Raw genomic sequence first — 72089 nt, forward strand, 5'->3', positions numbered from 1 at the left:
ACCGTAAGTATATTTACTTGGTCATGGTCGATGACCTCGGCATCCTGCAATATGCATTTATGGTGCACCCAATCACGGTCAACATAATCTGCACATACCCACATGAAATATGTATGGATTCGACTTACAAGACCAACCGATATGGGATACCATTCTTTGAGATAGTAGGTGTAACACTGACAAACCAGAATTTCCTAGTTGGTTATGTGTTCTTGCGCAATGAGTGCACGAAAAGCTAACGGTGGGTGTTGCAGAGATTAAGGGAGTTGATTGGGTTTGATAAAGAGCCACCAATATTTTTGTCGGACTGTGAACTTGGCCTCTGTGCGGCTTTGAGAGAAGTGTTTCCAGGGACGTTGCATTTACTTTGTTGATGGCACATTAACAAAGATGTGGAGGGTAGGGTGATTGATATGTTCAAAAACAAGAAGATTGGCGCGAGTTTAAAAAATGGCAAATGGAAACATATCATGGATGCTACAACCGAGGCCGAGTATGATCATGCTCTAGCTATAATGAAAGCTAGGTGGGCAAGTTTTTCGGCAGTGATTCTTTATGTTGAGATAACATGGCTTTGTCATAAAAACCAAATTTGTGACATATTGGACGAACCAAGTTCTTCACTTTGGTAACACGAGAAACTATAGAGTTGAGAGGCAACATTCAGTAGTGAGTACATGGTTTGAATCATCGACATGTTCGTTTTTTTACTATATTAGTTGTTGTCTTTACTTCGTTATTGTAGTTTTAATAAAAAAAATTATAATGTTTTTAATAATCTGAATCAATGGTAGGTTATTTGGATACCGTATGGGCCCGAGTCCATTATCATATTGGTAATCAAATCCTTGCAATTCGTAATGGTTTGGAGGCATCAAGATCTAAATTGGTCAGATGTACTGTAACACCCCAATAATTCTCTCTTTAAACCTGAGAGGACCCTGAACAATATTCAAGAGAATTATCGACGTGCTACCCCCACGTATTCAAATGTTAAGGCTATATCAATAATTATCAGCGGAAAAACTAAATCATTTATAAATAAGTTTCAAAACCAACAAACAAAACCAAATTAATGCTATGTTTGGATAACAAATTAGAAGGGAAATGGAAGGGAGGAAAATAGGAGGAAGGGGAAGGAAGGGAAAGTGGAGGAAATGATAAGCTCCATTTTCCCTCTAAATCTCTCCAATTTTGAAGGGAGGGTCTTTATTAAATGAGGAGGGAATATGGATCCCTCCCTCCCCCTCCCTTTCCCTCCCCTAACATATTATCCAAACAAGGAAGTTTGTCTCCCTCCCTTTCCCTTCCCTTCCTTTCCTTCCATTTTTTGTTATCCAAACATAGCCTAAGTCTTACAACTTGGAACCATTAAGGCCCTTAATCAAAACTCAAACCAATAGAAGTGGTATAAAAGTGAAATTGAGTTTAAATAACTTCAAAAGTAAATAACAATAAAAATGAGAAAAACAACCAACACTCCACTCAAGATCCCACCACCTAGATACGAATGTTGCATGTGTAAGAACCTGTGGTTAATCTGCTCCCTAATATTACAAGTGTAAAAATTGGATCGTCACAGGATCATTGAAAGACGAAGGCCATGACCAAAGAAAGACACATAAAAGCACGTAATCAGCAAATCTGAGTACATACAAGCTGCGAAACATAATAAGAAATTCCTAGCATGCTACTAATAACCAATCATCACACATTATTAAATTGTAGACTCAACACACGACTCAACTTTCAATTTACTAAGACTTCACTATTTCAAAGTAGTTAGCTCATCATTTTTATTCATTGGATTAAGCAATAGACAAGGTTGTCCAACCCATGTCTCCTTTCGGAAACATCAATAAAACATCCAACGACCACAGGCGCGACTCCGTGACCGTAGCTAGTATGAGATCTCATCTAACTCCTAGTTTTGAAAAGTATTTGAAATAAGAGACTCGTAGATGAGACGACCTCGAGAAAAGTGCACGGCTAATACCTTGTGTACCCCAACCCCTGATTGTCATTACTCCATATGTGCACAAATCTAGAGTTTTATTGCTCATCTATCTTGAACTTTACTTGATTTACAAGTTTAGACTTGGTGATGACTCATATGCAAACAATACATCCAAATCCAATATCAAGCAAAGCAAGTTTCCAATTTCAATTCTTAATTTATTAGTGACAAGCAATATTAATTATTGATTCCTTTAACTTCCTCGGTGTATAAACTACCTTTAATGCATAAGGCACCCCAAAACCTTAACCTTGTCATATAAGGCTTAGATTCTTCCTTTACTCATTCTATTTTCCATAATCATGAATGAGTATTAAATGAATCATTTCACCAATCACATACCTTTGCCTCTAAGTGCACCTTGCATAATTAGAGCATAAACAATACTTGCAATATAGAATAGTGCACATCATACGGAAATCACAATGTATAACCAAACAATTTAACCCAGTCATTCCTATACATGATACTAAGTTCTCGATCCGTCCTTAAACATGCACCTAAAAGCAAGGTTTCGTAAATCGTACGTACCTTGAGTAAAAGAATTGATATGCCACTTTACATACTAGAAATCACCTTCTAGAAACTCCTCTCCTAAATCAAACAATAAAACTTCAATCAATACCCAAACAATCAAATTTACAGCAATATTAACTTACTTTAAGACCTTTAAAATCCAATTAATAAACAACATTAAACCTTCCCTTTAATTAAAATCAAAAGTTTATATATAGTTCTTTAAATTTCCTTCATGAAAACCTTAAAATACACTTTTTCTCATGGAATTACAGCAAGTTTAAAACTTTATAAAAATCTGAAAAATTATTTTAAAACCCTTAATTAATCTCTCTTTTAATGGGTAATCAAACCCCTTTTCATTAAAATTACAACACTACTTCTTTAAATTAAATTCTAGCAGTATAAATTTGATTAAAACTCCTTAAACTTCCTTTAAAACATGTTTTTATGCTTAATTAATCAATAGAAATTGAATAGGAACAAAAGCTCCAAATTAATTGATCATAAAAACCCTAAAATCCCAAATTAAATAAATTAAAACCCTAGGTTTATATTTATAAAATCTGAAAAATTAACAACAATTATAAATCTGAAATTATTATATTTATACTATCAAAATATAAATTTTCATACTAATTTAATAAATTTCAAACAATTAAAACCAAAACCCAAAACAATTAGATTAAATATTAAGCAAAATAAAAGAAAACAAAGGAGGAGGAAGAAGAGGGGGCAACCACGGTAGGCCACGGCTGGGCCTGGTGGGCCGGCAGTCTGGAGGCGGCGGCGGTAAGTGGTGCACCGAAGGTGGCTGGGCGGCAGCAATGGGTGGCAATGAGTTTAACTCACGTAAGAAAGGAAAAAGAAAGGAAGAAAAAGAAAAGAAAAAAAAAAGCAAAAAAAAAAAGAAAAGAAAAATAAAGGAAAAAGAAAAATAGAGGAAAAATAAAGAAATAAAATAAAGAGAAGAGAATTTACTAACCTTTTTGTGTGGGAAACATTTTTGAGATTAATGGGGTATTTATAGGAGAGAATGTTGTAGGGTAAGTAAGAAGATTGAACCTCATAAAATTAATGGGTCGATTAGGTAAATGAAATGGTAGGCTTTATTTGTATGATCATGAATTGTAGAATATAGGTTCACAAAATAGTTTGTTCTAAAATAATTTTCGACCTATATTTTGAAAATTTTGAAATTAAATTCCGGAAAAGTACAATTAAATATTATAAATAAAATAAATTTTCATTTATAAAATATTTAAAAATACGAGGGATTACTTATCTAAAATTGGTCAAAAGCTCGGAAGTACTCGTGAATCTACGCTTGCAAAAGCGTAAGACAACCAGCGATCGAATTAGCATCTCTTCGTGATGCTGTAGCCAATTGGCGATACAAGTAAGCACCCCACTACCCTGCCAAATAGTATTAGTATCTCACTAACCACATTAACAGGATTTCCTTCAACAACAAGCTTGTGGAGGAAGGAAGGATGAGTCCGGTTACCACTCTTGTCTAAAAACAGTGATCCTCCAAGCACTAACCACATGTATGCAGTGTAATGGACACTAAAGGGCCTCTGAGCCTCCAACATCGTACCATAAATCTTCTTAGTGAGCACCCCACTACCCTGCCAAATAGTATTAATATTGCACTACTGATTCAACTCATCTGCAGCCATATCCATAGTAACCGAGCACGCCACCCATAGGGTGTCCGTGCTAGGGGTAGTGATAACCATGGAACCATCGACACGAAGCCCAAGAATATAGTACACATCATGCATCATGATCGCGTCGTGATCTCTCCAAATGGCATAATAATAATAATAATAATAATAATAATAATAATAATAATAATAATAATAATAATAATAATAATAATAATAATAATAATAATAATAATAATAATAAGAATAATAATAATAACAATAACAATAAACATAATAATAATAAAAATAATAACAACAACAACAACAACAACAACAATAACAACAACAATAATAATAATAATTACAATAATCATACTAACAATAACAAAACTAATAATTATTAATCGTGTGTTTTAACAATAATCATAATAATAATAAACAGTTTTTTAAACAAAATTACTTACGAAAAAAATCGAAAGTAGGGACTTCCGCCTGGTTTTTCAGGAAACTTAAGGCAGATCTAAACTTCCGCCTAAAATTTCTAGAAAAACCAAGGAGGATCCGTAAATTTCAGGCAGATCCTCCACGGGTTTTCCGGAAAATCTCGGCGGAAGTCATGAATTTTCGATTTATTTATTTTTATTTTTTTTACGTTACCTGATCGCCGCCACCGACGCTGCTGTCGCCCAAGCCCCGACGGCCATAGGTCACCTTGATGCCCCGCGGATTAGCCACTGCCTTTGTCACCTCCTTCAATTGGTGGTTGTTGGTGGTGGTGGGTTGTGTTTTATTTATTTAATTTTTTTTTTCTAGATTTTAATTAATTTGATTTTTTTAATTTGTAGAGAGATAAAATGAGAGTGAATGAGAGTATGATAGTGAAGTTTGAGAGTTGTGAGTGTCGTGGAATGAATTAGAAAGACTTGCATGGACCTGATCCACAATAATATTATTGTGGATTCGAGATTTATACACACGCAACGGACATTGTATTGAACATAGTGACCCTTAGTTATAACATAGTAACCTAATTTTTAAAATGTTAGCCTTTATTAAAACTTGTATAACGTTTAATATTAGGAAAAATACACTTTAATAATCCCAACTATTGCCGATTCACCTACAACAGTCCCAACTAGGGTTTATTTTTTTAACAATCCTAACTATGCACCCAGTTTTCCTAGAGTAGACCCAACCGGTCATCAACCTAATATAACAGGTTGCTTTGACACGTGGCATCACATGAGTGGTTAAAAAAATTAAAATTAAAAAATAATAATGAAAAAAAACAACTCCTCCCTAATAGCCACCCCCATCCCCCATAGCCTAGCCGGATTCCGTCATCAACTCGTCGGCCATCCACGAAACCATCCTAAACCCCCAACCATCAACTTGCCGACCATCCACGAAACCACCCTAAACCCCCATCCATCTGCGAAACCACCACCCTTTCCACCTGTTTGATCGATCGCGAAACCACCCCAACCTCCCCACTTGTTTACCCAATCGCGAAACCACCCCAACCTCCCCCCCTTTTTCGCCTAGCTATGCTCGTGAAACCACCTAAACTTCCCTCCTTATCTCCTTCTCCGTCTAAATCCGCGTGCTAGCGAAACTTCCCAACCTCCCCTGCGCCGATTATTGGAGGCTGCTTATGTGTTGACGACGTCGATGGCTAGCTGTGTTGGTTTTGTAGTTATTATTGTTGTTGCGGCGACCAGGCCACGATAAAGGGTAGGAGTAGGTTGGATCGTGGCTGGTGGTTTTAAGGGTTAGGAGGGTCATTGTTGGCGATCTAGAGGAGTAATTGTTGTGTCGTGGCCAGTGGTTTTTGGGGTTGGGAGGTTTTTGCGTGGCCGATGGTTTTGGGGGTTGGGAGGGCTCATTGACTGGTGGTTTTGGGGTGGCTGGTGGTTGGCTTAAGGTTTCATGGTGCGTGAAGGGAGGAGGAGGGTGGCTGAGATGGTTTTTGGTAATTTGTTTTTTTTTTTATATAATATTAAGTAGCCAATCATGTGCTGATATGTGGCGATTAAAAGTTTTTTAAAAAAAGGTTTATCCTTTCAATAGGTAACCGGTTTTTGGGTCTGTTGGAGGGAAACTAGGTGCATAGTTAGGATTGTTAAAAAATAAACCTTAGTTGGGATTGTTGTAGGTAAATCGGCAATAGTTGGGATTATTAAAGTGTAATTTTCCTTTAATATTATTGTGAACTTAATACGACGTTATGACCCTAAATTTGACACAACCTTTATTATTCATATCGACCTGTATATAAAATGTTTCATTAAAAAAATTAACCTTTTATGGCCTATATGTTTCCAAAATGACTTTTATTTTAACATAGTGACCTATTTTTATTATAGTGACTTTTTTTTTTATCATAAAACAACCATAGTTTTCTCTAATATTAGTGGTCCACAATAAATTAGTGTGAACAAGATTCATTTTAGAATTTATGGTATTTATATGCTAGTGAAGTTAGAGAATGAAGTATGAGAGTTGTGAGTGTTGTGGAGTGAATCATGAGTATTTATATGCTAGGCGTAAAAATGAAAAGGAAAATTTGCAAATTACCACCCAAAAATAGGTTCATTTTCTAAATAACCACCCATTAAAAATTTTATTTTAAATTACCACCCACTAAAATATTTAATTATGCAGATTACCACCTTTTTCAATTTTCCGTTTGATTTCAGGTGTGTGTGGCCCATATAACGGCTATAAACGGCTAGTTGATGCTTCCAAAATGAATTCTCCCCCGATTTTTTCTTTTAAAACATATCTCCCACCCCTTTTTGGGATTTATACTCCAAATTCTCCCCAATTTACACGAATTTCACCCCCTGGTAATTGCAGAAGCTTCGCAAGAAATTCAAAGGCTAATTCGCATAAGGTAAAGTATTTCAATCTTTAAATTTAGGGTTCTTATTGTGCTTAAATTGGGAAGACTGATTGAATAATTGATTAGGGTTTATATTTTCGCAAATTAGGATTCTTATTGTATTTGAATTGGGGGAAATTGGGTGTTTAGTTAATTAGGGTTCATGTTCTTTGCCCAATTGTGTTTTTCTCTTTGAATTGGGGGTTCTTATTGTGGCATAATTGGGGGTTATTTGTTATTGACATTTTGTCATTGAATTGCTGCTAATATTCGGGAAACATATCTCCCCCAAACCAGAAGAAATGCAAGTGTGGCTTTCCTTTTGCAAAGTTGACATCTTAGACTACTTCTAACCCAGGCAGGAAATTCAAGGCTTGCAAGTTCTATGACCCTAACACTGAAACTAGGGGCTGTAAGTGTTTTGAATGGGTTGACAGTGAAGGGACTGAGTGGCAGAAAGATGTGATTAACCAACTGTTGCTTGACAAAAAATTGATGAAGGGTGAAGTGAACACACTCAAAGTTCAGGTTGATGTATTAACTGCCCAAAGAAGATGCTTGCTGAATGAGGTTGATACTTTGAGATTGAACTGCAAGGCTCTGAATGGTGACAGGAAGAAGATGATCAACAGCAATGGTGGTTTTGACAGCAGGCTTTTGGTTGTTGTAGTTGTTATGTGTTTAGTCTTTTTAGTTCTAGGTTGTGTTGTAATTAATAAGCTGGTTTAAGTGGGAGGTGTAGTGAATGCCTAGATGATTTGTACTTTGATTATTGTATATAGTAATGAATGAAACAAGCCTATTTTGGTATGCAACTTATTTTGGTTTCAATTTTATAATTGGCATGAGTTGTGCTTGGATCTTGGATAAAACAAGTGTTATTGACTTAAAGGATATAAACAACAAAAAGTGAGACAGAAAATTTACATAAATCATTATCTTGCCAATACATTCAACAAGTAGTCATTCAGTTATGCAAAACATTGACACAAAGGCATTCATCATTGTTGGAGTTCAAAAAAAAGTACTTAACATTGTTCAACTACCTAAAACAAGACTTGACATTGTTCAACTAAGATTGTGTTCAAAGTAATCTAATTTGTAGTCATCCTAATAACATGCAACTTGATTCTTGGTGCCTCAAATTCCCTTGCATAGGTTGTGGCAGCTGTTATAGTTGAAGCCTGGGTCTGCTGAGTTTCCTGTTGAGGTTGTTGCTGACTGTGCTGCTGACTCTGCTGTTGACTGTACTGCTGACTCTCCTGCTGACTGTGCTAACTCTGCTGACTGTGCTGCAGACTCTGGTGACTCTGCTGCTGCTTCTTCCTTTGCTCTTCCTGGGGAAACTTCTTGCTGCCTATACTATGTGGTCTAGGTGTACCACCAAGAGTAGTATGCAGGACAAGATCAAATAAATTTAGGGATTGGGTAAAACACTTTGAACTTCACCAAAACTTACATAAATCAGTCTTATTTACCTTTCTTGAGGCCCTTTTTGCTTTCTTCATTCTTTGGTCATTCACCCACTCAGTGTTCAAATGTGGTCTGCCACCTTCTTTCTTAGGGGATGATACCACTGGTGTCACATATGGATTTTTGCAAGTCTTAGCATAGTGTCCTAGCTGGCCACAGTTCTTACATGTTGCCCTTCTCTTCAATGGTTTTTCTTCTTGCTGGCTTTGCCCCACCACTTCTCCCTGTTCCAACTTCCTTTTCTTACTCTCAGGCCTCCCAGGTTGTACTTTGATGGCTGGTGGTAATGGTTCCCTTAGCTTCACTTTCTCCCAGTGCTTTGGACCAGGCATAGGTGCCACCTCATACTTATATGCTAACATGTATGTGGACACAAAGTAAGCACTGTCCACATACTCTTCAGGGTCTGCCCTTTTGTCCATGATGCATGCATATGCATGGACACAAGGGATGCCAGTTAGCTCCCAATGGTAGCAAGTGCATGTTCCTTTGCTTAGGTCCACTTTGACTATGTCAGAATTCAACTCAACTTCATAGGTGTCACCTCTAGAAACTTGCACAATGCAATGCCTAGCTGCTGGTTTTATCCTTTTGAATGCCTTTTTCACATATGGAACTACTTTTCCCTCCATTTTTTGATAACTTTCCCATTTATCATTGTTTCTTTTCATCATATACCTCCTAAGCCATTCCATCTGAGTAAAAATGGGCTTATCCCTAGCTTTTTTTATCACAGCATTAAAAGTCTCACAAACATTGTTTAGCAACATGTTTGACTTTGGAAATGAACTAAAAGCATGTCTAGACCAATGCTCAACAAGGATATTAGCTAGGTATTCAAATGCATCCTCAGATAAGAACCTTATTGACTCCATTGCCACTTCAAAATCAAACTACATAAATGGACAGGAACACATAAAAAGACAGATTCATTATCTTATTTCCAACCTTACCCACACACACACGCACTCAATTGACAAATTGATTACAAATACACCAAATTTGACAGATTCAGCAGCACAGAACAGTCACACACATTGTAACACACTTACTCACACACAGTCACACACATTATAACACACTCACACACAGTCAAAGAGATTCACATACAGTCACATCCAGTTAATCAAATTCAGATTTAGGCACTGTCAGTTTTTTTTTTTTTTTTTTTTTTTTTTTTTTTAATAGAGGCACTGTCAGTTAAGTATGCATATCATACCTGTGTTGTAGCTCTTGCTGCTGCCCAGAACATCTCTTTGAATGTTGCTCCACTGAATTGCAACTTGAAGTTGGCCCAAATGTGTCTGACACAGTATCTTGTGTCAACATTTGGGACAACCTGCTTGAAAGCTTCTAACAACCCCTGTTACCAAATCAAAAGTAATGCATTAGAGAAAAAATAAAAAAAATAAAAAAAAAAAAACAAAATTGTCAAGGAAGAAACAAATGAAAATAAATAATGCATCACCTTTTGCCTGTCTGACATAAAGGTAAATCCAAGCCCTTCATTTTCATCTTTCAATGACTTCATCAAGCTCTCTAGGAACCACACCCATGTCTCTGTGTTCTCTACTTCACAGATAGCCCATGCAATGGGAAAAATGTTGTTGTTTCCATCTTTCCCTACTGCAACAAGTATCTGCCCTGGGTATGGACCCTTAAGATGACAACCATCAACCCCTATTAATGGTCTACAGCCAGACAGGAACCCCTTTGCCATAGGTGATAGGCAAACAAACATCCTAAGGAACAATGGGGGCTCAGGTTGCTCAATCCCATCAATTATAACATTGCATTGTGTCCCAGGGTTATACTTCATGAGAGCCTTGCCATAGTCCCAAACTCTGGCATATTGTTGTGCTGCTGAGCCATAAATATGTAGCTTAGCTCTTGCCCTTGCCATCCAAGCTTTGCTATAAGTGATTTCTATGCCAAGATCAACTAACACCCTCCTAATGAAACCCTTTAGCTTCCAACCTGGGTCAGTTCTCCAATCCTCAAGGTACTTGTCTGCTAGAAACTCAGCAGTTAGGTTCAGATTGCTTCTTACCCTCACACACCTATGCTTCAGATTCACACTCTTAATTTGCCAAAAATCTTGGTTGACAGATCTCCTTGCAACCACCTTAAAATGGCATCTCCTCCCACCTACACAAGTACAATGTGTCAGCCTACACTTTTTTGCATTCCATTTGCACTGACATCTCCTCCTACACTGGATGGTTATCTTGTTGCTGTCATTGTGCAAATACCAATAATCATATCTATTCTCCATTGCATGAATCCTCAATGCTCTCCTAAGCAGTTTACAGTTGATAAACTTCTGTCCTTTCAGCAAGTCAATAGGTTTCTTGAAGTCTGTTGAGGCATGAAACCATGGATACTTGTCTTCTTCATCATCAGAACACTTAGGGCTATCCAACTCCTCAGAATCAGAACTAAACTCTCTCTGCAGAATTACTTCTTTGGTCAACAATTCACTTTCAATGAATTAATCATTGTTCTGCACCTCATCCTCTCTCTTATCTTGTACACACTCCAAATCAGCATTGACTTCATTAATTATGTTCTGAACAGTGTTGTCCAGATCTTCTTCAAGTTCAGCATCCTCATCTAACCCCTTCTCTTCCCCTATATCCCAATCAGGGTCAGTGTCATAGCTGTCAGGGCTGGAGGAGCTAGATCCAGCTTCTGGTTCCAACTCAACCTCCCTCCCTGTCTTCTTCTTTCTCCTACCCTTTGCTGCACACTTTCCCTTTCCCTTGAATGTATCTATCCCAGAACTACCTTCCTGTTCCCCTTGCTTCTTCTTCCCTTTGACACTCTGAGAGAACAATCTCTTCCTTGTTGATTTCTTCCCTTTCACACTCTCAGATGCACCTCCCTCTTCAGTCTGCCCTCCAACCTTATCTGTATTTTCCACATTGACCTTAAACCTAGGGCTTCTCCTGAGTTCAGTGGGCTTATCAGCTTTGGTTTTTCTGTTTTGGGTGGGTTGAAAAGTGATGGGTTCTTGGGTAGTACAGTAAAGTACAACAAACCCATTCCTTGTTTTTGTCTCCAAAAAGCCCTTTACATCATCTTCACTCAGTATTTCTTTTTTGCCATTTGACCAAGTCTTCCCCTTTTGTTTGTACCAAATGTTCCATGAGTTTGGCACATGCAGATCTAGCTTCACAAACCCCCAAATACAAAATTTCCTAAGCAAGTCCACTAACATGTCATTGACTTTGCACTTATACCTCCAATATTCCCAGCCACCCTCATAGCCACACAAAGTCTTCCCCCTTACTTTTTTGTTCACAAACTCTCCCCCTAACCTAACCTTAACATCAACTAAATGAGCAGCAATCTGCGCATGTAATACCAAAATTAAGACAAGTAACCAAAAATGAATTCTTTACTAAACCTAATACACATAGCAACAATAAACAAATTCCCTAATTCACATCTATACTTAAACAATTAACCAACATTTAAACAATAATTGACCTCCATTAAATAATTCAACAAAAAGTACAAAACAAATGAACCTTAAATTTCAACAAAATTGCAATTCTACCATCACCAACCAACAACTTACAAAATTAAAGGAAGGGAACTAAATTGCTTACCTCTGATGTCGTCATTGACAGCAAGCAATGTCAGGTGATGAACTCAGCACGTGGTCCCCAGTAAAACGCCCTAAAGATGGCGACTTTCGCAAAGAACCTTCACGCAAAACCCCAATTACAAAGTGCAAGTTTTATATGAACTAAAACTAATTTAGGGTTTAATCTCCAATTTTGGATCCTAATCTGAAGAGTGGGTGATAATTTATGGAGATGGGCGAATTTGCAGAGAGAATGGAATGAGAGAATTGACAGAGGAGAAGTCTTCAGTAGCATGAAATAGTGAAGTTGACAAAAAAGAAAAAAATAAGGAGGGAAGTAAGGACTGTGGGCCCCACACACTTGAATATCAAACGGAAAATTGAAAAAGGTGGTAATCTACGTAATTAAATATTTTAGTGGGTGGTAATTTAAAATAAAATTTTTAATGGGTGGTTATTTAGAAAATGAACCTATTTTTGGGTGATAATTTGCAAATTTTCCTTAAAATTCCAAAACAATTTACGAATGTGCCCTTATACAATGGGAGCGTTGTTTCACAACCCTTTAAAAAACGAAGAGAGATTGTCACCTCCAAAAGTGAACTGTTAAACATCGCCCGCAAATTCCTACATAAAGCCCACAAAATAAGAGTGAAATGACACTTGTGCCCTCAAACTAAAAAACACAATTTCTCTCTCTACTCTCTACTTCCACTTTCTCTCTCTAAATTATTTCCAGAGCTATGTCGAGGCGGCCCGGCAAGGAAGTGGCGGCACCGGCGGTGGGCGGAAGGCGGTTTGCCGGCCAGAAGGTAATTTTTTAAATTTTTGTAATTTTTTTTTAAAAAAAAAAACCTCCGGCGACGGTGGGGCGGCAAGGCGAGACGCCACCACCACGGAGGAAGCGCCTAGGCAAGACGCCCATACGGTGGTGGCGGCGCCTAGCCCAGACGCCACTACCACGGCGGCGGCGCATAGGCTAGGCGCCTCGGCCGTGGTAGTGGCGTCTGGGCTAGGCGCCGCCACCACCGTACGGGCGTCTTGCCTAGGCGCCTCCTTCTCTTTTTTTTTTAAAATTTTTTTTTTGTTTTTTTTTAATTTTAAATTTTATTTTCGAATTTTTTTTTTTTTTAAAAAATTTGTTTTTCTTTTTTTTTTAAATTGTATGTTCCCTTTTCTTTTTTTTTTATCTTTTTTTTTTAAATTTTGTTTTTTTATTCGTTTTAATTTTATGTTCTATTTTTTTTAAAAAAAAAAAAATTGTATCTGGTTTTAATTTTTAATTTTATGTTCCTATGTATTTTTTTTTTTTTGAATTATATTTTTGTATGTAAAAAAATTATAAGTTCCCTTTTTTTTTTTATAAATTTTCTTTAAAATTTTGATGTTCTTCTTTTTTTAAGTTTTTGCAATTTTAAATTTTTTAAGTTTTGTTAGTTTTTTGTTTTTGGTTTTTTCTTTGCATTTTTGATTTTTTGTTTTTGTTTATGTTTTTCATTTTTTAGTTTGTTGTTTATATTTTTTGTTTTTGGTTATATATTTTGTTTTTGGTATATTGTTTTGTTCATATTTATATTTTTTTATGTTTATATTTATATTTTTTATGTTTTTATTTATATTGTGTTGTTTATATTTTTATTTTTTATGTTTATAATTTTATTTCCGTTACTTGTTTATTTGCTTTTGTGTTTATTTTCGTCCTTTTTTGTATTTATATTTTTTGTTTTTGGTAATATTTTTTGTTTTTGTTTTTGTTTATGTTTGTTTTTTTTTGTTTGTAGTTTATATTTTTTGTTTTTGGTATATGTTTATGTTTATATTTCTTATGTTTATATGTATATTGTCTTGTATATATTTATATTTTTTATGTTTATAATTTTATTTCCGTGACTTGTTTATTTGCTTTTGTGTTTATTTTCGACTTTTTTTAATTTGTTTTCGTTATTATGTTTCGTTATTTACTTGGAGTTAGGCATCACAATTTAGACCTGGTGCGGGGAAGAGTATTGACGTCGTGAGGAGTACGATCTACTCAATGGAGAGCTCGGGGCCCAGACACGTTAGACCAGGAGAGGGCTTTGGATACAGGCATTTTGAAATGCCAAACCCGGGAAAAGACTTGTAGGTTTTTGTGTAGCTGGGCTGATGCTTGGCCGGAGGAGAGCGAGATGGTCGGGCGATTGAGGGGCACTAGAGTGAGTCACCTTCCTGCCACCATGCACGACAGGATTGACTGGACGCTGATCACGGCTTTCGTTGAGCGATGGCAGCCGGATACGAACTCGTTCCACCTTCCGTTCGGTGAGATGACGATCATGTTGCATGACGTCGAGGCCATCCTTGGGATTCCCGTGGAGGGAAACCGAGCATCTGTCGTCACTGATGCGGATCAGGCAGATTTACTAGCGGAGCTGTTGGCGGTGGATAGGGCTGCGCTGTACACATCGGCACTTGGTGTGTGGGATCACGGCGGCGTTAAGATCGCAGCCGTCTTGCAGCGATGTTTGCACCCTACGGCACGTAGGACGCAGGACACACAGCTGGCTGCATATGTTTTTCTTCTTCTCGGGTGTACCTTGTTTCCGGATAAGAGCGGGAACAAGCTCAGGCCACGCGACATAGTTGACGCGTGTGAGCCCGACAGAGTAGGCCAGTTTTCTTGGGGGTCGGCTACGCTGGCGTATCTGTATCGCCAGTTAGGATTCTCGAGCCGGGCTGATGCAGCAGGTATCACTGGATGTCTGACGTTGTTACAGACCTGGATATACGAGTATTTTCCTGCGTTTCGACCACACCGCGACCCGGTTCCCATTGGTGATGGCCAGCCACGTGCCTGTGCGTGGAGTCCGCGTGTCGAGAAGAAGTCCGTTGACCGCCTGCGCTCCATACGGTTATCGCTTGACAGGATGTCCCCCTTAGAGGTACAGTGATTAAATTATTTCTACTTTTACAATCTGATGCTTTATTTTATGACTGTTACTGATTTTAAATAATGTGCAGGTGAACTGGATGCCTTTCGGCCAGAACCCTAGTAATAGGGTACCCAGGACCCTCTACACCGGACTGATTCAGTATCGCGAGATCGTAGAGGCGTACATGCCGCAGCGCTGTCTTCGCCAGCTTGGATTTGTCCAAGTTGTCCCACCTCCACCGGCATGGCCCAGTAAGGCGGTACGATCTGCGTCGTCGAAGGAGTACGTCGTCCAATGGCCGGCAAACATGATATCCATGTGGGAGCAGTTTCCGATGGTTGCCCGCCTATGGACGGCGGAGCTGCAGCGGCCGCCAAGTGGGGTGACTGCCATGTGTGACCAGCACTACATGGAATGGTACATCCGGCACTCGCACCCGAGGTTGATCAAAGACATCGACGACGCAGATGATGACGATGTGCCACCTGCCACTGCCTCTTATGCGGTACGTCTCATCTTTTATTTGTTGTTCTCTTATTTTAATATATATATGTATAATACGTCGTTTCATGTTTTTTGTTTTGTGTAGTGGATGGGCAAGATTATGCAGTTGGGACACCGACTTTTTGAGGAAAGGGACTGCATGACGAGTGCATCAGGCAGAGCTGTTATTGACGATCTGGAACGGACCCTTGAGCAGTGGCAGTGGGCGTCACAGAGGGATTACTGATATTTGAAATTAGACATTATCTTTTTAGTTTGTAATATTTGAAATTATTGTTCTTAGTTTTTAAAATTCAATATTATCTTTTTAGTTTGTAATATTGTGAAATTATTGTTGTTAGTTTTTAAAATGAAACATTATCTTTTAAAAATGAACACATAGAAATGACATAGTATTGACAATACAAGGCCTCATAGTAAAAGGTAGGTGTACATCAACAAAAACTACATGGCAATTAAATTGTTCCACTGTTGCACGCGAGCATGGTACAAAGCATCCCAACCCTCCACGCTTGCTCTACGAATTTCATACCACTTCGGTATGATATGTGGGACCGGAAAATCGGGTGACATGTCTAATCGGATAAAATGTCTGTATGACGGCCCAAGAAATCCAATAGCAACGTCCCTTACCGGTCTGGTGACGGTCTCGCGCGAACACCAGGGCAGAACCGTTGTACATGGATAACAGGCTCGACTATGTAACAGGCTCGATCGTACTCTGCCTCTGTGGTAGCTTGCATGATCTTCCGCCACTTACCATTTACCAATGTCTCTGCTGTTACTAAATTCTTGTTGAAAAGATTGTAGGCTTTGACTTTCACGCAGTTGTTGATGTGCCATGTGCACAGTAAATGGCTCGACTCCGGAAACAGCTCCGCTATAGGGGCAAAAAGACCTCCCTCACAATCACTTACGATGGCCGATGGCTGTACATTTGGGCCGATGTAGTTTCTCAACTTTTCCAACACCCAACGGTAACTCGCAGCCGTCTCATCCTTCATGACTGCATAACCAATCAGAAAGTTCTGGTTCGTTGGAGCCATCCCAACCATCTCAACCAGTGGGAACTTGTACTTGTTTGTCTTGTACGTTGAATCGATCAAAATCACAGATGGCCAAGACGAAATCATATCAGCACAATCAGGATGGACAAGGAACAAATGAGTTACCTCCGATGTGTCTTCGTCAGATTCAAACCAGTAAAGGTAACCACGTGCTTGTGCCTGGTGCAGAAGCTGCTGTATAGGGTTCCTTCCCTCTGACCGTTCAAACCTCAATTTCTGTCTGACGTTGTAGATGTGTCTTCGGTTTGGCTGGTCTTCGGGGAATTTCTCTAACACAGACGCTAATATTTTAGCGGGCTTCACTTGAGCATCACTCATTTCTTTTACAACTAGTTTCGCAGCTGGACTTAGGCCGCTTAACTGCCGATGCCCCACTTTGTATGCTATCAGCTCATGGTTGTGATATCCCCATTTGCCGTAACCCTTCACTTCCCAACCGTCACGCCTTTGATGTTGTCGAACCTTAACTCGGAACTGACACCCACAACCTTTCCGCTTTGAGTCAAACCGAATCGCTTTACTGAAATCTCGTTCTTCTCTTTTGCGATAACGGTCGCATCTCAAAATGCGATCCATTCTACCATCCCGTTGAGATTTATGAGTTGCTACTACTAAACAAAAGCCTGATCTAATTGCAACCTGTTTTGCCCAATCAATCGCTTGTTGAGCATCTTCGAACAGGCCATCATGTACAAAAATCCCACTGTAATCATTTCCGTCTCCACCATAATCCTGTAACAATAACATATAACGTATAAATATAATTACATTAAGATTAAATTAATAAAAACAAAAAAAAAAAAAAAAAGGGGATTAAATTAAAAAATAAAAAAAAAAAAAAAAAAAAAATATATTCCCCTAGTGGCGCCTGGCCAGGACGCCGGAGCCACGGCCTGGGCGCCTGGTCAGGACGCCGGAGCCACGGCCGGGGCGCCTGGTCAGGCCGCCGCCGCCATGGTGGCGGCGTCCTGGCCAGGCGCCCTGGCCGTGGCTCCGGCGTCCTGGCCACGCGCCACTACTATGGTCGAGGCTTCTCCACCAGGCGCCGTTACCACGGTGGCGGCGTCCTGGCTAGGCGCCACAACCACGGCATGGCCTTTTGGCTAGGCGCCAGCCACCATTTCGTCCTTACGATGCGTTACGAACCTCGTTTTCCGATGACGACGGCGATTCTCCGGTGATCCTCGGCAATCCGGTGCTGCTCCACATTTTTTTAGTGCGAAAAATTTATCTTCGGTTAAAATTATAAAAAGGGCAAATTTGTCAAAAAATTATAAAATGTGGGCTTTATGTAGAGATTTGCGGGCGATGAATAACAAGTCCCCTCCAAAAACCGTCGTAGGCAGAGCATGAGCACGTTGGAAAGTGTGCAAAAATACAAGCTACTGGCCAACTACTACACCTTCCAAAATCCTTTCCATTCTATTTGACTCCATTTTCCTACTATTCTTCTTCTTCTTCTTCTTCTTCTTCTTCTTCTTTCCTTTTAACTAACCACTTAACCTGAACAAACTACAAACCCCGCTCATTTTTTATATTTTCAAATTCAATTCTATTCTTATTTTTGCAATTTCAATCATAGTAATCATGCAATTACATTCTTCTACAGTTCTTCGATTTCCTCGTGATTTGACGCTTTTTCGATCTCGCAGTTATCCACGAATTACTAATTCTCTTTTGTTTTCTACGAATCATTGCCGTTGTCGTCAGGTACACTAATGTTTTGAATATTTGAATTCCATTTTATTTAATTGCATGTCAATCTGCTGTTTCAATTTCATCCGTTATAATTTTAATGCGTTGCAAATTATAATATACTGAGACATGGTTTTTTTTTTTTTCCCTTTCCATTTAGAATTTATTATATTTTAGTTTAATTTATTTGTATTACTGAGATTTATACCATGAGTTATCTGATCGATGAACGGGAAAGGCAAAAGTTTTAAAATGATGATCGCCTGATCGGTTGTTACTCCGTATGATGTTTAATTTATGTTTTGATGTCTTAATTCGTGCAATGTACCAATTATTTGATTTATGTCATGACCTTAGTGGCTCCGATGCCAAATTTTGTTATTGTATCGACTTAAGGCGAGTCAAGAAGTGTGATGAATTCGAATTGTTTGGGGTAATTAAAGTTGTAAAAGAGGTTATTTGATCAAAAGTTCAGTTGATTGTTGGAGGCTTTGATTTTAAGTTTAACTAATACTTGTATTTAACTCGTGCAATGCACATGTTAATGTATACAGCCTTCACAACTTTGGTGCTAAACTTTTGGGAATAGCATAGTGTCAGTGAAGGAGGAGAGAAATTCATAAAGGATATTGTGAGGAAAGAGAAGATGTTTAAGCTATTGTAGTCTCTGGCCTCTCCACATCATTATGAAGATTGCGTATGATGGTTCATGTTAGCCGACTCCAAATCATTTTGAGACTAAGACTTTGATGTTTCTGTAGTCTCTGGCCTCTCCATTTAGGATAATTCAAGTGTTTTGTTTTTGGAAGAATGATGAAGTTTTTGGGGAAATAAGCGATAGTGGAATGTGAATTGATTTGATAAGATTGTTTGTTGTGACCAATTGACTATTGTATAGAGACGATTTTGGTTCTTGCTTTTCTAACACCATGGAAGAGAATGAATCTATCTTCCTAGTTAAAAACTCAAACCAGGCCAATAACACCAAGTTCCCAAGTGTCAAACCAGGCCCTTTATTTGTAGTGATGTTTCTTTCAAATCTCCCATAACTCAAAACTGAGTATCTTTTATGAATATATCTCAATGTTCACCTTTCCTTTCCCTACAATTAACTTTGCACGTAGTAATAGAATTCATAATACTCCCTCCGTTTCTTATTTCTTGCAACATTTGCCATTTTGGGGTGATTCACATTGCTTGCAACAAACTCATAATTTTCCTTATTTGGAAACTTTTTGCTGTTAATATACCCTTACTAAAAAATTGTTAACACATAATGCTACACATAATTACAACCCATTATAATCCTAATCTAAATTACTTATCTATGAAATCACACCCAAATAATCAAACCCACTATCTTTCTCTCTCCTCCATCTCTCATTTCATCTTCTTCATCTCTCATCTCTCATAATCAAATCAATAGTTCGTCAGACTTTCTTCAACTCTGATTGTTAGTGGCTTTGGTGGTCATCAGTGGTGTTGGGTTTGGTGGTTCACCGTTCGTAGGGGATTTGGTGGTTTGTCGGGATTGGTGGTTTTTTGCTTTTTTGTGGGTCGTTGGTGGTTTGTGCTGGGTGGGTTTGGTGGTTTCGTTGGTGGGTTTGGTGGTTTCGTTGGGGGGGGGGTTTGGTGGTTTTGGTGGTGTCGGTGGTTTCGTTAGGTGGATTTGTTGGTCGTGGTGTCGGTGGTATTGGTGGTTTCGTAGGGATAGATGAGGGGTTTTGGTGGTTTCTTAGGTTTGGGAGCGTGATCTGGGTGGTTATGGTGGTGGTTTAGTTGGTGTTGGTGGTGTCGGTGGGTCTAGATCTGGCGGTGTCGTTGGTTTCGCAGGGGTGGTTTTGATGGTTTCCTGGGTTTGGTGGCACGGGTCTGGGTGGTAGACCGGTGGTTTGGGTGATGGTTGTGGGTGGCGTGCATTCATTAGTGGTGGTGCTTGACTTTGGTTGCTTAATTGCTATTTTAGTTGGATAAATTATTCACCCTCTCTCCTCCTTAATTACATCATTTACATGCCCTTATTTTTTATTAAGTATGCTTAAAAAGTTTTGACTTGGGAACCGTGCTACCCCCTTTGTTGCAAGATATAAGAAACGGAGGGAGTATATATTTTCCCGGATTTCCTTTATACAACCTATGCATGCCAAAAGGCTAATGTAATTAAAAGTGTAACCTTATGGTTGAAGGTTTAGTTTATGGTTTTTACCTCTTATGCTTTGATTTTAACTTTGGATTCAAAATGAGCCTGCTACTTGACTAATCACTGATAGACTGACACAACAGTAATCACTAATCCGCATAATTCTTTACCTCTCTCAACCTCTCATCATTGCTTTGAGAAGCTGCCCCAAAAACCCCATCATGACATCAACTTCAGAGATTAACAATTAAACGACATGTAGCAATCAATTCTACAATTTAATTTCTGCTCTATTTTTTTTAATCAAAATATTGTTACTTCACTAATTACTAATTTTATAATATCATAAATAGTCAACTTGTGATATTCTTCCTTTTTATTATAAGTTTAACAGTAAATTTTCCTTGACTGGAATTTCTGATAGTTATGTCATACGACATATGTATGATAAAAGATTCAAATGGGATTTTGTAGATTTTTTTATTGGTGCGTACTATCAAATTTCTTAAAAATTTAATAATTTGTAAAAATTAAGGATAAAAGAAAGTAATGGTCAAAAACATATCTTAGAAATCATGCATAAATAATTCTGTGCATGATGTGTATGCACGCCTGCACGGTACTTCTGGTAATGTATTTTATGGCCCTCAAATTAAAAATTCTTAAGATCCAAAATTATCGCCTTGTCATGTGTTTTATCCAAGTGAGGATCATGTATATTATACTAGTTTCTTTTGTTAATCAACAGTTACGGGATACTAGTATTTGGAAGCAAGGATACAATTTGAAGCATGATGTGGTTCAGCTTAGGTCCATGGATGAGGTATTTAGTGTCACTCTTTCGTTTCAAAGTCCTTCTGAATGGTGCTAGTATGGCTTGATGACTATAGGGTCAATAGCAGAGGACACCTTTGAAAGTTTGTGTTTCATTGATAAATTGCATTTATTTTTTTCTAGGATTCTGTAGGTATATCCTCATTTGATGACTGGGGAAACAATGAGGGCACTAGTGACTACATGATTTTCTCAAGTGATGGAGAAGATAGTGATGGGGAGATTCTGGTGACACCCATGAACGATGTTGATATGCCACGAGTTAAAAGGCAGTTTGTTACTGCAGAAGATGCTTTAACTGCCACAGCTTCTAGACTTGCCTTGCTTGGGAGAATGCATAAAAAAGACAGGTACAGAGCCTAGTATCATTCTATATCAATCACCAATAATATACCCTTCTATCAGGAGGAGAAGGATTGGGCCAAGTAATAACAAAACCACCACCACCACCATGTAGTGAGAGGGCCTGTTAAGGCGGGTTCAGTTTATGATTTTTGTATATAACCTAGGCTCTAGGGGGTATCTATGTCTTTTTGTTCTTGGGCTTCCTTTTCATTTAATGTTTTGGAATTTTGGATTTAAATATGTAAATTTAGCTTGTAGGAAAATAGAATTACAAATGATGAGGCCTTCAGGGCATGATAGAAATCCAAAGGCTTGGTAAGGAGGACACAGATTAATGCATTTTTTTTTGTAAGTGACTTCAAAGGAATTGAAAGGCAATTGTTGGAGCAAATAAGGAAGGGACCATTTCTATATTTTTACTCCCTTTTTTGGGTTGCCGCAGTTGGGATTGACAGTGGTTGAGTATGTGAGTGTTTGACATATTGATACTGTTGTCATGGAGTACCATGTAGGAGATCTCGTTAGCCAGAGATTAGCGATTTATAAATAGACATGGTTCACATTGAAAATCTAAATTTTCATTCATCTTAATCCCACCTTTGGATTAATTCAAAATAGATCTAACTTTTAGGGGATGTATTCCTTATTTCTTACTATAGTTTTATGTGCTATTAAAACCTGATTGTACTTCTAGTAAATGTCCAAAAAAATGCATTCCCTCCGTCCCATATTCTAGTGTCTATTTTTGCATGATCTTCTAGATGCACCTTTGGCAATTAATATGTTTAATTACATATTAGCAAAAGTTATAAAAAGTTGATATTTTTACACTACAAAATGAGACGAATCTAACGATGTCTCATAGGAATGTAGGATTATGTATTGTATATATATAATGATAATCTTTAGTCAATTTTCTAAAACATTAACCAATGGGACAGAGCTAAGATCACTTGTAATTACTATCTGTACATGAACATTGTACTCCAAAGTTAGGATTATTCTGAGTTATTTGAAAGGTATTCAGATGTATAAATGGTGAAATTTTTTGGATTTGTTGCTATATTTGTACAATAGATGAAGCCATGAGGATTATCTTCTCTCACTGTCTGAAAAATGGCTAGTTCAGAAATTGACTACATGACGTAGGGAAAATGTAGGCCGTTTTCTACCCTTCCCTAGAATCAAACGAAATTTATAAACACTCAACAAACCTAATACGAGTATATGGTAAGTCAAGGGTCAAACCCAAAGGATTGGGTTGGTACAAGCTATAGCCTATGTCAAGCTACTTCGAAGATTGTAGAAAGATATAGTTGGTAACTAAGGTATAAAAAAGCTAGATAAATCGAGAAATTCAATATGCTAAAAACTAGGGATATAGGTTCCACATACAAGCTCAATGATTATGCTAATTGATGGATCCATCCATCAGTTCAAACATTATAAAGGACAAACAATAGTTGCAACCAATGTTATCCAAAAGCTATCTCCTATAAGCCAAGGTTCACTATGAATGGCTTACAAGGAAAATCACAATCAAATTCAATCAATTAAGCAATTCTCAAATCAAGGGTTCATGTCATTGATATTTGCAATGCAATCTAGATTAATCTTATAGGTTGATCACTCCTAGTCTAATTAATCACATGCACAACTATGTCAACCAATTTAATTGCAACAGTTCAATCTATCAAGGATCATCAACTAACAAAAATCATCAATCAAGTATGCTTCCCCTTCTCCCTAGCAACTATTCTACTCAGTAATCAGGGTTAAATTGAAAAACAAAACAAATTGAATCACAAACATATTCATTTCAAGCTTAATCAAGAAGAAATTAAATCATTCAACAATTTCTCAAACAAAGATTAAAATTCAAATCAAACATTCTAGAATTAAAGGAAATTGCAATAAAAGTAAATTCAAAGGAAAGAAATCTCACAAATGAAGAAGAAATCCAAGATCAAGTTGAAATCATAGATCAAATTGAAGTACAATCAAGTAATCCTAAGCTTCTACTTTCTCTCTCTTCTATTTCTGGAAAATAAGAGTCAAGTACAAATAAAGTCGTGTCCCTAAAAAAAGAAAAGTCAAAAGCTATAAATAGCAAATCGAGCGAAGGGAAACAGAAGCCTCTGTGCGCACGCACCCTTGCTGTGGTGCTCGTGGCTGGCCTCCTTTGCTTGCTCGAACGATCTCTGCGCTCCTGAGCATCCCTATCATCGGTGCACTCGAGACGATGCCCGCGAGAAGGGCAGCCTTTAATTCTTCAAGCACTTGTACACTCCGGATCAAAACATTGCTTCCATGGTGCTTGTGCTTGTGGAGCTAGGTTGAATTGCATGCTTGGATTCCTGAACTTAGCTCCATCAACTTCCTTGAATGCGCTCGAGCTTCCTCCTCGATAATTAAACCCCGGGAAACTCAACACACCTACAAAACAAGTCAAAGAAACGAAGAAGCGAGAAAAATAACCGAGAAATGATTAAAATAGTAAGAAAACAATCAAAAGCACGCATTTCTCTAAACTTACACACAAACACGCAAAACAAGCATTATTATGTAAAAACACGACATAAAAAACTAAAAATGAGCATAAAACTACAAAGAAAACCTAGCCTAAGAGTGCCATAAATGACACTCATCAAATTCCCCCAAAGCTGGACTTTTGCTTGCCTCGAGCAAAACAAAATCAAACTTAAAGGAAGATGATGAAATTATTTAAGCAAGCAAGAAACGAGAAAAACTAGAGAATAAGAGAATGTACACTAACTCACTTTCGTAGGAATCACGGTTAATTTTAGCAACAATTGACGAGCCATTTAAACCTCTAGATCGCTCTAGAGGACGAGTAATGCTCTTATAAGGGTTTTCTAAGAGATTAACCCATAGCTCTCAAGTAAAAGGAGGCAAAGCATAAAAAGAGAAGAGAGAAAGTTAAAACTTAAAAGGAAGAGAGGTGCTTCTACAATGGACTCTTGCAAATGGTTAAAATACGAGAGGATACCAAATTTCTAATTTGGTTCGGTTTGGATCGGTTTTCGGTTTTTGTCCAAATACTTTCACCCCTAGGTTGCATGGGTTGGGGTATGGGGGTACAAGGGGTAGAAAATTATGGCAAATGGAAATCAAAGAAGGTGATTCAGGCGCATATTCCTTTCATCAACTAGTTGATAGAGTAATTATGAATCCTTTGCAAGGGAATGGAAGGAAAGGATCATAATTGGATAGTAATAACATTTTCAGGCGCATATTCCTTTATAATTTTTACTTGTTTATAGAGCAAAATTCAGTGCATGCTTTCTCTTCAGCTAATCCTAACAAACATATTATGAGCTTCCTATAATGCATCTTCCCTTAGGCCGGGTTCATGACATTATTCTTGGCAGAAGATTATAATAATTGATTATGCTGCTAAAATTTGTCACGGCCCATCCATTAATCGGGTCAACTTATTCAATATATTTGTTGCCATCTCAATTTTTGTAAAAGATGATTCCGAATTTCATTCTTCTATTTCCTTATAAACCTCATGAACTTATCTATACATCTTAAGGAATAACTTGGTGTTGCCACACAACTGAAGAATAAAATTCAGTTTCTCTTACCACAATAGCTTTCTGTTTTTTAGGATGTTTTGTGAGTTTCCCTGCAGAGATAGGACAAGATGTCACCAAAGCATTTTTAATCCAAAGTCTCAACTGTACCCATATGAATAGAATGACAGAAATGCAATGGCCTCATTAAGTACAAGTTTTTCTTATCAAACTCTGTGAAATAGGATTGTGAAAAAATAAATAAATAAATAAATAAATAAATAGAATCAAAATGCTTTACTATGAGCTAAGTTATGTTCTGTTTGGATCTTGTAGACATACTTAGATTGGATTCCGTATCTATTTGGCTAGGGGACAGCATCATTTAAGGAGCTGTTGGCTGCTAACAAGTTGAGAGATCAAAGAAGTGACAGTTTATAATGCACTGTCAAGTGTCAATGATTGAGTGATTATCAGGGTTTTTTTATTTTAAATGCGCTTGGATGTCCCTAGGACTTAAGGAAAACAATTAAAATCATATATTTATTTTTAATGGTTGTGACCTGAAGCTTCTCATTTATGTTGATAGATCTTTCTTTTGGATGCAGGATTATATATGGCTTTGTTAGCAATTTTGGACTGATCAGCTTCTTGACAATATGCCTGGCATTTGTAGACTGGCGTGCTTGGCGCATTGTTAGACAACCCTTAAATGCCTTTTACTTTTTGTCACCTTTTTTAGCCTCTGCATCTTTAGTAGCATTTGCAGGCTATGTCTCTGTTCCAATACTTAAAATATTTAATATTCGTCAGAAATTTCGAAGAAAATGGCCTTACAAGTATAACTCTAAAAAGGGAACGCCGACCATTGGTGGAGTGTTTTTCATACCCATTGGGGTTGCCGTTGCGAAATTTATGGGTGGTTCTTCAACTGAATTTACCGGCATTTTATTAGTGACTCTGGCATATGCTGTGATTGGTCTTTTTGATGATACAGTAGGCCTTATAAAGCCTTGTAATTTTGGACTATCTAGAGGGACAAAGCTTTTATTGGAGGTGAATACTTTAGATGTTTCTTTTTTTTAAAAAAAAATAAAATTGGTTTTTCATTGGAGTATCATAAATGTCCTCTTTTTGTTTGGCTGTTCTGCATTTTGGAGTTTTCTGTTGCTCACATGATTTTCTTCCACAGGTGGCTGTTGCAGCATGGTTTTCATTTTGGCTGTACACCCAAAATATATCATCACCTTACAGCATGTATACTTTCTCATTCTAGTCTAATGAATTTTTAGCTGATGGCAATTTAAATATTTTCTGATTGTAAAAGTTTCGAGACTAAGCAGTTCTTTGGATCATTTATGGATCCGAGCAAGGTTTTTTTCGTCCCTCCGTTTGTCCACTCTACAAAAGTTTCATGGCATGATTTTTGAGGTGAATCAGTTACACAAGATACAAGCGACATAATGGTTTTTTTTAATTAAAGACATTTACAAAATTTGGATTTTGTAGGTATTCACTATTTGGTATAACTAGGATCTAGTAAGCATGAGTTATTTGGAAGATAGCACATCCTATAAGAATTGAACAATTGATAAATTTATGATTTGGAAATATTGTCAGAACTTTAAACAATGTATATGTGTATGCTATTGTTGAAGTTGCTGTTTTGATGATTATTGAGATTTTATTGAGAAAATTTGAATATCGAGTTTTGTACAACGATTAGGATCGTTCTTGCTACTGAGTCAATATTACAGTTCTCTTGCAATGGGGCGTGCTTGTGAGCATATATGACGTTTTTGTTCTCATTGGTGATTAGATGTTAGTCACAAGCCTTTTCTTGCAAATCATGCTTTTATTTTATCATATTCTACTGATTTATTTTTCTGTTTGTTGCACTGAGATGCAGGAAAATGCTGGTCCCATTACCTGCACCTGTTGGCCTTTTGAATCTGGGAGGATATTATCTCTTGCTGACTGTATTTACATTTATTTTGATGACCCGTGGTCATAAAATTATTGATGAACTAGATGGATTTGCTGGAGGTATTGCAGCATTGGCATTTGTTGCAATGTCTGTAGCAGTGCTTCCAATTTGTTCTGGTGAGTAGTCATATTTTATGTTGTAGCAGAGCCTTATTATATCAATTACGGAGTAAATAATAAGAACAGATTTATATCATGCCAACAAATATGCATTCCTCTTTTTTTTCCAATTAATAATTATTGCTCATATGTTAGCCTCTAGTCTTTTTTTTTTCTCTTTAATATTAATTTAAGTACCACAGAGAATCAGGTCAATCTTTATTAATCCTTTGCTAGATTGCGGAGACAAGTTTATTAGTCTCCCTCCCTCCCTCCCTTTTGCCAAGTTAAATAATGTTTCCTTAACTAAACCCTTCCTGTTTTTAAAATCATATTTACAAGTCTAAGAGTGTATTTGACTTGTTTAATCTCGAGATTTCCAGGGATTTTTGATGTTTTCTGCATATGCCTAGGCTTCATTTCATGGTTTGTTTAGCTGAATAGCCTCATTAGAACATCCCTACCGCGTTGGCATCCTGCCCTTGTCAGCTCATAAGTCTCGTGATGTGGATTTGAGTAGCTTTGGTCAAATCTCAAATTCATTATATGTTATTTTGGGTTGGTTATATTAGTTTTATGACTATTTTACTATAAGGGTAGTTAAATAGTATAGGAAACTTGGCATGCAAGGAAGCTAAAGCTTAATTTTAGTATATTTATGATAAGTCATATCTTTTTAATGTTTTATGAGGAGTCCTACACGGCTTTATTAGTCCCTTTATAAGGATTGGATTTTTTTGTGAGTAGAAAAAAAGATACTCCCATGCTTAATTCTAGTCCAGTTAGGTAACACGCTTTCCTTATCGGGTCATCCCTATTTACTAGATACACTTTTTTTTTCCTAAAAAGGAATATTCTCATCAATTTTATATTATCTTTCTCATGAAATGGGTCCCAATTTTTTCCAGCAATGATAATGATTAAGAAATTTAACCCCCCTTTCACCAATCGAAGTAATGGTTCCCACAAGTCCACTACCTACTAACTGCTTAAAAAAAATTATGCCGGTGAAACTGTTTCTAATGTAATGCTACTCAGAATCTTCATTTTACCTCAAGTACTATTGTTAAACTTGAACATGGGTATGCCACTTGGACATTTCATTTTACTTCAAAATCTGAGAATTTTTTCACAAAATAGCCGAGTCAGATACTTGGAAACGTACTCATATCAAACATGGGTACCCAAGTCTGAGTAACATAGATGTGTCAATTAGATCTTTGTTAAATTACTTTAAAATTTATATTGCTTGTATAAAATGCCATAGATTGTAATTATGTATTTTGAAGAGTTGAGATTATTGAGAATTTGAGTTTTCGTAAAAACTTGGGGTTATGAGATGCATTTTCATGAGAGTAGGTGTGATTCTTATTCACCCCAAATTGGTTAATTGGTTGAGTAAGCAGTTTAGTTCTGTAGTTTTAGTTGATCCTGACATAAGAGAGACTAATTCATATCACCTCATGCTTGTGTAGTGTTTATTAGATTAGTCTAAGTTTGTGTAGCAGGTAAAGCTACTATCTTAACAATGAGGCAGTGCAATTTTAAAGAAAAGGGTGTCGGGTTGTTCATCTTTTAATGCTTGGTTGCGACAACTATTTTTAATTGCATAATTTCTAGTACTTAAGCATCTTCCTCCGTTGGATCCTTAACCCCTTGGTTCAAGGAGTGATGTATATGCCTTTGGGTCTGCTTGATCCTATATATCTTTCTTTTCTTTCCATGTGGTTTTCTTAGTGTGAGGCTTTTGTACTATGTACATGTATCTTTTGGGTGTCAATAGTTGGTCCCTCCATCCTAGATCAGCTTGTACCCTTATCATCACACATTCTTTTAGCCTTCAGGTCATTAGTTTTATGATTATTTATTGTTCTTTTATTGACAACTAAAGGAGATAGTGGGATATACTTTTATTGAATACTCAGTGATGGGAGAGTGGAGTATCTTTTTGATTGGGTGTGAGAGAATGTAAGATTCTAACTTTACGTAGTGGAAAAACATATATATTAAAACAATAATAAGTCTTTCCAAAATTAGTATTATAAAAACTAATTTGAGACAAATAATAAAGGTAAGTGTAAAAACTAATATGCGAAAGATGAAATACATTAGCAGCACTTAATTCTTTTCATTGGTCATTATCTTAAGGACTCTATCAGATAATTTGGAATTTCCCTTTTTGCTTCCCTGTTCATTTCTATTAACTATCTGAAGTTTTTTTTTCACTTTAATCCAACACTTAGCCTCCTCCCGTTGAAAAAGTGCAAGGCGCATTTTGGGTCGTAGGCTAAATTAGAGCCTTATGTACATTAGGCACCCTTTGGCTCTTTTTCCTTGGATTTTTTTTAGGAAAGTTTAACGAGAATAAGTCAACCTTTGCTCCATTCTTCCAAAACAATCTCACCTTTGAATAATCCAACCTTTACTACCCATTTTCTCATAACAACCCTAGCAGGTCACCCTACCAATACAACCGGTGCCAATCCACATGTCACTTAATTATTGGCGAAATTTTTTATTTTAATCTTTTAACTCTATTAACCAAAAAAAAAAAATGCTTTCTTCTTTCTCCCTCATCTCCTTCCTACTCCCATCTCTCTCCCCTTTCATGGCCACCGTTAACTCTATCCACCACCGCCACTTCCATGGTCACCATTAACACCATCCACCACGCCCTACTTCCACCACCCACAGAGGAAAAAAAACCATCCTCACTCGGCCAACCCCCACCCCCATCCCCAACCATGACCATGACCCATCCCTACCCAACACCAAAGCAACCAGCACACACCAAATCGGCAAATCCTACATCGATCATTACCATGAGCATGGAGCATCGCCACTACTAGCATGCGCGCTTCCTTGCACCACCAACCCACAACCACTATTTCTTTGCATCACGAACCAACATCAAATCTCTAACATCAACTTCACAATTAATAGAAGCAACAATTAAACTACACCAGCAAACAATCACACACTTTGTTCAAATAAGAAAAAAATCCAATATCTTAACCCAACATTAATCATATCAATAAAAAAAAAAATCAATAAATAACTCTAAAATTAATTTAAAATCAATTGAGTAATTTTCATTTTCAATTCATATGCAGTTTTTCAAATTATAAGGGTTTGGATTTCATTATTATCATTAGTATTGCAATAAGTTAGGGTTTTGAGGTGGTTTAAGGCCAAATTGGGTGGCGATAGGGGTGGGTTGTAGTTTCTTATGGTGGTCAGAGAGGGTTGATTGTGATTATGGGGTCGAGGGAAGAAGAAGATGGGTGGTTATGTTTGAAGATGGAAGGCATTGAAAAGAGGAAGGAGAAAGAGAGAAAGGGGGAGTTAGAGTAAGGAGATAGGAGGAGGATGAGAAAGTGAAAATGGAGGAATGTTATGTATTTCTAAATACAAACATTGATTAAAATATTTTAAAAACACATGGTAGAGAGAGAAAAGAGGAGAGAGATAGGAAGAGAGAGGTCTGTAGGTAGACCCCACCTATTTTTTGGTCGGATTGTATCACGTGATGGGGGATCATATGCTGATTGTTCCACTAAAAGTTCATATAGTACCATTGAATCATCAGTGGTACTATTTATGCATAAATATAGTACAATTGAATGCATAAATAATACGATTATGTGCATATATAGTATCACTGTATGTTCAGTGGTACCATTTGATCATCCAATGATACCAAAATATGCATTCGTTTGTACATATATATAATTACATGAATAACCCTTGCTATACATTTCTACATGTCTAACATTCCTCCCTTTAAAATTCATCGGAGGAGGATAGAATAAGATAAAAAAAAAGGAAAAAAAAAAAAACTTACCTGATCTCCAAGGTAGCAAAGGTTGGATTATTTTGAGAGAATGATGGGAAGGTTGGATTATTCTTGTTAAATTTCTTTTTTTTTTTTCTTATTCATTATAATTTGTGATAAAAGATGTCAGAAGGCTCCCAATTTTTTTGTAAGATCATTATAAGTTATGGCCATTAATAAAACTATAAGATTACTAAGTTAAAGTTGTTATGTTATATTCTAAATACACAAGATAATATAATAGCCTTCATGAGTCTTGTTAATGTTTGTGCCTTATTGCATTGGATGTAAATTGGGCTGCATCCTTTTGCCACTTTCTCTGTTCTTGGGTTATTTTTTTTCATTAGATGAAAAACCAATATTAACTCAAGTTTGCCTATTTTCTACAATTTAGCCAAAGTTGCTTAACCTAGGTCAATTTTGAAGGTTAATCTGATGCTCCATATAGTCATTTTGACATTGCTAAAGTTCAATCCACTAATAAACCTAGCAATTTCCTTTGGTGATTAGGCCCATTAAAAACAATTATGTGCTTCAATTTGTTTGGTACTTGAGGATTTTGTCTACTAGAATTCAATCTATTCAAATCTTTTCAACTTAAACAACAGGGTTAATTTTTATTTTATAGTTTTTATAGGCCATAAAATTTCACTCTATATTCTCTTTTATACATGCTTTTATGACTTTCATAAACAATCATCCTATAACCTTTTGTACTCCATTACTTAATACAGACATCTACTAAGAGGAGTTAATTGTGGTTAATGCTATGGATTTGATAGAACTTAGTATATCCTTACGTTTGCCAAGTATTGAGCAAAATCGCCTTAGTGGCGAGCAAGTTATATCCTTATCGCTTTGTTTGCTGTTTACGTCAGTTCCTTTTCATGAAATTAAATGGTAATGTGTATATTGTTTGTTACTTCTGAGACAAAAAGAGTACTTGAGTTTCACTGGTTGTGACTTGGATACAAATACTACCATTTCTACACCTACTTAAGAGCCTTGTAACGGTTTTCCCAGTGCAGTATTGCTTGACGCATGTGTATATTGTATAAACTTATATGAGCTTGTCATTTATGATTAACTCATTGCTGTCAGCTTGTCCTTTGTGGAAATTAAACTTTTTGATGTACATATAATTACGTTAGAATTTAAAAATATAACCCATTCAATTCTGCTTCTCATGAACTTTTCTCTTGAAACTAGATGTTTCCGTTTTTGGAACATCAATGGCAGGTGCTTGTGTTGGTTTTCTTTTGCACAATCGCTACAGAGCATCTGTAACAATGGGTAATACTGGATCCTTGGCGATAGGTGGAGCCCTAGCTGCCATGGCTTCATGTAGTGGCATGTTCATACCCCTTTTCATTGCTTCAGGAATTTTAGTCATTGAAGTGATTGCTGTGGTAATACAGGTATATGTTGGTTAATTTACTTGGCTTTGATGTTTAGAGTTTTTACTTATAATATGCTGTTTCATAACATCCAATTTTTAAATATTATATTGTTCTTAATCTTCTTATTCTTTGGCAGACTTTTATCATTTATGTCTGTGCTTCTGACATAATAATGTAAGCTGAAAAAATATTTAAAATCTGCACCTATAATCATATCATACTGAGGCTCTTCAGGCACTTCCTTCCCCTTTCTTTTTCTTTTTCTTTGTTTTTCATTCTTCCGATTAAATGTCTGTTGGATCTGAATGTTGTACTTGATTATTCATGTGTTTATGGCCTATCATTATCACACAAACTCAGTGTACGGTGTTTATTTATGTTATCAAATGATTATAGCAAACCATGGATAGGGTAGAAAGTGGTTGTTTTCAATGGTTGGTGAGTACTAAGATTCGTTGGTCAATTGTCATTTGAACATCCTTGAGCCATTATTCTGTTGCCGGATATTGATGCTCTTAATGCATGATTTTAATGTATCTCGCCACCCTCCACACCCCCCCCCCCCCCTCTCTCTCTCTCAACAAGAGGACAAAAGTTTTGTTGCACTGTACCAGCGATGATTGAAGCAGAATTGGAAACTGATTTGGAAAAGGGTCAAAGTCACTCTCTTTCTTTATTATAGTTTATAGCCATCTGTTGGACCAAAAAAATATAGAAAATGTGTATGTAGTTGTAAGTCTTGGAACAAGAAAAAAATCTCATGGTGATTTTTCCAGGAAAGATTTGAACATAATTTTTTTCATTTGGATGGCGAATAACTAAATAACTAAATGTAGAGTGAGATTTTAAATAGGCAAAGGATTCAGATTAATATGGTGACTGAAGGCAAAAATATTCCTTAAGTCGTATGTAGGCTATGTTTCATTATTTCATTTAATGCCTCCTTTGGATGTGTTGTTTTGTTTATCTCCTTATAAGGTTATTGTGGAAAATGTAATTGCATGTCAATTTTAAATTAGCTCTCGATCAAATAGGTTTTGCTTGACTATTGATTTGAAATAGTTGGAGTGTTTCGTATAAATTTTGCGAATGGTTAAAATAATACTCATGGAAAAAAAGATAAAAAAAATTAAGTGCATCACTTCCTTGGACTCACTCCGTCCCTTAATGATAGTTTCTTTTGACCAAATTTTAGTTTTAAAATGTTCACCCCATTTGTTTTTTCCAACAACCATTAATATTATTTTTTTATTTACCAAAACTCCCTTCAATTTGCATTATATTTGTACAAATTTAGCTTCCCCATATAAACTTTGCATTTCCGTATTACTTTTATACTTTCTCTCTCTACTTTTTTGCATATCCCGTGTAAATTTAATGTACTTTTATTTCTTCATATTTAAGTTTCTTAATTCATGTTAAATTTCACCGAAAGGGACTGTCATTAAGGGACGGAGGGAGTATTAATTTTTTTTTTTTCATTTTTCTCCTATCATGGTCCTGACTTATTTCCTCACTCCTTGGAATATTATTAACCCATTGTCTTTCTTGTAATTTCTAATTCCCAACAAATTTCTGTTTATTCTATTCAACTCACCCTCCTAAAACTTTTCTACCGTGATGCACTAAAAAATAAAATAAAAATGGAGTATATAGTTATTAGGAATATGTTTTTTGTTTACATTTTTATAGATTATAAATAGGTCATTACCACCTTAACTTTTGGCAAAGCAAAGAATTTGAAAAAAGAAATTCCTTATATTATTAGAACATCTTCATGGATTACCTAAATTTGACCTCCTTTCTAGTTTGTTAAATTCTTCAAAATGATATTTACTAAAATAATAGGTTATGGGTAAGGTTCTTACAAAATTCTTATGGCTACACATTGGAGGATGAGTGATATTTCTTGTAAAATCCATCATTGCTTGGATAATTTCATATGGAAGGGATTACACTTCACAAAGCAAAATTTAAACCTTACCTTTATTTTAACAATGGTTACAATACCAAAAGTTGATATTGTGCAACTATATATGTATACGAATCTATCAAGGCTCCACATGACCATATTTTTCCTTACGCATGACTCAGGATATGTGATTAAAGAAAAGTGTGTGAATAGTTTAAAAGTGCAAACGTTGCAATCTTAGGAATGAAGTAATATCTAGGAAATTTTGTCAAAAACCTCCTTTTAAAAGCATTCTTTTGTTAAAAACCTCCTTATAATTTTTTTTATTTTGCGAAATCATACCTTAATCAATTTTTTTTTTACAAAATCATACCTTTTGACGGAAAATGGGGTTTGACCCCGTTTTCAGGCGTTAACCACCTACAAGTTCAACGGAAAACCACCCAATCCCAAAGTTTTCCCAAAATTAACCCACCACCAAAGACCAACCACCCCGCCCACCCCCACAACACCCACGCAAACAACAACAACCCCACCAATCGACACCAACAACAACAGCGGAATCGAATACCGCACGCACCACCACATCAGACCCTCGCAACTCGCCTACCCTAACCTGCCCAACCACTCCCTTTCCGGCGACAATACCCTAGGCTCTGACCGCCGGCGACGCTTCCTCGGATAACAACAAGAATATAATTTTTGGAGGAGGACAATATTTTGGGACTTAATTGAGGGGTCGAATCTCTGATTTTGGGGCTTAATTGAGGGGTCGAATTGGGGTTGCAATTGGCGTGGTGTTGCAGCGGTGGAGATGGGAGGCTACTGGGGATTGATGTTGTTGTGCTTGCGCGGAGATAGGTGGTGCGGTGGAGCAGATGGTGAGAAATAGTGAAGGCTTGATGGTGATGTGGTTGCGCGGAGATAGCCACCGGGTTAGGAGGGTTCTGGTTGCGGTGGGAAGAGGAAGGAGAGGGAGGGTTGTCGACGGGTTTTGGGGTTCTGGGTGACGGTCACTGACGGTGGGGTTGGGGCAGGGGTAGCGTCACCGGCGGGGGGAACAGGGAACCCTAGATGGTGGTGGACTCTGGTGGTGGGTCTGGGTGGTTTCCGTTGCACACGTGATATGCACGTGGGTGGTCAACGCCTGAAAACGGGATCAAACCCCGTTTTTCGTCAAAAGGTATGATTTTGTAAAAAAAAAAATTTGTTAAGGTATGATTTTACAAAAAAAAAAATTTATAAGGAGGTTTTTCACAAAAACATGCTTTTAAAAGGAGGTTTTTGACAAAATTTCCTAATATCTATTGGTAAAAAAAAAAAATTCACATATCAGATGTCATTGATTTTCTGCTTGTTTTTCATTGTCTCATGTTTGATGATGATGCATTTTGGTAACTTTCTTTCGGCTCCCTTCGTTTTCCCAAGTCTTACTACAACTGTAGCTACGTAAACCAAGAAAAAGTAGAAATGGGGGACCATGCATGTGGTTACTGTTTTTAGAGGAGAGATAAAGAATATGAGTTTTATTAAATATAATTGGACCCCACAAAGTGGGGTTTTATATGAATAAAAATAAATAAAGGTTGTCATAATGGGAATAAAGTAAAAGTGAGTAGAACTTAGAAAAACATATGAGAATGGAAAGTGAGCAACACTTAGGAAAAGGAAGGAAGTATTAGTCTAGATGAATAAAGTTTATATTTTGTGTATATGTGTTAAATATAGCAAGTCGAAAAGTCTAACATGAGATTAGGGCCAAGGAACAAGGAGGGTTGCAATTGTGTTACATGAAGTTTCGTAGACTTTATATGAGAAGTGCAACAAAGTACAAGTCATACAAAGTTATAAACCACACAGCCATGAGCCTATTTTCCATGAGCCTATTTGATATTAGATGTAGTTTTGTGAAGTCTTCTTGTATGCAACTTTTCTTTTTTTTAGGATTCCACTTCCCTTCTTAGTTTTATAAAAAACTAATAGAAAAGTAAATTAAGATAATAAAAGACTTTGAACTATTCTAAAACTAACTTTTACCACACTAATGTATATGATAAGAATATGTTATCATGCAAAATCTTGTTAGATTAGTATCAATGTTGACCATCAAAATAACAATTTTTATAAATTAGTAGTCTGTTATATTTATTATTAAAGTTGTATATTGCCAAACGTAAAAATCAAGTTTTATAATTCGTGAATATGCCTTGAATATGTTTACCCCTACGGATGATCCCCGTGGTTTTACGTTGTATTGTGATTGTGTTTTGTGTTTGGGCTTATTATGTTCTCGATTTGGGAATATTATATGACTCCTTAAGCTTTAACCTAGATATGGAAAATAAAACTTCATCTCACATACTTGTGAATGTAGCTAACAATCTAACACATTGTAAATGAATTACATAAAGCTTTGTATTTTTGTTGTTCGTTGTCAATACTACATTGTATTGTCTCTTTATTTACATACCTTGATATGTTCATATTATCTAGTTCATCGTTCTTGATTTTGTTTTCACTAATCCGAACAATTTGAATCTCTCCAAATCCATATTGGATTATTGTTGTGCATGTTCAATAGGTTTATAAACGCAAAGCTTAAGCAAGTTCTTTATACTTGAAGAAATTGCTTCAATTATTCCATCTCAATTGGCATCGTAGTCTCTCATCTTTAACTTATATGTTTAGTGCTTTGTAAATGGTGATGATTATGAAACATTTAGGTGTCAGGCATCAACTTTTAATGTGTGTGTGTATCTGTGTGTGTGTGTGTGTTGTTTATTCTATAGGAGCTTAATTGCCAGGCAATACAAGGAGCTTTGGCAAGATCTCTGACTGATATTGAGTTTCAGATATTTCCTTTCAGGACGACTGAGGGCTTACAGGGGAAAGCACGTAGTTTTTTTCAAGTTCCTCCTTTGCATCACTACCTTGAATTATGCGGAATGAAAGAACCATCGATTGTCACTGGTGCATACTTCATATCAGCCTTCTTGGCAGTTCTAGCAGGTTATGTGGGTCTTGTTTCAGCATAGCTTAAACCAGTTTCTCATTATAGCTTATTTTTTGTAAAGTTTTTCATTTACTGTTCTTATTCTTTGGTCTCTCCCCTGATTAACAATCTGGGTTACTGAAGTAGCATCATCATGAATGATGTTTATAGGCTTATAGCATATTCTATGCCCAAGATGTTGTGATGCGGTTTGCTAACATCTAGGCAGCATTTTGTAGGGTTTGTCATAGATCAGTTAGAAAGAAATTCAGAAATTTGTAAGAGATACTATGATGTGTTGGGATTTTTTGGCTGGCTACTTATTCTTTTTGGAATGTAACTTGATATCGTTGCATGATGACATAAATCCTTAAATTTCATTTTCTAGTAGTTGACGTTGTAAAGGATAGACAACATTTTCCTTTTGAAACATATAATTTTCACATTCTTTCCTGCTTCTAACTTCCCTTTCTTTTTTAAAATTTATGTTTGTAAAAATATGTGTAAGTTATATTTTGAGATTGATGGAATTTATGCATAATTTAAAGATAGCTACCATGAGAAGACATCTTTAAATTTATGTTTGTTAAAATATGTACAAAAAACAAATGATACTTGTATTATAAGATAAAGGGACTATGTGCATCGAGTATAAGAGCATCTAAAGATAGCTATGAGCCTACGATGAGAAGACATCTTTAAATTTATGTTTGTTAAAAAATGTGCGGAAAACAAATAATACTCCTATTTTGAGATGGAGGGAATTTATGCATAATTTAAGAGTCTTTTGCATATAACCATTTTTTTAGTCCTGTTTTTGTGCAAAGAACGACTTTATTAAAAAATTGATGTAAAAGACCACCATTTTCTTAATTTATGTCGCAACTTACCATCTAGTGTCGGAGAGTAGATATATGACCGGCTACTCTGGCGTTGACCCAATGGCACATGACATTAAATGAGCCCTAATCCCCCCCCCCCTTTTCATTCCTTTTCTCTTTCGATTTCCCTCTTCTCCTCCCCAATTCCTCTTTTTTTTTGTCTTCTTCTTTCTTCCTTGCATATCTGTTCCTCCTCTCTAGTGTAGATACTTTTTCTTGCTTTTCTACGTACCAAAATTTGAATTACACCTTGGTTGACTTGTTGACTCCAAACTAACATGTAGTGATAATCTGCTGTAAAGCCTATAATACATTGAAACAACTAACAAATCATCATTTGTCAGTTTGTTAACTTTCGAATATGTTGTGGTGCTTGTTGTGACTTTGGTAATGAACTAGAAATCACTAGGACATTTTATCACTTGTAAGATGCAATTGATTCTAGTTTAATCATTCTAGATTTTGATGTATTATGTCATGTATACTAGGTCTCATAAGGTGTAAGTTTTGTTCATTTTGCAGATTATAGTAACTTGGACAAGTGGCTACAATATATCTTAAAGTGTTATATCTTAAAGCTTTAATCTATGTTACTCGTATGAGTGTCTGTTATGGGTGCATATTCAACTGTAAGATAATGGAAGTGCTGCGATTTCAAACATGGGATCTTGTCTAATTAGTTTTCAGTATTGTTCTAATAAAACAGAATAGGCCCTAATATGTAATAGGAGGTAATGATATTAGTAATAGGAGGTAGGGGTGAGCAAAAATTCAGGATAACCTGACTTGGAACCGAAACCTGTAGATCAGGTTTTGATTATGGTTTTGGTTCCGGTTCCGAGTAATAAAATTGGGAACTTGTTGCAATGGTTCCAGGTAATAAAATTTTGAACCTGGAAATTGTAGGGTACCATGTTAGTACATGTTTTCTATAGGGTACACGAAACCGAAACTTATCATTTAATCCCAAATATAAAGCCTTATATCAAAATTGTATAAAAGTCGTCACATACTGTAGAGAATATTTCAAGCATCCTACATTTGAGCCACACTGTGATCATACACTTAAGCATGATGGCGTCCAAAGGGAAGAAAGCTAGAGCAAAAGAGTCGCCAACAAGTTTTAGGAACTTGTAAACCGTTCACATGGTGAAAGTTACACCCCTTCACGATCCATGAGATCGTTAACTCCATAGTGATTCGGAACCATGACTGGATATTGGGGATGAAGGTACAAATCCAACCTAAAATAGATTGAACCTGCCCTGAAAATAGGCTTCTACTTTATTCTTCTCATATTCATGTGCGTTTTCTGATTAACATACAACCATTAGGTTAATCCTAAACCTGTTTATCCATGTTGGTTGAATATTAATGCACAAATAAATCTATTATTGGCGGTCACTTGAATTATAATCATATTAAGCTAAACAAGATTATTAATTATCTTATCAAGTGTGATTACAAGTACAAATTCCCTTTAATCCTGCAAGAGAGAGTGTGATCAAGCAATAACAATAATTATATCAAGCAACAATAAATAATCATCATCTTAATAATAATATTCAATAAAGCATAACAATATTAGCAAGATCCTAGGCATGATACTAACAAGATTAATAACAAATCCTAGCATGTCACTAAACAATAAAGATCAAAGCTTTATCCTTAACATGATACTAACATGATGTTAATAATAGGAGGCATCCTAGACATAATACTAGAAAGCAATAAAAGCATCATAACATGATACTAGAAATATAAATGATATTAGAAATATTAGTTTATACCCTAAACATGATTCTAGGAATTAATATAAAATTATAAACATGATTTTTATATCAAAAGGATAGTAAATAATCGAATTACTTACTTTGATGCCTCATATCTTTTTCTAATAACAAAATACACACATTAGTAACTTCAAGGAAAATATTAAATCAAACAATTAATTTAAACAATTGAAATAGGGATTTGGGACCAAACCCTCAGAAATTATAAACATTTCACGTGTAGGGCGAAGGCAACTTCGAACTTGGCTAGGTGTGTCTAGGACTTGTGAATGTAGAATTTTGTAAAAGGGGAAAGTTTAGAAAAAGAGAAGAATAAACTATTGCTTCAGAGAGTTAAGGATGGTTGAATCTTGATGATTCTGAGTGAATGAAAACGGGGAAATACGGCCCTATTTATAAGAAAATAGTTCAGAAACGATAGAAAAAAAATCAGAATTTGAATCGGAATAAAGCTGACCCCTGTCACCAGCGACAGAGCCCAGCGCGAAACGACAAGCATCATGCATGGCGACAGACTCTGTCATTTGGCGATAATTAAAAGATAAAATGCACTTTTGTACGGAATCCTCTTCTTAATATAATTAAGCTATTAAACTCCATTTTTATTAATTTAAAAATCGGATTTTATCATAATAAAACACTGTTTTATTTCAAACCAAAATCATGATTTTTCTAAAAAGATAATTATCAATCCTAACTCTATTAGAATTCAAAATAACCTTCTAAACTATTCTAGAAAAATTAGAATCAATCCTAATAATTTTAGGAATAATAATTAATGGGCCCTTCACTAGATTATTAGGCAATAAAACCATTTCAAACCCAATTTAGTATTTGGACCACAACTTCCTCTTTATTCATCGGAATTGAGCTTGATAATAACATATTCTTAGGTGTACACTCATGCACCTAGAAATAAGTGTAACAACAACATAATATGAACATTAGCTTTTGAGAAAGTGAACATTAGCTTTCTTCTCCTCCATTTTTCTCCTTCGTTTTTTATTTTCTCTCTCCTCTGTTTTTCCCCCCTTTTTTACACTATTTTGATTGAATTTGTTTCTTACAACATGAAAGTAGTTATTAAGTATGAATTTTTTTTGTGAATTTCGATAATGTGCTTTAATTTCAATTGATTAAGGTTCATATGAATCTTTGAATTCACAAATTATGCTCTGTTTTTTCTCCTTCCTTCTTTAATTCCTTTTTCCTCTGTTTTTTTTTTTCTATTTTTCTCGTTTTGTTTTGATTTAACGATTGAATCTGTTTCTTACAATATGGAATTGGTTGTTTATCTGATTTTTTGAATTCATATGAATTGATTTTTTTAGCTTTGATCAATTTCATATGTGTTTCATCTGATTTTCTGCATTTTTTTTTATCAATGAACATAATCATGCAAAATATGAACATATGCATAGGTTCTTCAAATATGCGTAAAAAATATGAACATATGCTATTAAGAAAGAGAACATATGCATAAACAGACTTAATGAGAATATTTATGAACAATAAATATTTACTATGAATATTTATATTATGAAGATATAAAATATTATTATGAATATAAGTTATTTGATTATGAACATAAAAAATTTGAAGAAATAAAATTTAAATATGATTATGAAACATATGCATCATAAGTATTCAAAATATGAACATATGCATTCAAAATATAAACATATGCATTGGTTAATTTTTTAATGCGTATGAACATAATTAAGCATTTCAGAAGGTGAACATATACATAAGAAATATGAACATATAGATTTAGAAAGTGAATATATGCATTTCAGAATGTTTACAAAAGTATTCATTATATGAACATAAGAATTCAAAATATGAACATATGCATTTCAAAAGGTGAACATAAGGTATCCGTTTGATTTCACTATATTTTTTTTTTTTGACAATTCCAATAAAAAATTTCGAACAATAGAGTATCGAACAATATTCAAACAAAATTAAGTGATAATCATATAAATTCAAACAAAATTAAGCGAAATTTACATAAAATGGCCTTTTTTTAGGGAGGATCATTTTGATTTTGCGTCTCTTCTCTAATGTCCATTGATGTTTTTGCAGTTTTATAGTGAGATAAAATGAAAAAGAGGAGAGAAAAAGTGAAAAAGAGGAGAGAAAAAATCATATAGAAGAAGAGTTTTGAGTTTGGAAGTGACGTTACATTTATTGGGTGTGAGTTGGTGCATTGCAGTTTTCATGTTTTTTAGTTTTAGGGCTTTTTTTAATTGGGTTGTGTGTAATTGGGCTTTTGGGCTATGTTGTTACACCTATCTAAGGTGCACAAGGGTGTACCTTAGACTAATTGCTTTATAATATATCATTGGAAAGCTCTTTACCGTCTCGACTCAACTACACTATTATTGGACCCTTATCATAATCCAAACTAAACTAGACTGACTATTTTCATAAATAGAGTAGATTTTCGAAAATAGAAAGAAAGATTTTTATTAAAACAACCGCATCACAAGATTTTTCACGCTTTAACTTTGTTCGATAATCAAGCAACGTGAAAAGTATTCATCATTGGGTTTGGTTTTTGGGGAGACACATTTGGGTGTCTACAAATACCTCTCTCCCTCCTCATATTCATTTTCATCTTACTCCTAAAGGTTTAATTAATGGTATTGATACAAGTATTTGTAATATTGTATTAAATAATCTAAACAATTAGTGTTAGTTTGTTATATTTGTAACATCGTATTGAAGTTGTATGTTTTTACTCTTATCATCCATTTTTGTAAAATAAATTTTGTAACAATTTATCAAGTAACTATTAAGCTTACTTTGAAAGACATGGTACCCTATTCGAGAATCGAAATTATTCCCAATTTTTAGGAACATGTTGAACAGGTTCCGGTTCCTATTTTTAGGAGCCTATTGCAACAGGTTCTAGTTATGGGTCCTACCCTGCTACGCTCACCCCTAGGCCCTATATTGTTCAATGATGTTATCAGTGTTTGTTCATTTGAAATAAACAGATGTATGACTTGAAAGCAAAAGGGGGGTGCAAGATTGGTGTATGTTGGGCTGGGGTTTGATGGGAGCCCATCTGCGAATGTGTGACAGCAGAAGGAGGAGTTGGGCTGAAGGGGATAGTCGGCCCAGAAGAGGAAGAAGAGGCGTCCTGCCCATTTTGAGGATTAGGTGGAGTGGGCTAGGCTTGGGAATGAGAAGGGTGAGGTTGAGTGCTGCGCAAATGGGGTGGATGATTTAATGGATTAAAATCCAAAAAATCATAATCATTATAAGTCGGTTTGTGATATTTTGAGAACGGAAATTCGTTTTCGATAAATCTCACATGCCTACAAATAATGATTTTGCCATTTGATAAATTATAGCACTTCGAACCACGATAATTTGGCGCGGGGCCAAGATAGACACAAGGAGTGAACCGTTCTTGCAATTTGTTAATGGAAGTGGAGGGAAAAAGAGGGAAACATAAGCAACCAAAGACTCGTAAAACCGAATAAATCGGATCACGCTGGTATAAAATTTGAGTAGGAGATTTATAACCTAAGACTTTGGTGGGTAAAATGTTAAGGAGGTAAGTAGCCATGGCTAGGGCATGATGCCAGAAGGAATGGGGCAGGGATGCATGAGCAAGAAGGGTCCGAATAATATTATTAATTGATTTTATGTGGCGTTCAGCTTTTCCATTTTGAGGAGAGGTGTGGGGACAAGAAAGACGATAAAGCATGCCTTGGTTCTCAAAAAAAATTTTAAGAGTCCCATTAACATACTCAGTGCCATTATCACATTGAAAAGTCTTAATGTTACGTTCAAATTGAGTTTGGACTATCTTATGAAAAGATTGAAAAATGTGTTTAACTTGTGATTTCTTAGAAATAGGATAAGTCCATAAGAATTTGCTGTAATCGTCAAGTAATAATAGATAATAGCAATGGCCAGAAGAACTAATAATAGGAGACGTCCAAAGGTCACTATGAATAATATCAAAAGGAAAACCAGTGTACGACATAGAATCATAAAAAGGAAGTTTTACGTGTTTCCCTAAAGGACATGAAGTACAAAAAGAATTACAAGCCTTATTACATTCAATAAAATTTTGATTGCTTAAAGATCTAAGTAAGACATCGCCAGGGTGTCCTAATCGATTATGCCAAAGATCGAAAGAAAGAGCAGTAAAATTTGAATGTGTAACTGGAGAGTTGGCTTGACTGGAGGGAAAGAGAGGATATAGGTCACCGGTACTGTCACATCTCATTAGTTGGGCTCCCGTCTGTAAATCATTCACAGAAAACCCATAAGGATCAAAGGAAATAGAAACCATATTGTCAGTGGTGAATTTACGGACGGATATCAAGTTCTTTATTATTTTGGGAGCATGCAAAACACGGTTATGGGTGAAGGGAGGGTACAGTGAGGGCAAAATAGCACTACCATGACCAATAATTGGAACTAAATCACCACTACCAACAACAATATTATGATTTGAATTGCCCTTGCAAAATAGGGCAAAATAGGGCAGGGAGGACTTTGCCATTGGGCCTGCCATGGAGCCCAAGAAGCTGGCCATGAAAATTGCCCTTGCAGAAACATCCAAGGATGGCCATTGGATGGGCTTGACTGCTGGGCCGGCCCACCAGATTGACGAGCAGCCTTAATAGAATTCTTGGAATTCTTTTTGTGCTGCTTGTTAGTCTTGTTGTTGCGAGAAGTAGAGGACTCCGATTGGTTTCCACCGGTGGTAGATATGAGGGCAGTGGGTGCACGGCCATTGGAGCCACCTTCCTTAGCTAAGCGATTTTTGATAGTACGCTCAGCTAATTTAAGACGAGACCGGCATGATTCAAAAGAAGGCAAGGGTTCTTGATTTTGGATGAAGTCGACTGTTCCGGCGTATGCTTCGGGTAGTCCGGCAGTTAGTTTAAGAATAAGACGGGTATCGGGAATCGGAGCATCAACATCCGCAAGACGATCAGCGAGGGATTTGATGTGATTGCAATAGCCATCAATAGAGGTAAAATTCTCGAAATCAAGGTCAGCAAGTTCTTGTTTGAGATGAGAAGCTCGGGATGCTTTGTTGTCTTGAAACATAGACTCGAGACGAGCCCAAGCACTTTGAGCGGTGTCATCCTTGAGAAGGATAGCAGTGAGAAGGTCATGAGAAATTGAACCGTAAATCCAATTAAGGACTGCGGCATCAAGGCGTTTCCAACAGGCTAAGTATGCCGATTTGGATTTCTCATAAGCAGCGAGTTCCGTCGCTTTGGTTGGAGGTATGATGTGATTTGTAAGGTCGTGAACCCTACAAAGCACCTTGAAGAGGGCGGCCCAAGAATGATACATTCCAGCGGCGTCCAAGGTAATCGGAATAAGCAATTTGACATTTGTGATAGCAAACGCAGGGTGATATTTTGGAGTCTCTGCCATGGAATGTTGCAGCGGAAGTAGAAAGGGAAATTAGGGGAAGAAGAAGAGGTTGGGCCGAGAGTAAGAGGGAAGAGGATAGCTAGGATCGAAAACTCAATCTGATACCATGAAAGTAATATGATCGTTGATCCTTTCATTGAATAGCTGTGAGTATAAATATACAATATTGAGAGATTATCTCGGCAACTACTAAGCTACAATCTAGGCTAGGTTATATACACTTGCTAAATTAGTTATTTACTAAGTCAAAGAATATATTTGCAATATATTCTAGCAATAACAAATTCACAAAGATAAGTCGATAACCTATAAACTCCGGCTCATATTTATAGTTGCAGTATGTTACTTTCTATTTTTCTGGTATGAATATGAGCAATTGAATCATTGTGTTAGTTCTTTTTATTGCCAATTTGGGATTAACAAATGTCCTAATATAATTTTCATGATGAAATTTGATTGTCGCTGCAACTTAAGAATCCTTACGAAGTTAAAGTTCAAAATTGACAACAATTCTATAAGCTACTTAATGCAAAACCAAAGGCTACATCTAATACCTTGGAATTTCAATTTCTCGAGTGCTATGATGTAGAGAACAAATGTTTTAGAGTTAAGGATCTAGTTATATCATTTGATGTGACTATTATAGCAAGAGCAATAATGACACGGTTGAGTGATAATAAGGACTCCCTTGACGAGCCAAAAAAATTATCTATAGAATCCATCTTGGTACTATTATTTGTGTAATGAACATGTCCCTCGTAATAAGCAAGAGAAAAGGAACTAAGATAAGAACAAAACGACAAACACAAAATACAAACAAGGTGAAAAAACCAGGTCCAAACGAGTAGGACATAGAGCCATTGTGTTTAAAATTCTTACCAATATGTCAATATGTCAAGAAATGAAAATTTTAGAAAAATGCTGTCTTTCTACTTGGTTAGCTTCTTTGTTGTTGCCTCGTCCGATGAGTATGAGGCTAAAATTACAAAAGATTTGTTAAGCGCAAGTGATGCTGGTCAAGATACATTAATGTGAAAAAAAATATTGTTTTTAAAGGTCAAATTTATCACTTGTTGTTCACTATTGTTTAGGTGAGGTACTTTATATATCATAAGCTTGTTCTAATTGGCCGCCCTAAGGAAATGAAAGACTAGAAGGAAGGGGAGATGGAGCTGAAAATGGAAGACAGAGCTATCATGGTATTGATTTTTTGTGATAATGTAAGTGGCAAGTGGATTCAAGTTTTAACAACCTGATGATGATGATGTTAAAACTGAACTCTTAACTACTTCAGATAGAATAGATAGATAATAGTCAAGTAGAATCAGTTTAGCATACGGAATCAATTTTAACATCATCATCATACTAAATCCTTCTGCCACTTACATTATCACAAAAATCATTAATATGTTAGCTCTGTCTTCCATTTTTAGCTTCATCTCCCCTTCCTTCCAGTCTCTAATTTCTCGGGACGGCGAATTAGAGCAAGATATCATATATCAGAGCCTACACAGTACACTAAAAGCTAAATGAAAAATAAAATAAAAAATAAGATAAGGTAGCAGAAAGTACTTCAGCTCAACAACTGGTGAGCACCAAATGATATAAGTTTGACCTCAAGAAACAACAATTTTTGCACATTCATGTATCTTGTCTAGCATCACTTGCGTCCAATAAATCTTTTCAAAATCATTTAGGTTATTTACAATTAAAATTTTTTTTAAGCCACGTATAGCAACAAAGAAGCTAACCAAGTAAAAAGACAACAATTTTTTTAAAAAACACAGCTGCTTTATTTCTAACTCGTTTGGACTTGGTATACTCACCTTGATTGTATTTTTTGTTTGTGGTTTTGATATTCTCTTTCTTCCTTTTCTCTTGCTCATCCCTAGGGACATATTCATTAAAAAAATATTACTATCGGGATGGAGTCCGTGGATAAATTTTTGGCTCATTTAGGGGATCTCCTCTATCACTCAACCCTGTCATTCTTGTTATAACAGTCACATCAAATGATATAATTAGATCCTTAACTCTAAAAAATTTGTCCTCTACATCATAGCACTCGAGAAATCGGTGCACCAAGATATTAGACGTAGCCTTTGGTTTGCATTAAGTAGGTGATAGAATTGTGGTCAGTGTTGAACTTTAACTCCGTAAGGACTCCTAAGTTGCAGCGACAATATTATATTAAGATTTGTTAATCCCAATTTGGTAATAAAGAGAACCAAACTAACACAATGACTCGATTGCCCATATTCATACCAGAAAAACAAAAACTAACATACTGCAACTATAGATATGAGCAAGAGTTTAGTTTGTTTTGCTTTCAAATCTTACATCTTTTGATTTCAAATAAATAAATAGAGATAACATCATTGAACAATATAGGGTCTATTCTATTTCATTAGAACAATACTGATAACTAATAAAACAGAGTCCTTATATTTGAAATTTCAGCACTTCCATTATCTTACAGTTGGATATGTACCCATAGACAGTCGTACAAATAACATGTTGGAGACAGCGGAAGTATAATGGGTGATTGGATCAGATTAATAAGAAATATTTATAAACTATATGAGAAATGAGTAGAGCTGCCGCACCTACTTATATTTATTCATGAAAATGAAATAATAATGAAGAATATGTTTTCTTTTATTATATTCTCTTATATTGAAAATGATATATATTGAAAATGATATCAATTACAGTTTATATAGGAAAAACTCATCCAAAATAAATAGTGGTAGAAAACTTAGGAGCATTATATGCTTTACATTTTATTTAGGTTTTACTATTTTATTATTAGTTTTTCTTAATTTTACTTATCTTAATATAATTTATACATTGCACAATTACCTTTTATCTCACAAATTCCCCCTCTTAATTTGCAATGTTTAATAATGTTTTAAATTTCTCTAACTTTTCTGTTGTTATAGTTTTGGTAAGCATATCTGTTGGCTGATCATTAGTGTTGATGAACTCGAGTTGTATTTCTTCTTCATTGACTAATTCACATATAAAATGATGTCGAATCTCGATGTCTTTACTTCTTGCATGAAACACCGGATTCTTTGTCATAGCAATAACAGACATATTGTCACAAAATATCATTGCGGGGCTTTCTTGCTGAAGACCCAAGTCTTTTAAAATTCTTCGTACCCAAACTGCTTCACATGTTGCTTCAGTAGCAGACATTTATTCTGCTTCTGCAAAAGAAAGTGCTACTATTTGTTGTTTCTTTGAATTCCATGATATTATCTTAGTGCCTAAACAGAAAATGTAGGCTGATGTACTCTTATGATCATCAATGGAACTAGCCCAATCACTGTCAATATAACCAATCAATTCTTTATCAACTTCACTCTAGTATCTTAGAACTAATTTCTTAGTACCATGGAAATATCGTAATATCCTTTTTGCGGCAGCAAAATGTAGTTTGCTAGGATTATTCATAAATCTTGATACCATATTCACTGCTTGAGCTATGTCAGGTCTTGTATGAGTTAAGTATAGTAAAGAACCTACCAAACTTCTATATACATTAGCTTCAACCTTACTAGCTCCATCATCTTGACTTAATTTTTCATTCAATGCCATATGAGTATTCACTGGTTTGCAATTTTCCACATGAAATTTCTGTAGGATATCCATAGTATATTTTTCTTGATTAAAGAAAAATTCTCCCTTGGTTTGCGTAACTTGAATTCCAAGAAAGTATTTCATGAGTCCTAAGTCTGTCATTTCAAATTCTTGCATCATAGACTCTTTGAACTAATTAATGAGTTTCATATCATTTCCAGTGTAGATTAGATCATCAACATAAAGATAAACAATGAGAAAACGCCCATCATTGTTTTCTTTAATGTAGAGTGATGGTTCACTTGGACTCTTTTTGAATCCGTTATTCATAAAATATTTGTCAATTCTACTATTCCAAGCTCTTGGCGCTTGCTTAAGCCCATAGAGCGCTTTATGCAAACGATAAACTTTATCTTCTTGCCCTTGAATTTCATAACCTTGTGGTTGCTCCACATACACTTCTTCTTCTAACACACCATTAAAAAATGCGGATTTCACATCAAGCTGATAAACATATAATTCTTTCTGTGCAGCTATGGCTAACACTGTCCTAATGGTTTCAATACGAGCTACTGGAGCAAATGTTTCATTGAAATCAACTCCAGTTTTTTGAGCATATCCTTTGACAACAAGCCTTGCTTTGTGTTTTTGAATATTTCCGTCTTGGTCTAATTTTGTTTTATACACCCATTTTAGACCAATAATATCTTTACCTTCAGGGTAATCAACAAGCTCACATGTTTTGTTTTTCTTAATCATAGCAATTTCTTCATCCATGGCTTTTATCCAAACATCGTCATTTGATGCTTCTTTATAGCTAGAAGGCTCACTTGCAAATAAAGCGAATGTTTCCATGTCATTTGCTTTAGATAAATAACACTCGTAATCATCCAAATAAGAAGGCCTTTTTCTAATTCTTCCTGGTTGATTTAAAACCGGAGAAGATGAGGTTTCTTGTTTTTGTGTATTTGAAACATTATTAGGTGATCTATGCGGACTGTTTGCTGCATTATTTATTGTTGTTGGAGCTAGGCTACGAGAATTTATAGCTTCTTCTTGCACAGGAAAATGAACTATTTCATCATCCCATTTCCATTTTGTCGATTCTTCAAATGTAACGTCTCTGGAGACTATTAGCTTCTTAGCTTGTGGGTCTAAGAGACTATAGCCTTTTGATTCATCACTATATCCCACAAAAGATACTTTCTCCCTTTGGTATCGAACTTGTCTTTACCTTGATCTTTATTTAAGGCATATGCAATACATCCAAAAACTTTTAAATGACTAACAACCGGTTTTCTACCATTCCAAGCTTCATAAGGAGTCTTGTTACAAACTACTTTAGTTGGTGAACGGTTAAGTATGTAAATAGCTGTATTTACAGCTTCAACCCATAATGTTTTAGGAAGAGCCTTTTCTTCCATCATGCTTCTTGCCATTTCTACAATTGTGCGATTCTTTCTCTCTGCTACACCATTCTGCTGAGGTGTTCGTGAGACTGTCTGTAGACACCCAAATGTGTCTCCCCAAAACCAAACTCAGTGATGAATACCTTTCATGTCATTTGATTATCGAACAAAGCGAAAGTGTGAAAAGTCTAGTGATGAGGATGTTTTTATTAAAATATCTCTTCTTTCTGTTTTTGAAAATGTAGACACCCATTTGTTTATCCCCAAAACCAAACCCAGTGATGAGTACTTTTCACGTCGAATCATAATCGAATGAAGTGAAAGTGTGGAAAGTTTAGTGTTACGGATAGTTTTAATTTCTTTTCTCTTCTCTCTGTTTTTGAAAACTTATTTTAAGAAAACAGCCAATCTAGTTTGGTTGGTCCATAATATGGGTCCAATAATAGTGTAGTTGGATGGGGCTTGACAAGAGCTTTCCAACAATATATTATAAGCCCAATTTCGATGAATATGGAGGAAGTTATGGCCAACTTACTAAACTGGGCCCGGTTTGAGCCTTATATGCGGTCCAATGATCTAGGGGAGGGCCTAATATAGATTTATCATTCCTAATGCAATTAGGAATGGTTTTAGTCTTCTAGATTCTTCTAGAAGATTCTTTTCATTCCTAATTCAATTAGCATTGATAAATTGACTTTTGTGGACTTTTCAGAGTTTTAATTAAAATCAAAGAGCATTTTTGAGGAAAATACGATTTTATCCTCCTGTACGACAATTTTTATCCGATTTTAAGAAAACGCGTGAATTTCCAGATCAGCGCCAAACGCCAGCTGTAGCGCCTGGCGCTACGTTTGGCGCCTGCACTAGCCCTGGCGCATGGCGCCAATAGCCAGCGTTGGCGCTGGTTCAATTTTTTGTGCGCCAGAACTCTATTTTGATATTTTATCTTTTTAGCTGATTTTCTTTATAAATAACGTCGTAAAAACTCCGTTTTAATACACCAACTCTCATCAAGATTCTCTTGATTACTCTGTCTCTCTCTTTTCTAAACTAGCTTTTCTCAAATATAAAAATTCCGCATTCGCAAGACTTAGATACACCTAGCCATATTCGAAGTTGCCTTCGCCCTAGACGTGAAAGGTTTAATTTCTGAGGGTTTGGTCCCAAATATTTATTTCCATTATTTAATTTAATTGTTGATTATTATTTTCCTTGAAGTTACTAATGTGTGTATTTTGTTATTAGAAAGAGGTACGAGACATCGAAGTAAGTACTTTAATGGTTTTTATTGATGTTATGATATAGAGTTCATGCTTAGGTTGTTATTTTGATTCCTAGTATCATGTCTAGGGTAACTTTAATATCAAGTATGATTAAAAGTATGATGCTTCCTATGTTCTTCCTAATATTTACGATTTTTAGTATCATGTTAGGGTTAAAGGTTTGATTTTTATTGCTTAGTAACATGCTAGAGTTTGTTATTAATCTTGTTAGTATCATGCCTAGGATCTTGCTATTATTATGCTTTAACATTATTATGATTATTTTGTATGATTTATGATTATAATTGTTATAATTATTGTTATGATGATTATTTTTAATTATGATTGTTGTGATTATAATTTTATTATTTTGATTATTATTATGTTGCTTGATATTTATTGTTATTACTCGATCACACCTATTATGCATGTTTAAAGGAAATTGGTACTTGTAATCACGCTTAATAAGATAATTAATAATCTTGTTAGGGTTAATATGGTTATAATTCAAGTGATCGCCAATAATAGATTTATTTGTGCATTAAATTCAACCAACATAGATAAACAGGTTTAGGGTAATCCTATTGATTGTATGTTAGTCAAAAAGCGCACATGAATACGTTTAGAATAAAGTAGAGGCCTATTATTAGGGCAGGTTCAATCTCTTTTATGTTGGATTTGTACCTTCATCCCCGAACCCTTATTTGGTTTAAGACCTTATGGAGTTGACGATCTCTTGGATCGTTAAGGGGTGTAACCTTCACCCTGTGAACGGTTTACAAGTTCCTAAAACTTATTGGCGACTCTTTTGCTCTATCTTCTTCCCTTTTGGACGCCACCGTACTTTAGTGTATGATCACAGTGGGGTTCGAGCTAGGGGTTAACGCTTGAAATTATTCCCTACAGAAAATGTTTCTTTTCTTACCCTATTTTAAAAAAATGTGCATTCCTGTTTAGTTTGGTCCATGATATGGGTCCTGTAATGGTGTAGTTGGATGGGGCTTGAAAAGAACTTTCCAACGATATATTATAAGCCCAATTTCGATGAATAATGAGGAAGTTATGACCAAAATACTAAACTGGGCCCGGTTTGGTTTTTATATGCGGCCCAATGATCTAGAGGAGGGCCTATTATTAATTATCATTCCTAAAGCTATTAGGATTGATTATAGTCTTCTAGAATACTCTAGAAGGTTCTTTTAAATCCTAATGGAGTTAGGATTGGTAATTATGTTTCAAAGAGTTTGAAGTTGAATAAAACTACTCCTTTTTAGAATCATTGTTTTGTACGAAGTGGAATATATTCAGATTTTATTTTCGTGTCTCATAATCTTTATCCAAATTTTATATGGTTGGATAGATCTTGAAATCATCTTTCCAATAATATATTATAATATTAAATCCGAGTTATAACGAAAAAGATATGAATAAGATATGAAATTCTATCCAAAACTGACACCCTTCCAGTTTTTCAGCCTTATCTTTTTATCTAAAAAAGATTTTAATCTGATTCTAATTGGGTTGGAAAGTAGACTTCAATAGATTTCCAACGACATATTATATGCCTTATTTGGACTTTTGGATCAAAATATATGATAAAAACAAAACGCGTGAAACTGATTATTAGCGCCTGACGCTAAGCATTAGCGCCTGACGCTAACCTTCAGCGCCTGGCGCTAATGTCCAGCGTCTGGCGCTAATCGAGTTTTATTCTCGTTGAAACTCTGATTCGTTTTTTTATCCATCCGACTGATTTCCTCTATAAATAGTCTCTTAAAATTATGTTTTTAATCATCAATTCTTATTCTTTCTAATTCTCATCAACTCTCATCAAGAATTTCTTGATTCTCTCTCTTTTTCTAAACCAACCCTTTTATAAACACAATTCCTCATACATTAGCATTAGACATACCTAGCATTGTTCAAAGTTGCCTTCGCCCTAGACGTGGTCCCAAATCTTTATTTCAATTCTTTAATTTAATTGTTTTATTTATTATTTTCCTTGAAGTTACTAACGTGTGTATTTTGCTATTAGAAAGAGATACGAGGCATCCAAATAAGTACTTTAATTGATTTATTGATATTATGATATAGAAATCATGTCTAGGTTATTATTATGATTCCTAGTGTCAGGTTAGGGCGTTTTGATCTTCCTAGTATCATGTTCAGGGTAAAGAATAAGTTACTTAAATCAATTATGATTCCTATGATTCTTCCTATTTTCTTTCCTAATATTCATGATAGTATCATGTTAGGGTTAAATCTTTAATCTTTAATGTTTAGTGACATGCTAGGGTTTGTTATTAATCTTGTTAGTATCATGCCTAGGATCTTGCTATTAATATCATGCTTTAACATGAATATTATGACTATAATTTTATGATGATTATTATTATGTTGCTTGATATTTATTGTTATTGCTTGATCACACCTTTTATGCATGTTTAAAGGGAATTGGTACTTGTAATCACGCTTAATAAGATAATTAATAATCTTGTTTAGGGTTCATTTGATTATAATTCAAGTGATCGCCAATAATAGTTAGTCAGAAAGCGCACATGAATACGATCAGAATAAAGTAGAGGCCTATTATTAGGGCAGGTTCAATCTCTTTTAGGTTGGATTTGTACCTTCATACCCGAACTACCAGTCATGGTTCCAGACCTATTGGAGTTAAAGATCTCTTGGATCGTTAAGGGGTGTAACCTTCACCTCATGAACGGTTTACAAGTTCCTAAAACTTGTTGGCGACTCTTTTGCTCTATCTTCTTTCCCTTTGGACGTCGCCGTACTTTAGTGTATGATCACAGTGGGGTTCAAGCTAGGGATAACGCTTGAAATATTCCCTACAGTTTTTTGGCGACTCCACTGGGGAGGATTTCTATTTTAATTCCTCAAATTTATTTCGGCAATGATTTAGAATAAGTGGACGAGACTCGAAAAGTTCTAAGTATTTCATGTGTGTAATTTTGATTAACATTATTGTCATATGCATAAAAAAGATCTTATTGGAAAGACCATCCGTAATGAGTTAAAACATAGGATTTTTACACGTAGGAAATTTGAGGAATATCTTTTACAACTAGGATCGAAATAATGCTGCGCGAAAGTGGAAAATTTTATTGAGCACAGAAAGCTGTTGAGGCATGTAGGAACTAGCGTGAGGGAACAAAGTCTAGCGCCAACAATTTGACGTTAGCGCCAGGCAACGGCTTCTGTCGCTAGGCGCTAAAGCCAAAAGGTGCTGGATTCTGTTTGCTGGCGCCAAGTTCTTCCAATACCGAGCCAGAAATATGTGTTCTAATTTCGACCAGTTTTTATCACTGTTTTCTTGATCCTACTTCCTGATTGAGTTTTTCTCAGTTTTCTAAAACCCATATGTGGTATACATATGGACATAACCCTCTAGGATTTCATGCTCCATCTACCTGATTGAACGCTCTGAGCAACAAAGGGTACATCCGAGAATGTTGAATTCACCAAACCATGGAAGCGAGTTTTTCTAAACTCGCGGTGTCCCATCCACTCGCGCCAACCCTTCACGGTTAGGATTCCGCGCGGTGAATCCGGACAATTAACCATGGACCCTCTTTGACTAACCCATATCCCGAACTTTCAAGAACTAGAGCCATGGTTAGGTTGCAAACTCATTGCATCATATTGTGCCTACTTGACTAATGTGCATTATTTGTTGTGCATACTCTATGTGATTTTTCCTAACCGTTTGTTTGACTTGTATTAAGACTAAATAAACTAATTAATAACTAAACGACTTTTCTTAATTAATTGATTAATTAATTTGAGGTAATAAATATGCCTTAAATCGAGTCATAGTTCCTTTAAGTCAACCCGGATTTTTATTCTCGTATACTGCACAAACATCAACTTGTTTTTGTCATATTCGGAGTTCTAGGAGAGTCGTACAACCTATGTATCTGTATCCCCGAGTTTTATCTTTAATTTGGCGCTGGTTTCATCCCAATCAAAGTCACAGATCAAAAGTTATGACTAAAATGTTACAACCTGTCCAGTTTAATGCATATATATGAAGTCTTAACTTAGTCTTTTCTTGAGTCTAGTCACATAGTCTAGCCACATGGTCATGACACGAGCTTTAACATGTCACCTACACTCACTAGTTTAATACACACTTTGTACATGTCACCATGACCATGTCTTAGGTTCATGCATGAGTCGGTTTTCCGTAATTTGAGTTGGGGGTACATTCTATTCCTAATTTCTTCATATCCCTCCATCTACATCATTTTTCTTCACATCACGACCTTCATTCTTCCTACCTTCTTTCATCTATGCATGTTGAATAGAGTTGAGTCAAATAATTAACAATGAATATCCCTAATTTCCCTTTCCACATTACTTGGTCAAGGAGAGAAGGGCGATTAATCGAGGACCACACCTTTGTTCAAGTCTTACTTTTTGATAAACTGATTCGTCAAAAGAGGAAAGCTAAGAAGATAATGGCAACTCAAGAAGAAGTCAATGAACTTAGGAATCAATTGATTACCGTGAATGAAGCATTGAAGGCTTGAACCCTCAAAATTGATGACCCTATGAAGCAACAACAAATGAACCTTATGCAAGAAAGCTTGAGAAAGCTATCTAGTGACTATAAATTTCAAGGCACTAGTTCACAAGGGGTCTCGCTAGACAAGGAACTTCTTCCGCATAAGTTCAATGCCAACGACATCCCAAAATTTAAGGCAACAGATAACCCTTACTTTTATCTAAGAGCTTTTGAAACTATAATGAACATTAAGGGGATTGATAAGAAAATCTTTCATTCCTTGTTTTCTTTATCTCTTGAGAGCATTTGTCAACAATGGTTCTTTTCCCTTGACAAAGATAAAGCTCTTCTTGGGAGTCGATAACAAACTCTTTCATAGATAGATATAAGTGCAACATTCAAGACGAAACAGAACACAGACAACTTGAGATGTTAAAACAAAAAGAAAACGAAGGGTTCACTTCTTTCTTTAACAAATGGACGGAAACTTCTGCTAATATGGTCAAGGTTCCTACCGAAAAAGAATATGTAAGGATGTTTATCAAGAATCTCCAAGAGAAGTATTCAAAGCACTTAAAATACCAACACAACTTTAATACTTTCAAGGCTGTGTATAATATAGGCATTAACATTGAAGATGACCTTCTGAATGATAATAGTGCGAGAGGAAAGAAGAACGGCCATCCTTCTTCTTCCTCTCCCATTAATAAAGTACATGCTACAAACGCCTCTAAATCACGAATTCAAAGGTCGAAAAGAGTGTTCACTCCACTTGGTATGAGTTATGAAACAGCTTTTGAAAAGCTACACCATAAAGAACTAGTCATGCCCATAGGGCCCATCAAAGATCCAGTTCCAGAAGCCACGCCACCCAAGTGGGACCCTAATAAGCACTGCAAATATCACCAAAGAAAGGGTCACAACACTGAGGAGTGTTAGAAACTCAAAGAAGCTATTCAAGATCTGATTGATGACAATAAAACTTCCAAAATTTTATCCATCGCAGAAGATCAAACATCCTTCGATCCTTCACTCCTTATCACACCTGTAGGTGAGCCCATGATCGAGACATCTTATATAACCTCTCTTGATGAAGTGTCCATGATCGAGGAGGATGAAAGTATTTTCTTAGATAATACCAGGGAAGACTCGTCAAGTCTAAAAGAGGACGTTTGAAAACTGCAAGATGGCATTGCCATGCTCTTAAATATGGTAGAAGGATTAGTGTAGACACCCATTTGTGTCTCCCCAAAACCAAACCCAGTGATGAGTACCTTTCACGTCGAATCATAATCGAATGAAGTGAAAGTGTGGAAAGTTTAGTGTTGCGAATAGTTTTAATTTTTTTTCTCTTCTCTCTATTTTTGAAAACTTATTTTTGAAAACAGCCAATCCAATTTGGTTGGTCCATGATATGGGTCCAATAATGGTGTAGTTGCATGGGGTTTGTAAAGACCTTTCCAACGATATATTATAAGCCCAATTCTTATGAATATCGAGAAAGTTATGACCAAAATACTAAACTGGGCCCGATTTGGTTTATATATGCGGCCCAATGATCTAGAGGAGGGCCTATTATTAATTATCATTCCTAAAGCTATTAGGATTGATTATAGTAATTTAGAATACTCTAGGAGGTTCTTTTAAATCCTAATGGAGCTAGGATTGATAATTATGTTTTAAAGAGTTTGAAATTGAATAAAACTACTCCTTTTAAGAATCCTTGTTTTGTACGAAGTGGAATATATTCAGATTTTATTTTCGTGCCTCATAATATTTATCCAAATTTTATATGGTTGGATAGATCTTGAAATTAACTTTCCAATGATATATTATAATATTAAATCCGAGTTATAACGAAAAAGATATGAATGAGACATGAAACTTTATCCAAAACTGACACCCTTCCACCTTTTTGGCCATATCTTTTTATTTACAAAATATTTTAATCTGATTCTAATTGGGTTGAATAGACTTTAAAATCTTTCCAACGACATATTATATGACTTATTTGGACTTGCGAATCAAAAGATATGATAAAAACAAAAACGCGTAATTTCTGAAATCAGCGCCTGGAACCAAGCCTGGCGCCTGGCGCTAACCATTGGCGCCTGGCGCCAATTAGCTGGTTCTGGCGCCAGCTCTGTTTTGCGTGCGCCAATCTCGTTTTGCGTGCGCCAAGTGCTCTGTTTTGATATTTTATCTTTTTGGCTGATTTCTCTATAAATAACGTATTAAAAAACTCCGTTTTCATTCATCACAATCAGTTTTCATTCGCAATCATTAATTCTTTAATTCTCTCTTAAATCATTCTTTTTCTTTTCTTCTAAACTTTGTTTTTAAATACAAAATTCCGCATTCACAAGATCTAGAAACACCTAGCCATATTCGAAGTTGCCTTCGCCCTAGACGTGAAAGGTTTAATTTCTGAGGGTTTGGTCCCAAATCTCTATTTTAATTATTTAATTTGATTTTTTTATTATTATTTTACTTGAAGTTACTAACATGTGTATTTTTTTATTAGAAAGAGGTACGAGGCATCAAAGTAAGTGCTTTAATAATTTTAATTGATATTATGATGTAGAAATCATGTTTACATTGTTATTATGATATTCCTAGTATCATGTCTAGGGTAATTTTAATATCAAATATGCTTATTATGATTCCTGCGATGCTTCCTATGTTCTTCCTAATATTTATTCATGTTAGTATCATGTTAGGGTTAAAGATTTGATTTTTATTGCTTAGTGACATGCTAGGGTTTGTTATTAATCTTGTTAGTATCATGCCTAGGATCTTGCTATTATTATGCTTTAATATTAACATGAACATGATTATGATTATAATTGTTATAATTTATGATGATTATGATTATGATTATTATTATTATTATTTTGATGATGATTATTTTATTTATGATGATATTATTGTTATTATTATTCATGATATTGATTATTTGTGTTGCTCGATAATATTTATTTGTTATTGCTTGATCACACCTTTTATTGCAACTTTAAAGGGAATTGGTACTTGTAATCACGCTCAATAAGATAATTAATAATCTTGTTTAGGGTTAATTTTGATTAAAATTTCAAGTGATCGCCAATAATAGTTTGTTTGTGCATTAATATTCAACCAACATAGATTAAACAGGTTTAGGGTTAATCTATTGATTGCATGTTAATTGAAAAGCGCACATGAATACAATCAGAATAAAGTAGAGGCCTATTATTAGGGCAGGTTCAATCTCTTTTAGGTTGGATTTGTACCTTCATCCCCGAACCCTTATTTGGTTATAGACCTTATGGAGTTGACGGTCTCTTGGATCGTTAAGGGGTGTAACCGTCACCCTGTGAACGGTTTACAAGTTCCTAAAACTTGTTGGCGACTCTTTTGCTTTATCTTCATCCCTTTTGGACGCCACCATACTTTAGTGTATGATCACAGTGGGGTTCAAGCTAGGGGTTTAACGCTTGAAATTATTCCCTACAATTAGCAAATCATGTGATGGTTATCGAACAAAATTCTCACCAGGAATTTAATGAAGAACTCAATGCTCCTAAGCTACGGGAAAAACAGACCGTTGAAGAATACACACCAATAAGAATGACTTACAATGAAGCTTTTGACTGTCTTCGCGATCAAGGTCTCATTCACCCCATTGGTCCCAGTCAAGACCCTCCGCCTGAAAAACGGTATCCTAATTGGGACCCAAATTCTTGTTGCCAATACCATAGAGGTCGTGGTCACACCACCGAAGCATGTCTTGCCCTCAAAGATCGTTTCAAGACCTCATTGATTCAAATCTCCTTCACGTTCCCCTGCGCGACAAGAAGGCCAAGATCAGTAACAATAACAACAGTGGCTGTAAAGGAAAGAAGAACGCCTATCCTTCTTCTTCTGAAAACACCTACTCTAGTAACAATATTGGTACTTTCGACCTTAATGAAATCTTAGCCATGGATAATCGAGGATTTAGAAAGCAACTAAGAAAGGATTTCACCCCTATTGGAATTAGCTACGATGATGCTTTCGATCGACTCCATGCAAAGGGACTCATTACTCCTATTGGACCCATTCAAGATCCCCACTTGATAAGAGATTGCCTAGTTGGAACCCAAATGTACGCTGTAGGTACCATCAAGGTAGGGGTCATACTACTGAGAGCTGTTGGAAGCTAAAGGAAGCAATCCAATATTTGATCGACAATAACGGGCTTCCAATACCTCCAGTCGGCAAGAACACCAAGTGATGATAAGCCAAGGGACAAGACGCAAGCTTCAACGACAAGATTTCATAATCTTTTTTCTATTTTTTATTTACCCTTTCCCCAAGAAATCTAGCATAGGCACCTTTTTATTCCCCTTAGATTTATTTTGTAGGATCATTATTTCTTTTCCTTTAATAAAAATGAGCATTTATTTTCTTACATATGATCATTTCATAACATTAAAATAATATAAAAATAAAAAATAAAATAAAAATCCATGTCGAATTAAGCACAAGGTATACCAATTATTTGAGGCACCCCTTGTAGCCACATCATATCACTTCTCACCCTTCAAATATGGAATCCTATTTTGATAAACCACTTTGAGCCTCGTCCAATGATAGACCTTTCATTTTTCAACCCATATCTACCTAACCTTGGGATGGGACAGTGTGCAACTTATGCAATTTTAAAAAGCTTGAGTGATTTCAAAAGATCAAAATAAATAAAAATAAATAAAAGTGTAACAAAGGGCAAGTGTTCCAATGTCATTGACATGAACATGTCTTTGATATGAACACGTCTCAGATTGCGTCTCTTATCGAGTGCTCGGTACCGTGCCTGAGAAACATAAATGCCAAGTGAGTGATAGACCGCATGATCGGGATTGCCCACACTTATAAAAATAAAATAAATGCTAAAGCAAAAAAAAAAAAAAAAAAATACAAAGATTCAAAAGCAAGGTTGCACACCTTAAGGGATTATCGAGGCTCTTGAGCCTTTATCCCATTCTTCTATAACCTTTAGCCTTACCACGTTACAACCCTTAAAAAGACCTTTTTGTGGTATACACACACTTGTGTGAGGTTCGGCTAGAGCTACGTTCGGCCTGATTCCTAACGGATACGTAGGAAACCTCACTTCGAGGTGCGGCCGTAATAAACATGCATTCATATTCACATACACACACTTACACCATGATCATATCAAGGGATCTCCAATGCTCATCCCTATCTACTTATAGCTAGACTTGGGGGCTTGATCCTTACATCATTAGCTTACCTAGCCTAAAGAGTCACCATCATTTGACTCTTCTTGAAATAATATTTTCCCACACACTTAGCCCTTGCGGCCTAACTTTAATGTCACTTTCACACATTGCACAGATACATGACCAAATATACTTTCCCTTAGGAACCCTTTGTCATGAAATCTTAACACAATGTTGAAGTATGTATTGACATATCAAAATTACTCATCAATCATAATCATCATTACATCGAAGTATGAAGTGCTTAGCCTCCGTGCCTAAGTTACCTAAATACTTTCATTATCGAGTCAAATAGGATAGTCTATGATGTTACAATCCTTGTACTGTGAGAAACAACATTTGACTAAGCTCATTCAACATGCACCTTCAAAAACTTCACTTCAATTCTTTTTCGTATCTTTCTTTTTCGGGAGAAAGTCGGTACCCTCCACAAAAATGAAGGAAAATTTTTGCTTTTTTGCATTTTCGAGTCGCACAATCATAATACAATGCACACACGGGTCATGAGTCACACGTGTCATTTCACTTCGAGTCGAGTCAACCTCGAGTCAGTCACAGAGAGTCAAGTTTATACCTTGAGTCGTGTCGATTCAATGAGTCAAGTGACATTAAACCTTATGTCAACCCTCCATAAATAATTAAAGAGATTAGAAAATTCCTATAGTAAAATATAAATACAGGTGCATCCTAGATGCAACAAGAGCAGAATAAGGAAGACCCAACTCCAGCGCCAGACGACAACATCTAGCGTCTGGCAACAAATTTCAGCGTCTGGCAACAGAGCCAAATCGCGGCGCCAGAGGCATTGCAGCGGCGACAGAACGCTTAACCACTCAAAGCAGTTATTTTAACCTCTTTCAGCAATTTCGGGTTCCTTGGTACGCCAGTTACCCCTATAAGCAATTTGACATGATTAAGTAGTCGGCTTGATTACAATCGTAATAAGTGATCGACCTGACAAAAGATCGTCTCACTTATCTTAAAGTGCCTAAAACATTGGCTCATCGCAAGACACCGATGTACTGGTTCATAAACAGCAGAGACACCGACATACTGGTTTATAAACAGCAGAGGCGCCGACATAATGGTTCACAAGCATCAAAAGCGCTGACGTACTAGCATAGTGGAAGCAAAGTTCAAAGCGAGCTTTAAAGATCGACAAGCGTTGGTCTTCGGAAGTTTTCTTCGAAATATTATCGCAACAAACATTCAAGTATTAGAGCTCTATTGTTCAGAGACGTGTGGGCATATCAAGCTCTTTTGCTCAGAAGATGCGTGGGCATCCTATTATCGAGCTCTTTTGCTCTAAGACGCGTGGGCATCCTATTATCAAGCTCTTTGTTCAAAGATGCGTGGACACATCATTCAGAAGTTCATATTAAAAAGAAGCTCTATTGCCAGAGAAGCGTGAACATATCCAAAAAGCTCTGTTGTTCAGAGGCGAGTGAACATGTAGGGAATAATTTCAAGCGTTAAACCCCTAGCTTGAACCCCACTATGATCATACACTAAAGTACGGTGGCGTCCAAAGGGAAAGAAGACAGAGCAAAAGAGTCGCCAACAAGTTTTTTAGGAACTTGTAAACCGTTCACAGGGTGAAGGTTACACCCCTTAACGATCCAAGAGATCGTCAAATCCATAAGGTCTTGAACCAAATAAGGGTTCGGGGATGAAGGTACAAATTCAACCTAAAAGAGATTGAACCTACCCTAATAATAGGCCTCTACTTTATTCTGATCGTACTCATGTGCGCTTTTTGACTAACATGCAATCAATAGGATTAACCCTAAACCTGTTTATCTATGTTGGTTGAATTTAATGCACAAACAAATCTATTATTTGCGATCATTTGAATTACAATCAATTAACCCTAACAAGATTATTAATTTCTTATTAAGCATGATTACAAGTACAAATTCCCTTTAAACATGCATAAAAGGTGTGATCAAGCAATAACAATAAATATAATATCAAGCAACATAATGATAATCATAATAATCAAAATTATAATTATAACAATTATAAGATTATAATCATAAAGAATAATCATGATAATGTTAAAGCATAATAATAGCAAGATCCTAGACATGATACCAACAAGATTAATAACAAACCCTAACATGTCACTAACCATCAAAAATCAAAGCTTTAACCCTAACATGATACTAACATGAATATTAGGAAAGAAAATAGGAAGCATCACAGAAATCATAATAAGCATATTTGATATTATAACCTTTTCCCTAAACATGATACTAGGAACTTATTGTTGTCATTCAAAACATCAAATTAAGAAGAACATCCTAACATGATACTAAGAATCATAATAACAACCTAGCATGATTTCTATATCATAATATCAATAAATCAATTAAAGAACTTACTTAGATGCCTCGTACCTCTTTCTAATAACAAAATACACATGTTAGTAACTTCAAGGAAAATAATAAACAAAACAATTAAATTAAATAATGGAAATAGAGATTTGGGACCAAACCCTCAGAAATTAAACCTTTCACGTCTAGGATGAAGGCAACTTTGATTTTGGCTAGGTGTTTCTAGATCTAATGAATGCGGAATTTTTATATTTGAGAGAAGCTAGTTTAGAAAAGAGAGAGATAGAGTAATCAAGAAAATCTTGATGAGAGTTGGTTAGAATTGGTGAATTAAAACGAAGTTTTTACGACGTTATTTATAAAGAAAATCAACCAAAAAGATAAAAATATCAAAAGAGAGTCTGGCGCAGATAAAATCTGATCAGCGCCAACGCTGGCTATTGGCGCCAGGCGCCAATGTTGGCGCCAGGCGCTAAAGCAGGCGTTTGGCGCTGATTCAGAAAATCACACGTTTTCTTTAAATTAGATAAAATTTCCGTACAGGAGGATAAAATCGTATTTTTCCTCAAAAAATGCTTTTTGATTTTAATTAAAACTCTGAAAAGTCAACAAAAGTCAATTTATCAATGCTAATTGAATTAGGAACGAAAAGAACTTTCTAGAAGAATCTAGAAGACTATAACCATTCCTAATTGCATTAGGAATGATAAATCTATATTAGGCCCTCCTCTAGATCATTGGGCCGCATATAAGGCTCAAACCGGGCCTAGTTTAGTAAATTGGCCATAACTTCCTCAATATTCATCGGAATTGGGCTTATAATATATCGTTGGAAAGCTCTTACCAAGCCCCATCCAACTACACAACTATTGGACCCATATCATGGACCAACAAAACTGGATTGTCTATTTTCTTAAAATAAGTTTTAAAAAAGAGAGAGAAGAGAAAAGAAATTAAAACTATCCGCAACACTAGGCTTTCCACACTTTCACTTCATTCGATTATGATTTGACGTGAAAGGTACTCATCACTAGGTTTGGTTTTGGGGAGACACAAATGGATGTCTACAGAACATCAAAATAGCAAGATGGCGTTCCCTAGCTTGTTGAGGGTTGTCACAAAAGAAAAATGCAACAATCGGTTACCCTCAGAGACGTGTGCTCGGCGGTGCAAGATACGCGTAACTCTTTTATTTGTTTTAACTAACGCTAGTTTTGTATGTATCGTCATTACAAGAGTGATTTTGGATCGCAGAACGTTCTTAATCATTCTTCATCCCTATCGATACTTTGACTTTCATTTTCAAAACTTGCGTTTCTCCAAACTCAGTCAAAGTGGGGGCTTTTGTAGACATCCAAATGTGTCTCCCCAAAACCAAACCTAGTGATGAATACCTTTCATGTCATTTGATTATAGAAGAAAGCAAAAGTGTGAAAATTCTAGTGATGAGGATGTTTTTATTAAAATATCTCTTCTTTATGTTTTTGAAAATGTTTCTTTTCTTACCCTATTTTTGAAAAACTTAAATTCCAGTTTAGTTTGGTCCATGATATGGGTCCAATAATGGTTTAGTTGGATGGGGTTTGAAAATATCTTTCCAACGATATATTATAAGCCCAATTCCGATGAATAATGAGGAAGTTATGGCCAAAATACTAAATTGGGCCCGGTTTGGTTTTTATATGCGGCCCGATGATCTAGAGAAAGGCCTATTATTAATTATCATTCCTAAAGCTATTAGGATTGATTATAGTCTTCTAGAATACTCTAGAAGGTTCTTTTAAATCCTAATGTAGTTAGGATTGATAATTATGTTTCAAAGAGTTTGAAGTTGAATAAAACTACTCCTTTTTAGAATCCTTGTTTTTTATGAAGTGGAATATATTCAGATTTTATTTTCGTGCCTCAAAATATTTATCCAAATTTTATATGGTTGGATAGATCTTGAAATTGACTTTTCAATGATATATTATAATATTAAATCCGAGTTATAACGAAAAAGATATGAATAAGATATGAAACTCTATCCAAAACTGACACTCTTCCACTTTTTCAGTCTTATCTTTTTATCTACAAAATAGTTTATTTTGATTCTAATTGGATTGGAAATTAGACTTCAAGAGCTTTCCGAAAACATATTATATGCCTTATTTGGAATTTCGGATCTAAAGATATGATAAAAAAAACGCGTGAAACTGATTAATAGCGCCTGACGCTAAGCATTAGCGCATGGCGCTAACCTTCAGCACCTTGCGCTAATGTCAAGCGTCTGGCGCTAATCCAGTTTTATTCTCGTTGAAACTATGATTCTTTTTTTTATCCATCCGACTGATTTCCTCTATAAATAGCCTCTTAAAATTCTGTTTTTAATCATCAATTCTTATTCTTTCTAATTCTCATCAACTCTCATCAAGAATTTCTTGATTCTCTCTCTTTTTCTAAACCAACCCTTTTACAAACACAATTCCTCATACATTATCACTAGAAATACCTAGCATTTTTCGAAGTTGCCTTCGCCCTAGACGTGTAAGGTTTTAATTTTTGAGGGTTTGGTCCCAAATCTTTATTTCAATAATTTAATTTAATTGTTTTATTTATTATATTCCTTGAAGTTACTAACGTGTGTATTTTTTTTTTAGAAAGAGATACGAGGCATCCAAGTAAGTACTTTAATTAATTTATTGATATTATGATATAGAAATCATGTCTAGGTTATTATTATGATTCCTAGTGTCATGTTAGGGCGTTTTGATCTTCCTAGTATCATATTCAGGGTAAAGAATAAGTTCCTTAAATCAATTGTGATTCCTATGATGCTTCCTATTTTCTTTCCTAATATTAATGATAGTATCATGTTAGGATTAAAGCTTTGATCTTTAATGTTTAGTGACATGCTAGGGTTTGTTATTAATCTTGTTAGTATCATGCCTAGGATCTTGTTATTAATATTATGTTTTAACATGAATATTATGACTATAATTTTATGATGATTATTATTATGTTGCTTGATATTTATTGTTATTGCTTGATCACACCTTTTATGCATGTTTAAAGGGAATTGGTACTTGTAATCATGCTTAATAAGATAATTAATAATCTTGTTTAGGGTTAATTTGATTATAATTCAAGTGATCGCCAATAATAGTTTTATTTGTGCATTCATATTCAACCAACATAGATAAACAGGTTTAGGTTAATCCTATTGATTGCATGTTAGTCAGAAAGCGCACATGAATACGATCAGAATAAAGTAGAGGCCTATTATTAGGGCAGGTTCAATCTCTTTTAGGTTGGATTTGTACCTTCATCCCCAAACTACCAGTCATGGTTCCAGACCTATTGGAGTTAACGATCTTTTGGATCGTTAAGGGGTGTAACCTTCACCTCGTGAACGGTTTACAAGTTCCTAAAACTTGTTGGCGACTTTTTTTCTCTATCTTCTTTCCCTTTGGACGCCACCGTACTTTAGTGTATGATCACAGTGGGGTTCAAGCTAGGGATAACGCTTGAAATATTCCCTACACTGTCAATTGTCTTTTTTATTCCTTCATTTTTACAGTGCTCCATAAAAGGGTTATATATAAATTCACCCCCTCTATCAGTTCTCAATGTCTTTATCATATAACCACTTTGTCTTTCAACTAATGCTTTAAATTGGAGACAATACATTGAAAGCATTTGACTTTTGATCAATAAAATATATCCACATCATACGAGTGTAATCATAATACCTTTTATTCTGTAGAGAAGGATTTCTTGAGGGGCCAAATATATCTGCGGGACTAATTCAAGAGGAGCTTTAGCTCTCCATGAAGTTTTTGGGAATGGAAGACGATGCGTTTTTCCATATATACATCCTTCACAAACTTGAATATTTCTATCAACGTGTGGTAATCCCACGACCATGTCTTTTTGTTTCAATAATTGTAATCCTTTTTGGTTCAAGTGTCCATATCGTAAGTGCCATAGATAAGATTCATCCATAACATTTTCTTGCAATGCCAGCTTATTTTGTGGCATATGAAGCGGAAAAACTTTATTATCATCCATTTGTACTTTTGTCAATATAGTACCAGAATTTTTGTCCGTAACAATGCATTCCCCATTGTCAAAATTTGCAGAATATCCTCGTTGAACAAGTTTCCCAACACTTTGGAGATTATGTGTCAAATTAGGCAAATAAAGAACATCATGTATGTATTTTATGTCATTTGTTTTGCTATTAACGACAATGTCTCCTCGTCCTTCAACGTTTGCCTTTTTTCCATCACCTAAAGTGACTTGATTTGCTACACTCATATCTAACTTGATGAACATGTCTTATTTCCTGTCATGTGGTTGCTACAACCAATATCGAGAAACCATAAATTGTCAGACTTATTTTGTGCATCCATGCACGTAAGAAATAATTGTTCACCTTCAGCGTTAGCGGTGAAATTCGCTTCATTTGTATTATTTCCATTTTGATGCCAACAATCTTTTTGAGAATGATTTGAATTACGACATCTCTACATTTAAAATAACATTCAGATGATTGATGGTTAGACTTACCACAAATACAAAAAGAATTATTTGACCTTTGTTGATAATTTTGATATTGTCCGCGACCTCTTCCTCTACTTTGTCCTCGGCCACGTCTAAAATTTTGGGTGCCACGGCCTCTACCATATTGATGTCCTCTTCGGTTTCCCCCTCTTTTCTCCGACTCTCCTTGATATTTTTTGTTTGATATGTTAAGTTGGGATTGAAATGCTTGATCTACAAGTTGATCGGTATTTGCATTTCTTTTCAATTTTTGCTCATGTGATTCCAAAGATCCCATCAACTCATGCATTGTGAGAGTTGACAAGTCCTTTGACTCTTCTATTATAAATGTGGCAGAATTATATTTTTCTATAATAATTTTTGAACAACTCTTTTTTCTTCTAATGTATCACCGAGACTTCTTATTTGATTAACTATTTCTGTGATTCGTGAAAAATAAACTTGGATATTTTCTGTCTTTTGCATTTCTAGGTTATCAAAATCTCTACATAGATTTTATAATCTAACAGCAACAACTTTGTCAATTCCTAGAAATCCTTGTTTTAATGTATCCCAAGCTTCTTTGGATTTTTTCAATCCATATAAGCGGGAAAATATAGTTTTACTCACGGCTGCATGAATATATCGTAATGCAAGTGCATCTTTTTTCTTGTTTTCCTTGTCTAGTTTTTGTTGAGCTTCATTAGGATTTTCTTGAAGGTCTTCATAGCCTCCTTCCACGTGCTCCCATAAATCTTGGGATATAAAGAATGTTTGCATTTACTAATCCAATAGTCATAATGTTCTCCATCAAAGATAGGAAGTGTCGGTTGGGAATAAGAGAAAAATGGTGCTGATGTACTGGAAGCCATGATATAATTATTCCGGCTCTGATACCAAATTTGTTGGAGACAGCGGAAGTATAATGGGTGATTGGATCAGATTAATAAGAAATATTTATAAACTATATGAGAAATGAGTAGAGCTGCCGCACCTACTTATATTTATTCTTGAAAATGAAATAATACTGAAGAATATGTTTTCTTTTATTATATTCTCTTATATTGAAAATGATATCAATTACAGTTTATATAGGAAAAACTCATCCAAAATAAATAGTGGTAAAAAACTTAGGAGAATTATATGCTTTACATTTTATTTAGGTTTTACTATTTTATTATTAGCTTTTCTTAATTTTACTTATCTTAATATAGTTTATACATTGCACAATTACCTTTTATCTCACATAACATAGATTAAAGCATTAAGAGATATTGTAGCCACTTGTCTAAGTTACTATAATATGCAGAATGAATGAAACTTACACCTTATGAGGCCCAATATACCTAACACAGAACATCAAAATCCAGAATGATTAAACTAGAATCAATTACAACTTACAGGTGATAAATGTCATACTGATTTCTAGTTTATTATCAAAGTCACAACAAGTACCACAATATATATTCGAAATTTAACAAATTGACAAATGATGATTTGTTAGTTGTTTCAGTGTATTACATGATTTACAGCTGAAGATCACTGCATGTTAGTTTGGAGTCAACAAGTGGTGTAATTAAAATTTTGGTACATACAAAATCAAGAAAAAGTTCATTTTACTCTTTCTTCTTGCTTCCTTTTTTTTCTTTGTCTCTTCTCTGGTAGTTGATTTCGTTTAATTGAATTCGATTTGTTTTTTGCAAAAAAGTAGGATTTAGGGTTTGATAATTTCTTTTTGAAATCTGGTATTCCTAGGTCTAATGTCTCAATCTCCAGTAAGCAAAAAGTGTGGGTGTAGCTTCCCAATTACAAGGTTGAAGTCTTGGACCTATGAGTAAAGATAGAAATATCTAGTGGATCACCCGCTCACTCGCCCCACCCGTCTTATTGGATGGGTTAAAACCTGGTTTAAACAGATGATAGGCGGGTGATGGATTAACGGATGCGGGTGTTGGATCGGATTGAGGTGGAAAAATTTCACTCATCACCCGATCAATTAACCCGACCCATCACTCGAATATTTCAAAAAAAAAAAAAATTCTAAAATTTTTATACTAGGCTAGGCCCAATGAAGCTAATTTCCTAACTCCTAATTTAATCTCTATTCTCTATCCTAAACCCTAACTTTCCAAAAGAATAAAACAACACTCTCTGTCTGTCTCTCTCTCACGGTGTCGCTGCTCTCTGTGACTATGCCTCAAGGTGGCACACTACTACAACAACGGGTTGATGGTAGCAGCAATTCCAACAAGGAAAACGACGTCTCCATTCTAAATTTTAAACTCACTTCATTCAGTGGCGGAGCCAGGAATTCAAAAATGGTAGGGCACTATTGAATACAAACTTACTAACAACAAAATTTTCCAATTTAACCACACCATATTTAAAAAAAAAACCATAAAATAAATAATTTAAGAAATAATATTTATACAAATAAGACAAAGAAACATGAAAAATAAGACTTCCATGGAACCAGAATAAGAGCGACTCAAATCTCGAGCAAACAATGAAATCAAAGTTATTAAGACCAAAAATCTAGCTCGGATACAAATAAAACCACTCAACATCATGATCCACAATTTAAACCAAACTTGGCCACAAACGATTTCCCAATCAAGCTAGTCTTCAATTCACGGTAAGTACTCACAGGCCATGACGCATGCCTGATTTTAAGGACACTTGAAACTTCATTTTGGATCAAGAATATGGAAATTTCTCATTAAGTGGCCAATGCCTTGTATATAAACTCTTTCTTTGCCTACCACAAATATACGAATCAAAGTAACATATAGATAGCATCAAAGATATTATAGAATCAATTCATTCAAATAGTTATGATTAGTTAGGTATTGGATCCTCTCAATATCAATTCTTACCTTGTACTGTTTTGAATGTTAGTTGATTTGTATATTTATTACAGAGTATTTCTTTTTAAGGATTGTGTAGAGAATGATAGACGTTTCCATCATAACTTTAGTGGTTATTCTGTGTGCAGCTCTACCTTATTTGATTGTATATGCGGTGCTTGCTGCACACAACAGAAGAAATGTGACAAAGATAGAGATTATGTCAACCTGGAAGCTTCCTTCAGAGAATCATTGTTTTTATTGGTTATTGCTATTAGGGTGCGCGATGGTTTTGAACTGGAATGCTGATGTTTCTGTTTAAATGGATCTGGAAACAATTGTATTGCTCAACATTCTAAATGAATATAACACCGCTTTTACCATATACACCACTGTTATGGTCAAACTGTAAGTTGGCCTGAAATATACTAGACTTCCATAGTATATACGTTGTTGGCCTGAAATATACTAAACTTCCAATGTATATACTGAAATATAACACCTTTTTTACCAAATTTTTTTTTAGAATTTACATTTTGAATATAGTGAGATATATTTACAAAAACATACCACCTTCGTTACACATTATATACGTTGTTTATACTTTGAGATTTTTTTTTTTAAAGTAGAACTTGCAATTGATCAGTTTTGACTGCAACCTTTTTGCCATATATTTAAATCCTGAGATAACTAGTGAGGATTAAGTTAAATTAGGTCAAAGCGCGGTATTATGTTAAGTTATTTGCCCCAAAATTCAAAACTCGCGTACAAAATTGGTAAAACGTACTAAAACAAATACTCATGAGGAAAATTTGTTTAAAAGGACCACTTAAGTGAGCTCTTTTGTTTAGAAAG

At 35.6% G+C, this 72089-nt stretch overlaps 2 protein-coding genes across 4 annotated transcripts; both read left to right on the top strand.

Moving 5' to 3' along the window:
• The first annotated feature begins 14829 nt into the window (after positions 1-14829).
• Positions 14830-15819, top strand: LOC110689732. The gene is made up of 3 exons (XM_021866519.1): positions 14830-15055; positions 15135-15551; positions 15636-15819. Exons 1-3 carry the CDS (start codon positions 15041-15043, stop codon positions 15774-15776), a joined length of 573 nt encoding a protein of 190 aa, XP_021722211.1. The 5' UTR covers positions 14830-15040; the 3' UTR covers positions 15777-15819.
• A 2121-nt stretch (positions 15820-17940) lies between these two features.
• LOC110689741 (phospho-N-acetylmuramoyl-pentapeptide-transferase homolog) lies at positions 17941-37842 on the top strand. 3 transcript variants are annotated; one of them, XM_021866537.1, is made up of 8 exons: positions 17941-18327; positions 21201-21275; positions 21410-21636; positions 25779-26226; positions 26363-26427; positions 27080-27273; positions 32300-32508; positions 37255-37842. In XM_021866537.1, exons 1-8 carry the CDS (start codon positions 18205-18207, stop codon positions 37435-37437), a joined length of 1524 nt encoding a protein of 507 aa, XP_021722229.1. In that variant the 5' UTR covers positions 17941-18204; the 3' UTR covers positions 37438-37842. The 3 variants fall into 3 exon arrangements, with proteins under 3 accessions (XP_021722229.1, XP_021722223.1, XP_021722238.1); XM_021866531.1 differs by lacking the exon at positions 17941-18327 and having other exon boundaries at positions 18334-21275; XM_021866546.1 differs by lacking the exon at positions 17941-18327 and having other exon boundaries at positions 18334-21275; positions 37269-37363.
• The last annotated feature ends 34247 nt before the right edge of the window (positions 37843-72089 follow it).

Source organism: Chenopodium quinoa, unplaced genomic scaffold (genome assembly GCF_001683475.1).
Source record: "Chenopodium quinoa cultivar QQ74 unplaced genomic scaffold, ASM168347v1, whole genome shotgun sequence".
In the NCBI taxonomy this organism is placed as follows: domain Eukaryota; kingdom Viridiplantae; phylum Streptophyta; class Magnoliopsida; order Caryophyllales; family Amaranthaceae; genus Chenopodium; species Chenopodium quinoa.

What these genes read in the sequence shown, in the direction of transcription:
- LOC110689732 (XM_021866519.1), top strand. An exon ending in CTGCCACTGCCTCTTATGCG is followed by an intron (nt 15,552 to 15,635) that starts GTACGTCTCATC and finishes TGTTTTGTGTAG; the next exon opens with TGGATGGGCAAGATTATGCA.
- LOC110689741 (XM_021866531.1), top strand. Translation starts at nt 21,048, where the DNA reads ATGATGTGTATGCACGCCTGCACGGTACTTCTGGTAATGTATTTTATG. An exon ending in AGAATGCATAAAAAAGACAG is followed by an intron (nt 21,637 to 25,778) that starts GTACAGAGCCTA and finishes TTTTGGATGCAG; the next exon opens with GATTATATATGGCTTTGTTA. An exon ending in ATATCATCACCTTACAGCAT is followed by an intron (nt 26,428 to 27,079) that starts GTATACTTTCTC and finishes ACTGAGATGCAG; the next exon opens with GAAAATGCTGGTCCCATTAC.